At 38.8% G+C, this 63,025-nt stretch overlaps 1 protein-coding gene across 1 annotated transcript; it reads left to right on the forward strand.

The window, feature by feature from the left end:
• The first annotated feature begins 21,284 nt into the window (after window positions 1–21,284).
• LMAN1 (lectin, mannose binding 1) lies at window positions 21,285–53,854 on the forward strand. The gene is made up of 13 exons (XM_050767157.1): window positions 21,285–21,662; window positions 24,866–25,020; window positions 25,103–25,210; window positions 25,944–26,005; window positions 27,235–27,334; window positions 31,067–31,190; window positions 32,715–32,773; window positions 33,803–33,935; window positions 40,900–41,093; window positions 41,226–41,296; window positions 48,456–48,609; window positions 50,138–50,259; window positions 50,540–53,854. Exons 1-13 carry the CDS (start codon window positions 21,449–21,451, stop codon window positions 50,574–50,576), a joined length of 1,533 nt encoding a protein of 510 aa, XP_050623114.1. The 5' UTR covers window positions 21,285–21,448; the 3' UTR covers window positions 50,577–53,854.
• The last annotated feature ends 9,171 nt before the right edge of the window (window positions 53,855–63,025 follow it).

Consider the following 63,025-nt stretch of genomic DNA (forward strand, 5'->3'; position numbering starts at 1 on the left):
TGGTTGATAATTCGGTGTACTTTTTTTTTTTTTTTAATAGAAGCAGGCTCTTGCTGTGTTACTCAGACTGGAGTGCAGTGGTGTGATCATAGCTCACTGCAGGCTCAGACACCTGGGCCCAAGCAGTCCTCCCACCTCAGCTTCCCAAGTAGCTAGAACTACAAGTGCACACCACCATGCTAAGCTAAGTCTTAAATTTTTTGTAGAGACGGGGTCTAGCTATGTTGCCCAGGCTGGTTGCTCAGTGCATTCTTGAGTGCAGCATGCCACATACTTTGATCCATGTACTGGTCAGCAGCAGCCTTACAATACACCCAATTAAATAAACTAAAAGCTCCTGGATATTGTTACTAATAAAAGAAATGCAATTTAATACTCAATAATATACCAATCTTCACCCAACTTGGAAAAGTTCAAAAAAGCAAGAAAACTGGCAAGATTACTGGGATTGCATTAACAGGACTCAGGAGGCAACTTGAAGAGGCTTCTACTAGAATGGTTTTGGCATTATCAAGGATAATTGGCACAGACTGAAACACATCAAATATGCTAAAATCCATGAGTTCAGAATGACGTCAAACAGATAGAAAAACAATGACGGCCAACAACAAGAAAAAAAAAAGTTATTTTAGGAGGATGCCTGAGAACCAACTCTGTAGTTTAAAACTAGTTTCTTTTTTTTTTAAGTAAAAGTATTTTCCTGCTTATATTATAGATCAAAGTTAATAAATAGTTGATGAGAGGAAATTACTTTTTCTAGAAGCATCCCATTAATAAATGAAGAGGACATGATGGAATTAGAATGTCACCATTTTATCAAGCCTAATGAAATAATGAATCTAGGAAATGATGGTCAGTGCCTGCTCATAACCAGACATGATGCGTCTCCTAATGGAAGTTCACATTGCCCTCTGCCTACGAACTGTTCTTGCCAAAAATTCCAACTGGATTGGCCAGCGCTTCTGATGGCTCAGCATTCTCACAAACATGGCCTTTATCCGGGCCTCTGAGGTTCTCACTTGCTGTTTTGCAATCAACTCCTAACTGATCCTTCAGCATCTCACAGCCCTCCGGCCTCCTCACCTCAAATCACCGGAGTGATCCATGTAAAATGTGTGTCTTGTCTAAAGCTCCTTGCTGCTCTAACTGGTCAGGCTCTGCTGTGGGTTGAATTGTGCCCTCCCCAAGAGACACGTTCAAGTCCTAAGCCCTGGTACCTGTGAATTTGACCTCGTTTGGAATAGGGTCTTTGCAGATATAATCAAGTTAAGATGAGATTATAATGGATTAGGGTGGACCTTAATCAGTGAGTGGTGTCCTTATGAAAAGGAAACTTAGACACAGAAACATGGAAGATGGCCACGTGCAGACGGAGGCAGAAATTGGAGTGATGCATCCGCAAGCAAGGAAATGATAGAGATTGCTAACAAGCACCAGAAGTGAGGGGAGCTACCTTTCCAGCTTATCTGCAGAGGATCCATCCCTCATACCCTATGTCAGCTCCACCGAGTCAATCACAGTTCCTCAAGGGAGCCAGGCTCTTGCATCCTTCTGACCTTTGTACATATTGCTCCCTTCGCCAATAATCAGTGTCATCCTCTCTGCTACTCAGATGCCCCCAGTCTTCGAAATCTTAGCTTTCCTCCTGGGCAGAATTAAAGCTTTTATGGGACCCCAAAGAACTTGTACCCACCTCTTCCTTTATGTTTTCCAAGCAGCATTTTAGTAGATTTCCACACCAGACGTGGGCTCTGCCACAACAGGGAGAACATCTTATTCTTTCCACAATCCCAGTGCCCAGCAGAGTAATAATAACCTTAATATCAATTAATATTAATAATAATATTGGTTAGATTTACATATTAACACTTAGGAAGAGAAGGTATTGCATATTCATACATTTGTTCATCCCCCACTTCCTACTCCCTACCCCCATCCAAACTTCTGGTCACCTACACTACTCACCTCTGGAGAGGCCGTAGAGCAGTGGTTAAAAGCATGACCTCTGGATCTAGAGTGGCCTTGAATCACATCTGTTTTTTCAGGTTACCAGCTGCAAACCCCAGAGCTGGAAGCACAATTTGAGAATGCAGGTGAGCAACGCTGAATGGAATGGCAAGGGAACTCAGTGGTTTCTGTGTGATCTGTGATTCACCCCCATATGAATCCAGTTACTGAAATTGACCTTTTGTCCACAGTGCTGTCTTCCATATTCCAGTGGCCATGCTCCTGACTCCTCGATTTTTATCTTTCGCACCTTTTTTCACCTTCCTGCCCTTGACACCCGTTCAGTTCTTCTCAATCTTGCTGAACTGCATTCTACTTATTTTGGACCTAATTCAGCTTTGTTCATTTTCGTTTGAGTTTTCAACAAGGTATTGACTAGGTCTATTAGCTTGGTGTTTTCTCAAAGCAATGTGTGTGCATTTTAAAGTTTTTAGTATCCAGACCATTACTGAAGTGCTACAAAATTAAGACACCATTAGCAACCACCCACTAACCCCACAATAGCTCTTGGAGAACTACCATTTGTTGTGTTTTTTGCCCTTGCTCTTTATAGTCTTGTTTTGAAAATTATGGTACAATACACGTAACATAAAATTTACCATTAGTGACACTTAGTACATTCACAGTGTTGTGCAACCATCACCACTATCTAGTTTTGGGTTTTCATCACCTCTAAAGGAAACCCTGTACCCATTAGTCAGTCTTTCTCCATTCTCTCCTCCCCGCTGCCCCTGGCAACCACCATCTGCATTCTGTCTCTATGGATTTGCCTATTTTGAATATTGCATATAAATGGAATCATGTAATACGTGGCCTAACATGTCTAACTTCTTTCACTTAGCATGTTTTCAAGATTTATCCCTGTTGTAGCAGGTATCAGTACTTCATTCCTTTTATGGCTGAATAATATCCCATTATATGGATAGACCACATTTGTTTATCCTTTCATCAGTAAATGAACATTTGAGTTGTTTCTACCTTTCGTTTATTGTGAATAGTGCTGCTCTGAATATTTATGTACAAGTTTTTCTTTGAACATCTGTTTTCAATTCTTTTGGGTATATTCCCAGAAGTGGAAATGTTCTAAGTGAGTAACTATGTTTGCATTCTTGAGGAACAGCCAAACTGGTTTCCACAGTGACTGCTCCACTTTGTATTCCCACCAACAATGTGAAAAGGTCCCAATTTCTCCACATCCTCACCAACACTTGTTATTTTCCTTCTCAAAAAAATTATAACCATCCTAGTGGTTGTACCATGGAGTCTTTTTAAAGCATAGATATCATTCTAGAAGTGCTTCTTCAAGTTCACGTATGCATGCAGCATTCAGAGATTTTGTAAAAGTATAGATTCTGCTGCCGCCAGTCTGCAGTGGGATATGAAATCTTCCAGGGGTGGTGGTTCTGCTGGTCCACGAGATTTGTGGAGCAGCAGAGATCACATAGAAAGACGATAGCAGCCTTTGCTTGAAACCCTCTGGTCACTACCCACTGCAGTTAGAATATACTTCAAACCCCTTTCCATGGTTAGCAGGTCCCTGTCAATCCTTCCAGCTTCCTCTGCCTCCATTCTCCCACTTCTGACCATACTCCATTCTGGGCTTCTCTTCTGCTCCTTGAACATGCCATGGCTTTCCCACCACTGGGACATTACATTGTTGTCCCTCTGCCTAGGACTTTCTGACCCCCTGATCTTCACTGAGCTGCCTCTTTATCCCTCAAGCTTCAGCTCCAATGTCTTCCCCACCAAGAGGCTTCCCAGAGCCCTCTACCTAAACTGGGAAACAAGGTTTTCTGCCTACCAGTCACTCTCTATCTCACCTCTCTGGTTTTTTTTTTTTTTTTCTTTTACGGCACTTACCAATATCACAATTTGAAATTTTATTTTTAAAAGTTTGTCGATAATTTTATTGTCTGTCTCTCCCTTCTGGCCCATAAAACACTACGACACCAAGGCCTTGTTTTTCTCATTCATTGCTGTATCTCTAATACGAAAACAGTGCTAAGTGCTGTTCATCTAGGTGCACAATAAATGCTTATTCAATGAATGAATGAGTTGATTACAGTTTCAGCACTTCTTCTTGTATGTCCCCATGGTTTTCAAATATGGCCATGTGTATCTAAAATGTCACCCAGAGAATATTATAAATTATTGTCAGAATTATAGACATGGAACACCTTCCTAAAGACTTCCAGACCATTGAAACAGCCATCAGACAAACTGCCACAGTTTAACTCAGCCTACCAACTGGCTTCTTCATTGTCTGCTTCCACATCTACTTTTCCCGCCGGAGTTTTTGTATCTGTTTACAATTACTCTGAGAAAGGAATATACGATGTCCCCTTTCCCCATGCTGGTTCTGTTTTCCTTTGTAAGCACACAGAACAGTGTGAACATCTCAGATGAGCATCATAGAGCTTTTCTCATAAGCCCATCTAATAAGCAGCAGATTTCCGTGACTTCTTGTGTCTTCACTGTATAAGGAGGTGTTTTCCATTTCCCTCGGTGGAGTCTTTATCTCATTTTCACTTTTTACCTTTGGGCTTGAACACTCTAAATTTGTTTGAGCCTCGTTGGGGACTCTGCGCTGCCTCTCACTCATCTGTCTTATTTGCGTTTCAACTCACCAGAGCATTTTGAGCTTTATTCTATCCAGACAGGTTTCCTTTTGTCTTTTCCACTTTTTGTTGACATTGGTTGTTTATTTCTTTATCATTAATATCGTTTCCTACATAATCATCCATAGATCCAAATAGGTCCCTTCAGCCTTTATACCTCTATTTCAGAGAATTTTAAGATGAGTCCCCTACAACTGTGAAAGCAGTCCTTCCCCCATTTAGTTTCAGATTTAAAGTGAATCGTCTCTTTCCATTCCCTGTGGTCTAAATCTGATCAGTTTCGCATCACTTTCCTTCCTTACACCCTCAAATCTCTCCTGATGGAAGAATTAGCTCAAAAGGGCACGCACCTCATCAGATGCTGAAAACATACCACACTGGTCTTATTTTCCTGGGTAGGAAATCATAGTCAGTCTTTGGCAAAATGTCTTTGCTTTTTATCCTTTTCTGCCTTAACCCAGAAGTTCAATCCTCTCTGCTTTCACTTGTTTCTTGAGTTGGTGATTATGGGCAGCCACATGTTGGCCTTGGTGATAAATCGTTCTGGCTCTTCTTTCTTGTTACTCGATATCCAGGAATGTACTGTGTCAGATGAATGCCCAGCTGCTTGGATGTCACTCTCAGAGTTTATTGCACTTTTGTGCTGGCTTCTCTGCATCCTTCAGTAGTCTATGAGCTCCTTCTGGCAGACATTGTATTTTATTGATCTTTATTTCTCCAGCAGCCAGCATAGTGCTCACCTCACAATGGATTCTTAGTAAAGATTTAGAGACTGCTGAATGAATATCCTGTGATCCTTTACCTTACAAGCCAAGAGACACAATACCCAGGCACACGAGACTCCTAATGAACATGGAAAGAGAACATACAGGTAAGTGTGCAATGTGGTTCAGTAAGTGTTCAAAGACAAGAAATAAATAAGAGTTCATGGAGTTTTAGAAGGCTTCATGGAGAATGTAAGACCTAAATTTGACCATTAAAAACGAGAGAGAGAGAAGCATTGAGGAAGTGATGAGGACGCTTAAATTTTCCACTCTGTCCCTCTCAAGTTTTCTCATGGGGATGCCTTTGTTTTTCTTTTCCTCTTATCATAGCATCTCTGTCACTGGGTCGCCTGCAGTCTGCTCTTCCACCTTTACCAGCCTGGTCTAAAAATCCTCTTATAGTGCTTCTCTGTGCAACCCTATCTTATTTTTTGGCCCAGCGTGGAGTATCAAGGGCTCTGATGGACAATACGAGTTTTGTCCTTCCAAAACTCTCTTGGGCCACTCTCCCAGCCTAGTGTACTAACTGAGGCTGCCCCTCAGGAAAAACCAGGTTGTGGGGTAATTAGGTCATAGGAAACACTGAAACCAGAAGATTCAGCTGGAGACTAGGCTAAAATTCATAAATACAGATTGCCCTGGCTTGAACTCACAATAGGCTAATTTTAGATCTGTGGGTTTGGTCTAGCAGAACAATGACAATTATATCCTTTCTCTAAACGTTTTGCCTCCACTGGCTTTGGAAGCATTTCTTTTCTATCACTGAGTCATTCAATAGCAATATAATTGTTATGTCCATTTCCCTGGCTCTAACAGGTTTGGGAGCCAGTTACCTTTCCCAGTTCATTAACCGACTGGCCTTCGCATTAACAGCCCCTCCATCGGGGGGTTGCCTTGGAGACAAAGCTTCCTGTGGGTAATCCAAGATTATCTAGCTCTTTGTCCTACATGTGACCCTTAATTACTTGCTAAATTAGAATGGTTTTCTGAAAATCACAAGCGGAGGTTAATATGTTCTTCCAGAGCTGGTCAAGCTAAGATGACACTGAATTCACAGGGAATTCAAGTTACATGATCCCTGAAGGCGTCTCTTTGAGTAAGAAGATGAACTCTCCCCCTGGGAGGCACTGCCCCCCCCATAAAGCCCCTGTCACTCACTGTCCCTCTGCCTGCTTTTCTAGTTGTGGTTTAATCTTCCCAGGACAATTCACTATGTCAATATTGAGCAGATTCATTCTGGTGCGGGATCTTGTATCCATTTGTCTTTGATAACTAGGTGCTTTAAATTTGAGTACATATTTGTATCGTAATTGCAGGTTTTTACTCTTTACACAGTTACAAGGCTTCATGTACCCATGTGGGACAGGCAAGGGAACTGAAGAAATGATTAACAAACAGAAAGTAGACACTGTGGGTAAAAAAGAGTTTGAGCGCTACAGTGTCCTTCCTAACATTTGATAGGCCTCGAAGGGAGATTAGCAGAAAGGAGGACTCTTACAATGCCCCTAATGAGCTGCCTCTTCAAATGCTTTTTGGAAGTAAGTTCTATATAAATAATGCAGATATTGAATGAGAATTATGATTAGCAATCATAAATGTAGCTTTACTTAAGATGTTTAGTTATCTAGACTATAATGAAGCTACTGAGTTCCAGAAGTTTTAAAAAAAAAAAAAAAAGGAACAACAAAAAAACCACTGTCTTAAAATTTAAAATATTATGGATAGATTTCAACATTAAAGTATCAAACTAATAACGGTATGTGGCCTGGAATCTCACAGATCCTTCCAAAAAGTGTTTAGGAAACCAAACTGAACGGACTCGTGTTAGAAATAAACATCATAGGTGATTCAACACCTCAAATCATTCATTCACATTTCCAAAGGAGTTGTTGGCAGATTGCTACAAACCTATTCAATCCGGAGGCTTGACTGAGTACATATAAAGCTTTGAGTGTTTGTGGTTATATTCAGCTGTGTGCCACCTTTAGAAATATTTAAGCATCTATGGTGTATAAGGTGTCACGTAGCCCCCATTTTGTTGAACTGTAGTCATCTAAGTAGAAATTAGCAGAGAAGTCCTATGAAAATCGCTTTGTGACACTTGGTCACATCTATAATTACATATGTGTAGCACCACAAAATTGACTCTGCCTGTAATATACTTAAATTAGCATCAGAGTACATTTCTTTTAGAAGAAATTTTGGTAAATCCTGGAGTGGTTACCGAGGAAAACTGAGATTCTCTTTGATATGGTTTTAAAGTAGTTTCATTCAGCATTTTCTGAAGTATGATTCTCAAGATAGAAGTCCTGCAGCATATTAATAAGTGTTATGCAGAAAGGATTCTGTGATTAAATAAACTAGGGAAATGTGTTAAAACTAAGTTACTTTTTAAAAAACTTAATTAATTGTTACCACTGAAGAACTTCCAGGAGCTTTTAACACTTAAATGTGCATTATGAAAAGTCAAGTCTCCTAAATGTATTTACTTACAGAATTCCCGTTATCATAGTACCCCATAGCATCTCCTGGAAGCAGCAAGTTTTAAGCAGCACACTCTTGGAAACACTTTTATATATATTTCTTAGCCTGCTTTGGCTAATAGGTGCAGACACAACCAATAAAAAAATTGATGATCCAGCATCCCATTATCACACCCTCAAAACCTAACTTCAAAAAGATTGTTGAACTTCTTGTTCAATATTTTTTTTTTTTTTTTTTTGAGATGAGTCTCACTCTGTCACCCAGGCTGGAGTGCAGTGGCGCGATCTCGGCTCACTGCAACCTCCACCTCCCAGGTTCAAGCAATTCTCTGCCTCAGTCTCCCGAGTGACTGGGATTACAGGCGCCTGCCACCATGCCCAGCTACATTTTTTGTATTTTTAGTAGAGATGGGGTTTCACCATTTTGACCAGGCTGATCTTGAACTCCTGACCTTGTGATCCACTCACCTCAGCCTCCCAAAGTGCTGGGATTACAAGCATGAGCCACCGTGACTGGCCTGTTCAATTCTTTTGATAGTTTATGTCTTTCCTTTAATTCAGTGATTTCTACTAACTCCCACCTACAGGAGATCGTATAATTACTCCAAATATTTGCTGCCCCTCCCTGTGATTGGTGTCCCTGCCCCATTGGTGTCATGTGACCTTTTGGGCCAACAGACTGTGAATAAAAATGACATACGCTGCCTCTGAGCACAAGTTCAGCAGTCATGGTGTAGCTCTGCCATGTTCTTTCTTCTACCTGAGCAGCCCTTCCACTTCATCTGGCTGCATCTTTACTTGTGTCCCAGGAGGAAGATGTGGAACAAAGCCTCACTGGCTTGCAATCAACATGTCACATGTATGAGAAGCATAGCCTTGTGTTTATAAGCCACCACTTCCTGTTCCCCATTCAGCTCCTTCCCAGGAACAAGGGAGAGAGTGATGCTCCTTCCGAGGAATAGATAATGCTTTTCCTGCCTCATTCCCTTCACTCATGCTGTTCCCCTGGCTGGAAGCCCCATCCTGACCCTGTCTGTCTTTAAAACTCGCCCTCATCTTTTTAAAGCTCAACTGAATATCACCTCTATGATAAAAACATTTTTGATCACCACCCCTGCCAAGGTAGCATTGATCATTCGCTCCCTTTTTATGCCCTCACTGTACCCTGTACCAATTTCCAAATTTCTGGGTGCAAAGCTTTACCTGGGAGCTTGTTGATGAGATCCCTGCACACCTTTACTTACTCCAGTATGGTTCAGCGGGGTCTGGGGTGAGGGACCAGGAACCTGAGTTTTAAGTAAGCAATCCCGTGTGATCTGAATCAATCTGGTCCAAGGACACTACCTAGAGAAGCACTGTCATTAGAGCACCAATAGCACCTTTGGCACACTTTGGTTTGCATACCTGTCTACATCTACTAGACTGTGTCCTGCAAGCAGAAACCAAGTCTTGTGCAGCCAAAGCCCCTAGATTGGCTCATGGTAAAGGCTCAGTAAAAGTTAAGTGAAATACACAATTTGTCAAATTGAAAACTTTCATACTGTCAAGGATCAACAGAAAGATAATTGCTCTTTTGTAAGCAGAACACACTAAAATAAAGCACAATATAACTGACACCCCTAGGAATCAGGCGTATTTTTTTCATATATAAACAGACTATCATTGTCAACAAGCTCTTCTCTTTTTCACTTTTCCCCAGAGAAGCACAGTGTGTGAGCTCCCTCAGTAACCCATTCCAATATTTTGCCACCTTTTTTTTTAATAGGCAATGCTTTCTTTACCTGAACTTAATCCTGAAGTTTTAAACTACTTATCTCATTCAGCACCTAAGCAGTAAAGATAGGGAATGATTTTCATAACAGAGAATGTTTCGGTAAGGAATCCGTTTTCGTTTTGAAGGGACTACACTGAGATTGCATCATTGTAGTGGTTGTTTGTAGTTACCTCCCTGCAGAGTGAGGCCAGGCCACAAAGGGTGTGCTGGTTAGAGATGGGTGAGCATGAACACTTGGACTTTGCTGATGTTGCTTTCACTACCAATCCAACAAACAGGTTTTACCAAGAATACGGGACATAAGAACTCAAATGAATGCAGCTTCCCAGTTCTCCCCAAGCTCCTCATGCTTATATACATGAAGATCAGCAATCTGTGCAGCCCTTTGGGAACAAAGATGGCACTAGCCAGAGGGTCTCACGAGGGCAGAGAGTCACAAGAGCTTCAGGCTGGGGAAGGACTACTCCAGCTCTCAAGGATTTACATACCAACATAGAAAATATGTCCGCTATACTTAAGTTACGTGCTTTCCTGTTCTGTTTCTCAAGGCATAATTGGGCCTAAGGCAGGCCTATCTCATCCTCCTTCCCAGTAGTCCTCCAGTTTGTGTTTGGAGATCCATGAAGTTAAGAAAGGCTATCGTTAAACTTATACAAAGGGAGGGAGCAAGTGATCTTGGCCAAGGCAGTCATCACATTCTATTCCCCTGCCTTCGTGATTATTTCAGGGAAAGACACATGAACTAAGCAGTCCATGAAGAGTGAAATTCAGAACGTTTTAGGGAGTGATAAGTCAATCTGCTTTTTCTTGGTTAGATGTTGCAATGTAGAGATGCGAAGTCTGGAAGTGCTACAGTCATTTTGCTATCATCAGAGTGTGCCTGGAGATGAAGCTGACATATGGAGGAAAGCAGAGGCTGAAACTCTGATCCAACTGTACCTGACGCTGACCCCATCTCAGGCCTTTTTTACTTATATGAGCCAATACCCTTTATTGCTCAAGCCAATTTGATTTGCGTTCTCTGTATTGCCACTACAATCACCCAAATTGGTATAGGCCTTATCCCTCCCATTGGAACTTTGTTTAAAACAGGATGCTGTCAGATCAGGTAAACTCCTCAAAGCAAGAAATGTTACACAGGAGATCTGGCAAGATGGCTGAATAGGAACAGCTGTGATCTGCAGGTTCTAGTGAGACCAATGCAGAAGGCAGGTGATTTCTGCATTTCCAACTGAGTGAATCCAGGAGCTGATTTTTAAAAAAGATTAACAAAATAGACTGCTAGCCAGACTAATAAAGAAGAAAAGAGGGAAGAATCAAATAGACACAATAAAAAATGATAAAGGAGGTATCACCACTGATCTCACAGAAATACAAACTATCATCAGAGAATACTATAAACACCTGTACGCAAATAAACTAGAAAACCTAGAAGAAATGGACAAATTCCTTTACACATACACCCTCCCAAGACTAAGCCAGGAAAAAGTCAAATCCCTGAATAGACCAATAACAAGTTCTGAAATTGAGGCAGTCATTCATAGCCTACCAACCAAAAAGCCCAGGACCAGACAGATTCACAGGCGAATTCTACCAGAGGTACAAAGAGGAGCTGGTATCATTCTTTCTGAAACATTCCAAACAATAGATAAACAGGGACTCCTCCCTAACTCATTTTATGAGGCCAGCATCAATCATCCTGATACCAAAACCTGGCAGAGACACAGCAAAAAAGAAAATTTCAGGCCAATATCCCTGATTAACATCAATGCGAAAATCCTTAATAAAATACTGGCAAACCAAATCCAGCAGCACATCAAAAAACTTGTCCACCACGATCAAGTCAGCTTCATCCCTGGGATGCAAGGCTGGTTCAACATATGCAAATCAATAAACCTAATCTATCACATAAAACCAATGACAAAACCACATGATTATCTCAATAGATGCAGATAAGGCCTTTGATAAAATTCAACAACCCATTCATACTAAAAACTCTCAATAAAATAGATATTGATGGAACATATCTCAAAATAATAAGAGCTATTTATGACAAACCCATAGCCAATATTATACTGAATGGGCAAAAGCTGGAAGCATTCCCTTTGAAAACTGGCACAAGACAAGGATGCCCTCTCTCACCACTCCTATTCAACGTAGTATTGGAAGTTCTGGCTGGGGCAATCAGGCAAGAGAAAGAAATAAAGTGTATTCAGATAGGAAGCGAGGAAGTCGAATTGTCTCTGTTTGCAGATGACATAATTGTATATTTAGAAAATCCCATCGTCTCAGCCCAAAAACTCCTTAAGCTGATAAGCAACTTCAGCAAAGTCTCAGGATACAAAATCAATGTGCAAAAATCACAAGCATTCCTATACACCAATAATAGACAAGCAGAGAGCCAAATCATGAGTGAACTCCCACTCACAACTGCTGAATAAAATACCTACAGAACTACAGATACAACTTACAAGAGACATGAAAGACCTCTTCAAGGAGAACTACAAACCACTGCTCAACAAAATAAGAGAGGACACAAAAAAATGGAAAAGCATTCCATCCTCATGGATAGAAAGAATCAATATAATGAAAATGGCCATACTGCCCAAAGTAATTTGCTTAGATTCAATCCTATTCCCATCAAGCTACCATTGACTTTCTTCAGAGAATTTGAAAAAAAAAAAAAAAAAAAAAAAACTTTTAAATTTCATATGGAACCAAAAAAGAGCCTGTATAGCCAAGACAATCCTAAGCAAAAAGAACAAACCTGGAGCAGCACACTACCTGACTTGAAACTATACTACAAGGCTAGAGTAACCAAAATAGCATGGTATTGGTACCAAAACAGATATATAGACGAATGGAACACAGCAGAGGCCTCAGAAATAACGCCACACATCTACAACCATCTAATCTTTGACAAACCTGACAAAAACGAGCAATGGGGAAAGGATTCCCTATTTAATAAATGGTGCTAGGAAAACTGGCTAGCCATATGCAGAAAACAGAAACTGTACCCCTTCCTTACACCTTATACAAAAATTAACTCAAGATGGATTAAAGACTTAAACAAGCTGGGTATCGTGGCTCACACCTGTAATCTCAGCAATTTGGGAGGCCGAGGCGGGCAGATCACAAAGTCAGGAGATCGAGACCATCCTGGCTAACACGGTGAAACCCTGTCTCTACTAAAAATACAAAAAAAAAAAAAATTAGACGTGTGCAGTGGCGGGCGCTTGTACTCCCAGCTACTCGGGAGGCTGAGGCAGGAGAATGGCGTGAACCTGGGAGGCAGAGCTTGCAGTGAGCTGAGATCATGCCACTGCACTCCAGCCTGGGCGACAGAGCAAGACTCTGTCTCAAAAAATATAAATAAATAAATAAATAAATAAAGACTTAAACAAGACCTGAAACCATAAAAACCCTAGAAGAAAACCTAGGCAATACCATTCAGGATATAGGCATGGGCAAAGACTTCATGACTAAAACACCAAAAGCAATTACAAAAAGCCACAGTTTGACAAATGTGACCGAATTAAACTAAAGAGCTTCTGCACAGCAAAAGAAACTATCATTAGAGTGAACAGGAAACCTACAGCATGGGAGAAAATTTTTGCAGTCTATGCCTCCGACAAAGGTCTAATATCCAGAATCTACAAGAACTTAAACAAATGTACAAGAAAAAAACAAACAACCCCATCAAAAAGTGGGCGAAGGATATGAACAGACACTTAACAAAAGCTAAAACTGACAAATGAGATCTAATTAAACTAAAGAGCTTCTGCACAGCAAAAGAAACTATCATCAGAGTGAACAGGCAACCTACAGAATGGGGGAAATTTTTTGCAATCTATCTATCTGATAAAGGTCTAATATCCAGAATCTATAAGGACTTAAATTTACGAGAAAAAAAAAAACAACCCCATCAAAAAGTGGGCAAAGGATATGAACAGACACTTCTCTAAAGAAGACATTTATGTGGCCAACAAACATATGAAAAAAGCTCATCATCACTGGTCATTAGAGAAATGCAAATCAAAACCAGAATGAGATACCATCTCACTCCAGTTAGAATGGCAATCATTAAAAAGTTAGGAAACAACAGATGCTGGCGAGGCTGTGGAGAAATAGGAACGCTTTCACACTGTTGGTGGGAGTGTAAATTAGTTCAACCATTGTGGAAGACAATGTGGCAATTCCTCAAGGATCTAGAACCAGAAATACCATTTGACCCAGCAATCCCATTACTGGGTATATACCCAAAGGATTATAAATTATTCTACTATAAAGATACATACACATGTATGTTTATTGCAGCACTATTTATAATAGCAAAGACTTGGAACCAACTCAAATGCCCATCAATGATAGACTGGATAAAGAAAATGTGGCACATATACACCATGGAATACTATGCAGCCATGGAAAAGAATGAGTTCATGTCCTTTGCAGGGACATGAATGAAGCTGGAAACCATCATTCTCAGCAAACTAACACAGAAACAGAAAACCAAACACTGCATGTTCTCACTCATAAATAGGAATTGAACAATGAGAACACATGGACACAGGGAGGGGAACATCACACACCGGGGCCTGTCGGCGGGGATGAGGGGGAAAGGGAGGGAGAGTCTTAGGACAAATACCTAATGCATGCGGGGCTTAAAACCTAGACAACGGGTTGATAGGTGCAACAAACCACCATGGCACGTGTATACCTGTGTTACAATCCTGCTCATTCTGCACATGTATCCCAGAACTTAAAGTAAAATAAATTTTAAAAAAGGAGAAATGTTGCATAGACCTCAGGGATGGTTGGATCCCAGCTCTATGAATGAAATGTTATATACGAACTCAAAATCACAGAGGAGAAAAATATTTTTCTGTCATTAACAGCTCACCATGGATTAGGTTTCTGGCCTTTCATGGGGTGAGGAAGAATGCTTTAGGGTCCTGGGTTTCTACAGCAACAGATAATAAAAACTAGTAGACTCACTGACTCTTATCTATCAACAATATCCAGTTGCTTTACCATATTACACAGGTAAATATTCACAATGAGATTGTGTTTTTTTCTTTGTAGCCATTTTTAATTGAACCCTGCCAAGGGGCTTCAACTGGGTTCAATAGTTTAATATGTTTTCTTTTAAATATCTGAAGTTAATATGGAAAGCTGCTAAAATGTTTGAAATAGGATTGTGTTTCATTATCTCTGTAATTTCCTTTAAGTTGAAAACATTGTAAAATTTAAAAAACAAAAACAAAAAACAGGAGTCTTGCTTTCAGCATTTAGGTGATGCCCTACTGAAAAGGGTGTCTTTGATGCTTACAAAGTTATTTATTTATTTATTTGGCGACAAGGTCTGGCTCTATCACCCAGGCTAGAGTGCAGTGGCATGATCTTGACTCACTGCAACTTCCACCTGCTGGGCTCAAGCCATCCTCCCACCTCAGCTTCTAGAGTAGCTGGGACTACAGGTGCGCACCATCACACTCAGCTAATTTTTTGTATTTTTAGTAGAGATGAGGTTTTGCCATGTTGCCCAGGCTGGTCTTGAACTCATGAGATCAAGCAATCTGCCTGCCTCAGCCTCCCAAAGTGCTGGGATTAGAGGTGTGAGCCACGCCTGTCCAGAAGTGTTTTAAGAGGCAGAAAGACACTAAGAAAAACGACAGCTTGGTTGGGATCAAACCTTCTAAAATTTGTGATAATATGATTAACTCTTTGCTCCTCTCTTCTATGCTGGCAAAAGGTGTCTAGGATGCCAGAAGATTAATAGAACTATCTCATTTCTAAAACAAATAGACATTTCATAGCACATGCTGATACTGTCTTGGGAGAGCAGAAGGACACAAAGCAGATTGGGAGATTGGGAGACACCTTTTCTTCTTTGTAATCCCCGCTTGCTGAGGGAGGTCTGAGGATCAATGACTTGTTTTTTAATAATTGGTTATCAATTCCAATTTTCTTTGACCCAAGTGATTAAAGGTTTTTGTTTTTGTTTTTGTTTTTGAGACGGAGTCTCGCTCTATCGCCCAGGCTGGAGTGCAGTGGCCGGATCTCAGCTCACTGCAAGCTCCGCCTCCCGGGTTCACGCCATTCTCCGGCCTCAGCCTCCCGAGTAACTGGGACTACAGGCGCCCGCCACCTCGCCCGGCTAGTTTTTTGTATTTTTTAGTAGAGACGGGGTTTCACCGTGTTAGCCAGATGGTCTCGACCTCCTGACTTCGTGATCCGCCTGTCTCGGCCTCCCAAAGTGCTGGGATTACAGGCTTGAGCCACTGCGCCCGGCTGATTAAAGGTATTTGTGTAGTGTTATTCATAATAGCAAAAACTTGAAAACAATTCAAATGTCTGTATGATACTAAATTACGATTATGATATGTTTTGTACAATGAAGTACTAAAAATAGTTAAGCACTTCTAGGGCTGCTAATATGGCACCTGTCTAAAAGTTAGAAAAAGGGACTTCCTCCTGATGGATGTAGCCTGCCAGACTCTCAGACTGAGCGCTGATTTCCACCTCCTCTTGTCACCTTGGACAGGCATCCCTGCTGCAGACACAATCATACTGGTAGTACTGGGTAGATCTATGCTTACCTTATAGAAAGATGACCACTTTACGTTATGGAATGAAATATGTGTATGCCATAAATTTATATCATCTGATCCTATTTTTAAAAATCAAAGTGTATATATTTGTAAATGCACAGAATAGAAATTCTCTGGAACATTGGATATCACACTACTAATCACTGATTGACTCCAAGAAGTGGGGTTGGAGTGGGGGAGGGAGAGAGAATTGTTTTTACTTTATACAGTTCTCCACTATTTTAATTTTTATATTAGCATATTTTGTATTTGTGATTATAATATATTTTAAATTTTATTGGTAAAAATTATAAATGGAACCTTAATTAAACTCATCAGTGAAAAGAATTTAACCTCTTCACTTTGTAACTCTGCCTTGCAGTTATGCACTATACTTGAAGAGAAAATAATGACTCCATAAAGTCGTGAGAAGAGATGAGTGGGGTGGCTGTTCTACATAGTGGTTCAGTATACCTCTGTGTTCATCTTCCTTAGAAACCTTATATATTGTATCCCTGTTGGTTGAAAACTGATTATTTGATCTATGGCATAAACTTGAACTGAAAAGTCTTTGTTCTTATATAATTATATCCTTCTAACTTGGATCACAACTGCATTTTGTAATCCTAATAGATAATCTATAAGGCACGATCGTGTTCTTGATTAACTGTGCAGGACACACTGTTGGTTATCTTTGGATCTTTCATTTCTGTCTTCCTCCTTCTGAACTGAGCCCGGATTGAGTTCATACATTCACTCCCCACCACACACATAGCCCTTATGACTCAGGGGAAGCTAATTCCATCCGCAGGTCCCAGGGTAGATCAGGATTTGTCTAACTAGTGATTCTCATAGTGTGGTCCCCAGATAACCAGCATTAGCATCACCTGGAGCTTGTTAGCAATACAAATTATTAGTCCCTATTCTCAACCTACTAAAACTAGAAATGTGGGTCTCAGAAATGTGTTTTAACAAACTCCAGAAGTGATTCTGAATGACATTAAAGTTAGAACCACTGTTCTCAACCAAGGCTGGTAATCTTGTACTCTTTACAAGCAATTGACTCAGTGCTTCATCTTCCCCTGGCTACAGTTAATGTTCCAAAGATGGACATGTAACCTAAATTGACCTAATCAGAATGAAACGCAGAAATTTTATCCAAGGATGAAAGAGATTTTCTGTCTCTCCCATTGAACCTAAAGAAGGTCTGACATCTTAGAACCTTGAGAGAAGCTAGCCTGAGGACAAAGTCAATGTGAGGTAGAAACAGAACATTTCAAAGATGGAGAGACCCTGGCTGTAACTTCCTGGCCCCAGTCCTAGTCTAACTTACAGTTCTGTGACATAATAGATTTCTTTATTGTTTCAGTCACTTTGAATTGGGGCTTTTTTGCTCTTGCAGCCTAAAGCATTCAATTTATTAAAATACATATAATTTTCTAACTGTTCAAGGTTAAATCCGAATTCTCTAAGCAAGTTGTATTCCTATTGCCTTGCCTCTAGTATAGTGGTTTTAACACTTAATTGTCTGATGTTGTGAATAAGAACAAACACATGTGAATGAATGATCACGCATTGAAGGAGCAGGCAGACAATATCATTTTCATTACTCTTATCAAATACAATTTATTCAAAGTCATTAGGAGGTTCCAAAAATAGTTAATCCACTAATGCAAACAATGAATTGGCATGGTAACCTTAGTTTTCACACTATTTTTGCTGTAACTAAGTGAAATTCTTTCCAGCTAGCTTAAGCAAAATGGAGGTCTATTGTAAGACTACCAGAGTGGTTCACAGACCATCGATTTTACCCCAACTCCAGCCAACAATTATATATGCCATTGATGAGGGGAGTGTATCTGAGTCAAAGAAAATTGAAATTGATCACCAATTATGAAAAACCAACCCATTAATCCACAGGGCTCCCTGTGAGTAGGAAGACCAGAAAGAAAAGATATCTCCCAATCTGCTTTTGGGCTTCTTGTTCACTCAAGAGCAAAACACCATTCTGTGCTATGTGCTAGAAGACATCCATGGGTTTTATCAATGGGACAAGCCTGTCAATCTTCCGGCATTTGGGATACTTTTTGCTAGCACAGAAGAAGCTGGCAATGAGTCACAGATATTGCCAGAAGATAGTTAGAAGGAATCGGGCACCAAACCGAGCCCTGCTACTGCCACTCCATCTCTCCAGCTCTGTGCAGGGCCCAGTGGTGTGTTGAGGAACCCTCATAATTTTTATTCCCCTCCCAACTCAAAAATCTGAGCTTAATTTTTGGAAATTGCCTCAGGCACTGGAGGGGTAGTAAGAAATCCCCCCTCATTGTGTTGTACAAAATTTGCAATATGGTATTGCCCTGAAGGTAAAACATCACTTAATTGTTAAGGAATTTCCCCTCCATGGGTTACTTCAAAAATACAGATTTTAAAATTCACTGGCCCAGAGTTCCTGGGACCTAGAGTAAAAGCATTCTGATCCTTGAAACTTCAGTTTGCCAGGCCCAGTTTCTCAATTTCACCATTTGTAAAACCGTCTTATCTAACTCAAACCGGAAAGCTCTCAGTTCTGAAGGAAAAATGCTATAAAATTTAAAGTTTAACAACTTAGACAAAACAACAAGCAAGATTCCCAAACATGACACACAAAAAACCCTTACGGGGGAAAATAGTAAATTGAGCTATATTAAAATTATAAGTATCTATTCATTAAAAGACAACATTAAGAGAGTGAAAAGTCATCCCACTAAGTGGGTGCAAATATTCACTATATGTTTATATCCAAGCAGGGACAGGTATTCAGAATAAAGAGTTTCTACAAGTTAACAACAACAACAAAAAAGACAGCTGAAGCCCTCACATGCTGCTGATGGGAGTGTAAATGAGCACAACCACTGAGAAACTGGCAGCATCTACTATGACCTAGCAACTCTACTCCTAGGTATATATCCAACAGAAATGTGTGGTTTTTAAAAAAAGAAAATCTGGGTGCTGGTTGCATGGGATGTATTTATTTTGGGAAAAATTCACTGAGTTACATTCTTAGGGCTTGCATAGTTTTCTTTATATAATATGCTTCAATTTAAAAAAGTTTGTTTGTTTGTTTGTTTTTAAAAAAAAGAAACAGCTTCACAGGGCGCACTGGCTCACGTCTGTAATCCCAGCACTTTGGGAGGCCGAGGTGGGTGGATCACGAGGTCAGGAGCTCGAGACCATCCTGGCTAACATGGTGAAACCCTGTCTCTACTAAAAATACAAAAAAATTTAGCCAGGTGTGGTGGCGGGCGCCTGTAGTCCCAGCTACTCGGGAGGCTGAGGTAGGAGAATGGCGTGAGGCGGAGCTTGTAGTGAGCTGAGATGACGCCACTGCCCCCCAGTCTGGTGACAGAGCGAGACTCCGCATCAAAAAAAAAAAAAAAAAAAAAAAAAAAAAAAAGCTTCACAGAACACAGAACATAGTTACATTTATGGTTCAGCAAAATTACAAATATTTACTTGTATTATGCTTGAAATTCAGGTCTCTCATGAGTCCAAATCATGAGTCATGAACTGAAAATACTTAATATACACAATGTTTAACATAAAATGGTTCTTAAGATTGAAGGTTTTAATGATAGAATGGCTGGAATTGAAACCTATCTCTGCCACTTACTGTGTGACAGTGGGCAAATTATTTAATCTTTCTATGCTTGTTTCCTCATCTGTAAATGGAAATACTAATGGCATCTACCTTAGAGGGCTGCTGTCAGCATTCCGTAAGTTAACTTATGTTGAAAGCTTAGTGCAGTTACTGACACACAGAAAGCACTCAGTGTTTGCCATTTTTATTAACATTAATGTTTGTTTAACAAATATTCACGGATTCTTTACTCTGTGCAAGGCATAGAGCTGGTTGACAGAGCAATGAGAGAACAAAAGAAAAGAAAATGATTAAATCCTATGGGTTTAAAACCCTGGAGAGTCCAGGGCAATGACCCACATACAATATACAGTGGATAAATATTTGTTACTGCTATTGCTGAGATAGCAGTAAGTATTGTGCTTTCATTTAAATTACATCTCGAGACTAGCAGATGGAAAGCCTTAAATCCATATTCAACTTGAAGGTTTTATTTGAGCACTAGAAAGAGATTTAACAGTAATGGTCCATAAGTCTGAAGATGGAAAACTGGGAAGTTAATGAAAAAATAAGTTTAAGTAATGTGGCTATTTAGTCCCTAGGGCTAGTATGGCGTTCATGTAGCCCACACGAACAGAGCTAGTGAAATAAAGAGCCATGTGTAAAAACAATATAAATCATACTGCTGTTTCTTGGACTTGAAAAACTCACCATGACACATTTTTGAAAAAAAAAACTTTGACCATGAATATTTTGACGATATATTTTCCTAAGCAAGGGAAAGAAGGGTCCCCTTTAAAATACAGAACGTATTCACTGAGTGGAAGACCGATCCTATCTCAAATGTCCAGGTTCTACAGATGCCTGGGTCCATAGCACATTATCCCTCTCACCAAAACCAAACCAAACTCAGTTTCATTTGAATGCACTATTGCCATGGTTTCAAAATTTGGAAAGCTCTTGGAATTAAATTTTGAGATGTAAAGGTTGGCTGACAAATTCACAGAAACCCTCTTTCCGACACCAACTCATAAACCCTAAGGCATCCTACAACCCCCGTGGGTGCTGATTCCTAGTTTGAAATGCTCTAACACAGGTTGGTGGAGCTCAGTGGGCTGGGACCATAAGCATTCGGGATTGTACCACTGAAAAACCGATGTCACATCAAAAAGAACGCCTTTCTTCTAATATACTGAAAAGGTTTTGTACAGGCTGGGTCCACAAGTCTTAGGGCTAGCCAATTCCGGCTCCCAGATAGTCTAAGAAGCCGGAGAAAGCTCCCTGCAGGTAAAGACCTATCCGCGCCTCCCGCACACTCTGCCGCGCCGGAAGGGAAGATTGGAGTCCTTTCCCCGCCCCCGGGGAGGGTAGGCGGGGACTAAGGACCGCACCGCCCCAGACCCACCCCCTGCGCGTGGCCCCGCCCACAGTTGCTCCTGGCCTTGCGGCCGCGTGGAAACCGGAGGCCGGGGGCGGGGCTCACCCCTTGCCCTTGGGGGTCCCCCGGGCTCCACCAATCAGCGAGCGCCCTGTTGGCCATCCGCGGCCATCCGCGCCCCTCCCTCTCCCGCCCTCCTCCGCGTCCCAGAATCCAAGATGGCGGGATCCAGGCGAAGGGGTCTCCAGGCCAGAGTTCGGCCGCTGTTCTGCGCCTTGCTGCTGTCACTCAGTCGCTTCGTCGGGGGCGACGGCGTGGGAGGAGACCCCGCGGCCGGGTTGCCACATCGCCGATTCGAGTACAAATACAGCTTCAAGGGGCCGCACCTGGTGCAGAGCGACGGGACTGTGCCCTTCTGGGCCCACGCGGGGAGTAAGCCGAGGCAGAGGGATGGGGGCCGGGTTCCTCCCCGCCTTCTGCCGCCTCTTCGCCTTTCATCCGCGGCGACACTGGTGTGCTGAGGTTCCCGTTCCAGCCGCTGCACACCATGTGCGCTGTGGAGGGGACCCTCTTGGCATCCCCTCCGCCGGGTCCCTCCTGGTTCGCACGGTTCCCTCCGCTTGTCCCCGAGTGTTTCCCTCACCCATTGTGTTCTCTCCCACCCGCCTGCTGTCTTCCCTTCTTTGATCTCGTCGGTACTTTCCATTTGATCTAGAAGTGTTTGGTTACCTCTTACACTTCCTAGCACTCAAACTCGCTTCTAGGTATCATGTTTCACAACGCCACGTCTCTAGGAGAAGTGTGCCCTAACCCCGGTCATCCTAACCTGAGACATGTTCTAGAAGCCCCCTTACTTCCTTTCCCGCTCCCCTCCCCCGCCCGCCATACACTCTTTCTTTTCTCCGGTGTTAGCAATGGTTAATGCTTCGCTTGAACCCCATGCCCACTGACGGCTCCTGAGATGGCATATATTGGTATTAGAGTAATTTTTAAGTCTTTGTATGTCAGAAGACATTCTTACACTGTTGTAACTACACATTTTCCTCTCAGTGACTTGGTGTGGTCTTTGATCTTTTCTCTTGTAGTAACACATTATGTAACTTTTTAGGAGAAGGGATGTATTTTTAGGGATTGATTGTTTCTGAACCTGAGACTAAGAATAGCATTACATTTTCAGCCCTTTAAAAAAACTGGAAACATTGAAATAATCTCTTGGGTTCATATTTTATTCACTGTCTGTATTTGGCACTCTTGTAGCTAAGAGAACCTTGCTAGAGCATTTACTTATGTGGAAGGAAACATATCTGCACTTTTTAGTGCTGATGTGTCACTGCTGACTAAGGAGTCAATCGTAGCACTTGGCATGACATAAGCTCTGTTCAGTGACCATCAGGTATACCCTTTGAACAAATGGCAAATGCCTTTATATGAGATGAGGAGCTCTGGCTGTTTGAATTCTATCTGTGTGTGTGATTAAGTAATCTTTTGTATAATAAGGTTTCTATACATCATTTTAGATTATCCGGTGCTTGAAACAAAATGTTTCATTTCTAGAAAGTAATTACTGAATAGGAAGCACCCTTTTAGGAAGGGCTGTTTCTCTCAAATTAATGTATAATTAAAAGGTGTAGCTTTCAATTTGACTTAATGACCAAGTCATTAAGTAGTTGCAGTAGAGTGCAGTTGTTTTGTTACTCAGCAGTCATTTATTATGTGCCCATGCAGCGAGGGTGTATTACTGGGCATTTGTTATCAAGGTATCTCTATTCTTGATACACAAAGGTGATGCAAATGTTATCAAACACAAGTTTTTGGAGTTTTTGTTTCTATTTGTGGAATGATGATGAATTATTCAGTAGTGTTGATAGATTTGTTCACAGATTTTCACTTCTACACGTCTCCATTGCCTGCCTGTTCTTCTATCCCTTTGCTTTTTCTCTCACATACACTACATTAGCCAATTAGTAGTCAAATGAGTTACCTTGACTTCCTTTACAGAGCCATAACCAGCTAATCTGTTCTGCTGCAGAAATGTCAAGATAATGTACCAGTAAATTAAAGCCGTGTGGCTAGAATGAATTTGAAACAAAGTATTAGTATTTTAGCCATGATTTATCTGGCTACTGGCTCTGGGAATCCCTGCTGTGGACATCCCTTGCTTTCACTGTCACTGTAGTTTTTACATAAGCCTCACTGTAACTACATTGATCATTTTGTTCTTTTCATTTTGCTCTGCAATTCGTTACTTCAAAAAGCTTAAAAGTAGAGAAATTTAAGATCTAGTTTAAACACAGCCCTTTACCTTCAACCCCAAATTAAGACCAAATCTATGGTGTTTCTCTTTCTTACCTCGAATGTTCCTTTAGTACACATCCTTACGCCCATAAGGGCAAAAAATGATAATTTGTAACCCTTTATAGCTCTCAGAGCTCTTTCACTTTCATTCTCTTGATTTGATCCTTAGTAGGCGGGTGTTATCTGTTTTATAGATGAAAAACTGATACTCAGAAAGGTTAAGGTTTTTGAAAAAGGATACATAAGTAGTAAGTGTCAGTGAAGTTGAACTCAAATCTAGGTCTTCTGATTCTGTGTTCAGTCTCTTTCCATGATGGCCACACCCCCATCCTTTGAATATTTGAAAGTAACAGTGAGCAAACAGTGACTGATCCTACTAAAGTATCTCAGCTTTCCTTCTGGTCAATTTTTTTCTACCTGTAAAGTGATATTACAGTTACAGTTGTTGTATTTCCCAGCATGAGTTTCAGAATTAGTTAATATCTGAGAGCTAGAATTGTTCAAATTTTAAGTCTGATAGGCCTTTGGTAATTACCTAGTCTAATAGGAGAAATAGCTAACATTTATTGAAACATTTAAAGCTACTTATATAGGCACTTAAATACTTATGAGGCTGTTCAAGAAATGGAGTAACTTGCCTATAGATCAAACAGCTAGTAAGTAGTAGAGCTGGGGCTTGAACCTAGCCTGGAGAGGTAAACCACCGTTTTAGGGATCACTATTTTCTCTGAGAATCTGCTGAAGAATTGCTTATTGAAGTTCAGTTGACCCTCTCCATGGAAGAATGTATATAAGTACAGTATTTTGCATATAACTTTTAGGGTGTTTATGGAATGATTGAGCCTAGCTCCTTCATTTTACAGGTAAACATATGGTGAACCCAAGAGAGTAAGAATTCTTTGCTCAAAGTCACACAGCTGAACTGAGACTAGGAACAAGTCTTTTGATTCCTAGTGGTATGTTCTCTTCACACTGTTTGAGCTTTCTAACCTTTGTAAACTAGTAAAATACATTGCAGCTTTTTTAAAAGTACAAATTTTTAAGGTTTAAAAAAGAATATTATGAGAATCAGATAGTTTGCCTTAAAGTCATAATTCCCTTTCTCCCACCCACTGTCCCTGGAATTTGTAGTGTATGAATGTAGCTTTATTTATTTATTTTTATAAGGGAGGTGTTAGCCCTAAACTTTTAAAGTTGAAGCTGTTAACATGAAACTTTTTTCCTAATAATTATTGTACAGGTTACTAAGTCTCTGTAGGTATATTTAGCAGTTTGGAAATGATTCATTGAGTTTTACCTAATTATAACTTACAGCTTTTCTTCCCTGATTTCTGTTCTAGATGCTATTCCAAGTTCAGATCAAATTCGAGTGGCACCATCTTTAAAAAGCCAAAGAGGCTCAGTGTGGACAAAGGCAAAAGCAGCCTTTGAGAACTGGGAAGTTGAGGTGACATTTCGAGTGACCGGAAGAGGTCGAATTGGAGCTGATGGCCTAGTATGATCATTTCTTTAACTTAGGAAATGTATATAAATGCATATACCACTAGCCTCTAACTTTTCCTGTTATATATTTTCAGGCAATTTGGTATACAGAAAATCAAGGCTTGGAGGGCCCTGTGTTTGGATCAGCTGATCTGTGGAATGGTGTTGGAATATTTTTTGATTCTTTTGACAATGACGGAAAGGTATATTTATTGTCAGGACTGTTACCCACTTTAATATGTCTACCAACAGAGTTGGCTGTGAGAAATAATAGCTTATTTAATGCTTTCATCAGTTTCATAGTACAGAACTCCCCAAGCTATATGGTAAATATGATAATTAGTCTTTATATAGCTGGAAATTTTTCAGTTTAATTTACATGTGCGTGATTTTTTGTACATCAACTTGAGGGCATACTAGAGCCCTGAGTCTCAACTTTGCAGTGACCCCTGCTCCCATGGCCCTATTGAATGGATGAATACAAATCTTTAGACGTAGGTGGGGAAAACAGTAGTGCTTAGAAGACTCTTACCAGTTTATTTACATAAGAACATCCAAATGCATGACTATTGCTAGCTCACATATTCATATCTGGTCATATGTTAATCATTGTTTTTGATTGGGCCTATTTTTCTGAAGATCTCTCCTAAAACGGTTAACATCAAAATGTACTTACATATTGGAAACATTAGCTTGTGGCTTAGCAGCCACAAGGTTGATGATCTTCCCATCAGCTGGTTGTTTCTCTATTAATTTTCAGGGGTGATTGTTAGCAATTTAAAGAACTTTAGTAATTCCTTGAGTGCCAAGGCCAGGTTATTTTAAAAATTTGAGTCCTAGAATCTTAGATATGTAAGTCACTTCATAGTACATCAAGAATGATGTAGAATGCTTTGATTAAAGACATTTTCAAAAATTTGTTTTCTTTATTTTTAGAAAAATAATCCTGCTATAGTAATTATAGGCAACAATGGACAAATCCATTATGACCATCAAAAGTGAGTGTGTATTTTTTACATTACTCTTGATTTCAGCTTCTTTTTGGAATCCTTGTGAAATATATTGTTTCAAATCTGAACACTTTCCAAATGAAAAAAATACTGTTCTTTTTCTTGAGACATATTTTGTAACTTAGTAGAAAGGTTTTATTTTATTTGGTTGTGTTCTAACGTTCTATCTGTGCACCATCTCAGATTCAAATATAGTATGTGTTTTTAATTTAACCTCAAATTATTTAATATTATACTTTTGAAACTTATTTGATATTATACTTTTGAAAGTTTATAGACTGTTCCTGGCTCTCATTGATGCCACTGATCATGCATTTTTGTCTTCATTAAAAGGGATCTTTAAAAAATAAAGTTGAGCCTTGATTATTAAGGCTGATGATTAAGCAATTTATGCCATCTTATTTAACTTCAATATTGCATTTTTTAAAGACTCAGTGGTTTGCAGAGATTCTAAGTGTTCTAAGTCAACCCTCTGTATTTATGTGTTCCGTATCTGTGGATTCAACCAACTGCAGATCAAAAATAATACAAATTATTTTGTATATGCAACAAGATTACAAATTTTAATATACAGTATAACAACTATTTATAGAGCATTTACATCGTATTAGGTGTGATAAGTAATCTAGAGATGATTTGAAGTATACACGAGGATGTGCACAAGTTGTATGTAAATACTATGCCATTTTATATAAGGGACTTCAGCATCTGAGGATTTTGGTATCCACAGGGGTCCTGGAACCAATGCCCTGTGGATGCTGAAGGATGACTGTATATTTAAAATGTATATAAATTAGGTATGTACATTTTTTATTTTCACGTGTTTGTTGTATAGGAAATAGCTTTTAGCCAGCGAACTGTAAGAAAGATGACTTATCCATACTGTTTTTCTGCCTTGTGAGTTTCAGCCCTGGTAGTTCATCATAACTCCCTGTGGAGCTATTTAAAATGGAGGTGCCTAGGCCACCTCCTTTTGATTCTGCTTCAGTTGATTTGGAGTGGAATCTACATATTAAAAGTCCAGTGGGTGATTCATGTTTTTGCCCTAGGGTAGAGATTCACTGCCTTAGTCTCATGTAGTCTCATGTAGTCTTTTGAGTAAATAAAATAAAATAACTCAAGACTTTTTCATAACTTGGTATTATTTTAATCTTCCTGAATTTTTAAATATTGAAAAGCTGAGTGTCTTCTTTATTTTCCTTTCTCTTATACTATAGTGATGGTGCTAGTCAAGCTTTAGCAAGTTGCCAGAGGGACTTTCGTAATAAACCCTATCCTGTCCGAGCAAAGATTATCTATTACCAGAAAACATTGACAGTAAGTAACATTTATTTAGAGAGAATCAAATAAACATTGTTATAGTATGACTTTCCATGTTGAATTTTTGATAGAAATTAAATGCACTTAAATTTGGATATTGCTTACATACTCATGATTGTTACTCTAAGACGGCAGAAGAGTGGTCATCTGTTGTAAACCCCTGATGGTAGGTTTCCATTTAGTCAGCAAATGTTTAAGCACCCTACTGTATAGCACATGTGAGAGATACATATATCGAATGATCGATTGATCGATCGATTGATAAATAATCTCCAAGCCTTTAGGATATAAATATGAGTAAGACAGACAGACTTTCTCCCCAGAGAGCTTATAGCCTAACAGAGGACACACATATGTAGCATTCCTATGCTGTGTAATAAATGCTACGTTCAGACACTATCAGGCGGTCCTGTGGTTAGAATCCTGTAACCGCCAGGTGGAGGTGGGGAAGGGCAGGAACATTTTCTCAGGGTTGAGCTGTGCCCTCCAAGGAGATCAGGAAGTTCCTGGGTAGGGGGAAGAGGGGGTGTGTGTGTGTGTGTGTGTGTGTGTGTGTGTGTGCGCGCGTGCAGGTGAGTGGGTGTACTCCAAGCATAGAAAGCAGGCTTAGGCACTTGAGAGAACTTGAAATATTTTGGAAAGACATGTAATTTGGTATGGCTGGGAGATAGAAGAGATCAGTGAGCAGTGAGGTTGAAAGGTTGGCAGTAACAGGCCTTGCACAACTTCCTGTAGTTTATCCTATAAGAAACTTTTAAAAACGTTTAAAGAGTTTTAAGCAGGAAAAGAAATGAGCAGATTTGCGATTTAGAAAGATGACTTAGGTCCCAGTATTCTTAGTACCTGTTTTCTTGGGGTTGGGGGTGAACACAGTTGTTGAGTCAAGGATAGTTCCTGAATCTAGCCAGTTGGACAGCTAATTGGTACTATTTACTAGCAAAGCAGCAGCACATTTGTTTGTGTTTTATCTGTTTGGGGGAGGAATGGGAAATCAGAGGGTTGTTAATGAGTTTAGTTGTAGATAAATTGAGGTTAGGGTAATATATAGGTGGATATATCTGACTGGCAATTATGATAACTAAGATCACTATGCATTGTAAACTTTGCTTTTTAAAGATGCCATCAATACCTGGTTATATAATACTTAAAAGCAAAAAAATATAGTGTATGAATTTTTCTTTCACCTAAATCATGAGCTAGCCTTACACTCCTGGGTCTAAAACTCTGAGATTAGTACTTTGGAAAACTATATTGGCTCTGTCTTAATTCCAAGCTAATTTAGAGATCTTAGAATAGAGCAAGTATCCAGTCTATTATGATTAACTTGGGTTTTAATTCCACTGTAATTATTCACCCTGTACAATTTCATTAGAGTCATCAGTAAGTCTTGCTTACCTGCATGTGGCAAAGCCCAGACATCAAGCATGGTGGGTGCAGACTGCCCATGTGACCCAACATCGTGAGGCTGTGAGCCCTGGCAGCACTCCAGAACAATAACCTTGCAAAATGTACTCACCAAAAAGGGTTTCACAATTGGATGAGATTGGGCACTACTCTTGCATATTAGCACATTAAAGATTTCTTTATGAAGGATCCTTTATAAAGAAAGGATAAATAAACCTTTATTAAACCTCATGTTTCCCAGACTGACTTAACTATGGAATTCTTTTTCACCTAGTATCTATGAGTGATCATGGAGCTAGTGTTTTCACCTAATATCTATGAGTGATCATGGAGCTAGTGTTTTCACCTAATATCTATGAGTGATCATGGAGCTAGTGTTTTTGAGTACACGTTTTGGAGAGACTGGCTGGACACCTGACTGCTACTTATTGGTTCTCGCCTCTCTGTGCATTTGCTCAGTCTGGTAATAATTCCTTTTCTTTCTACTTGGTAAAGTCATACTCAGCTTTGAGCACACAAATTCAGATCCCTTTTCCATCAGATTTCCTAAACAGCTCATAATGATCTGTCTCTCCTAAACTCTTATTTTTTTTTTCTCTAATGCTTATTTGGCCTTGAGACGTGTTGTATTGACTTGCTTATTAGCTATATGTATGTCTTTTCTTATCAATATGATTGTAAACTTCTCACAATAGGCATTATATCCTATATTTCTTCTAGTTCCTAATATTGTACCCATGTTAAGTACTCAAGAAGTGTTTATTTTAATGAGTACTTTCACCCTAGCTTGTCCCAGTTGTTTCCACATTGGAGAGGAAAACAAAGTAAGAGGAGGTTGGAAGCAATAAGTGCTGTTGGTGGGGGAAACACAGTCAAAGCAAGACATCTTCAGTATTGCAAGTATAGTCTTTAACAATGGTTTGAAACCATAAGGTGAATAAGGAAGGTTATTGATGATCTCATAAAGAAGTATTAATCAGCAGACAGTTTGTACCCAGGCTTTCAGTTACAGTCCTTCCTAACATTCCTGCTAACTCAGAGTACAATGAAATGTGTTATGTCCTTTAAAAAAAAAAATGGAACTAGAAAATGAAGACTTCTGCTGGATTTTCAGTTTGTTAGAAATCAAGGAGAAAAGTACTGAACAATTGGAGGATTTTAATATTGTAGTTTGAATGTAATAACCCACAGTCTTTTTAAGACTCAAAGGCAAATAACTTCCTGATTGTTGATTCTAATTTAAAAGGCTCTGTGGCGGAGGACCAGTTGTAAATGATATAAAATGAAATAGGAATATTACTAAACAGAGGAAACAAATATTAATATGAACCAAATTCTAAATGATCTTTTAAAATTGATTATTTTAAACTACTTTTTAGTTCACATTTCCATCCTACAATATATAGAGAGTAACTCTTCATATTGACAGATTTTATTCTCTTGCTGAAAATTTGAACAGAATACTATAACATTTTGCCTCTGTGACTGAATCTTAAGTCTCTGACAAAATTTTGACTCTAGAAGTAATGACACAAGTGCCCTTACTCTGGTGCCATGGTCCTGCTCCTTCTGCATCCACCCTGAACCTCAGTGACTGTTGTTTAGGGTGGGACTCGTGAGAGGGTTGTTGGAAGTGAAATGTATTGAAGAAGCTGAACCACTGCTTGACTGGGATAATGAGAAAAGCATTCATGTGTCAGGTGGTCCAGTGCTTGCCTAGGATTCTAAGATTCTGCCAAGAAATTTAGGGTCATTCCTTCAAATACACATTTTGCAGAGTAGAAACATACATCTTTTTAGTTTTTTCCTTCTGTGCCTTGTCAGTGTGACTTCTGTCACTTTTGCTCTCTGCTAACCTGTGACAGTCCAGTTACCTCACTAATTTAATTCAGAGGAGCTCACTACTTGTTGAGGCAATCTATTTAATTTTCAACCAGCAGCAGGTAAAATTGTAAATTTAACCTCTTGGTTTTAGCTGTCACTGGAATCTGAAAACAAGTCTGATCCCTCTACTGCATGAACCATTCCAAGAGAGTAATGGTGACTCCCTAGGTCTTCTTGAGAGAAGGCAAACCACATTCTATTTTAGAAAAGTTTTCATAGAAAGTTAGCAGATTTTTCTCTCTTTTAACGTTTGACACATAGTGGGGCAAAAATTTTTTTAAGTAAAATATTATATATTGACACCAAGTAAAAAACATTATTTTAAATTACCGTTTGTAATTAATGAAATAAAATTGAATAGTATTAGTCATAAAATGGATTAATTGAAATTTATTTTCTAATGTCTTTTGTAAAAGCTATAGCTATGATATATCTTTCTAGGTAATGATCAATAATGGCTTTACACCAGATAAAAATGATTATGAATTTTGTGCCAAAGTGGAAAATATGATTATCCCTGCACAAGGGCATTTTGGAATATCTGCTGCAACTGGAGGTCTTGCAGGTAAATCTTGCAGTCTGATAATATTAAAAGTTTGTGAATTGTGTTTTATTGGGAATAGTGTATTAGGGATATGTAGACTTGTTTATACTAATAACTTTTTAAGACTGTTTGGAACCTTCCCATTGCCTGCTGTGCCAGTCTTTTGGTCTGTTGAGATTGCTTATTTTCTACTTATATTGTTCTGTAGGTGTACAGTTAACTGGGGCTGTATACAAGTGTGTAAATTAGAGCATCAGTTTGGGTGCTATTTTATAGTGAAGGAGACATATTTAAAGGCTATCAAAGTCAGCAGGCTTAAAAGCTGCAGATCAAACCACATGACAATTAACTAAAATGGCAATCTTGGCTAGTCATATCCACAAAAAGGTTAATTGCCAAGTGTTTTAGGATCCTGATCATTGTCACATCACATATAAATGAATTTGGCAACCTAAGGAAAGGTTATTTGGCACCTAAACTTTAAACAAAAACATAGTTACCATTTTTTTCCACATAAGGTGACAAATTACCATTCAATGTCAATGCCATTTTATGTTTATATGATACATTGTAGTTTTAAATATTTTCAAATACATGGATTGTTCCAGACAACCCAGAGAAGAAGGGAGGGAAGATCATATTTTCCATATTTTTAGAAGAACTTGCCAAATTTTAGCTGAAAGAAATTTCTGAAGATCGTGTGGCCAATTAATGGTCAGCCTCAGGCAGGACTCGGCCAGGATTTCTGACTCCAGGTTCAGTGCCCTATTACATAACACAGTTTCTTAATCTACACTACAGTATTGTAGTTTTCTTTTTAATCTGTCTACATCTCTAGGTTCCATAAAAACAGTACAAAGCATAAAGATTGCTGTACGCTTGATATTAATTGCTCTTGATTGGTGGATGCGACTAACCAGGATTGGTATTTTAGTTAAGAGTTAGAAGGTTTGATTTGCTGAGCTGGTGCTTTTGGCTTAAACAGCTTGAATTTGATTTTTTGATACAATTTTCAGTAAGATAAAATTATTAATATCTTCCATGTGAGAGAAACAAATAAAGTAAGACAAAAAGTGGTATGCGCTCTAAGAAAGGTTCAGAGACATACAGGTACCAGCAGTATGTGGAGACCAGGATTTTGTCTCATTTGTCTGGGACGTTGTCCGTGAAGGAGATATGTGGGAAACCATGGAGGATCTTGGTACCAGAATAAGGAGTTTGGACTTTTGACCCTTCATTTGTTTGTTCATTTCTTATCAGACATTGATTAAACATCTGTTATATGTTAAGCATTGCTAAATGTTCTGATTTAGGGTTTAAGAAAGTGAGTTTTGGGTTATTTCTAATATAAATCTTTCAGGTGAATTTTTGTCTCTAAGCTCACAAGGTGCCATTGCCCTTACCAAATTAGAGCTAATTTTTGTTAATTCCCTCCCTGGTTATTTTTATTTAAAGCAATAAGTACTGATAAAATACATTTACAATGATAAAAGTAATCTCCTATGGAACTTTTTCAGACTTTTTTTTTTTTTTTTTAATTTGTAGATGACCATGATGTCCTTTCTTTTCTGACTTTCCAGTTGACTGAACCTGGAAAAGAGCCGGTAATTTTACACATTTTTTCAAAAACTTTATCAGTTTAGTGGTTTTGCCTTTTAGCTGAATGTTTGGGAAGACTAACTTAGGTTTGGATCGTTTCTGCCAGTTACTGCTATATGGTCTTGTGCAAGTGACTGAACCTCTGTAACGCTTCATTTCTTAATTGCTAAAACAGAGATGTTTGTACTGGCCACCTCAGGATACTGAAGGATTGAGACAGTGCACTTACAGCAAGTGCTCAGTAAATGGTAGTGGTTATTATTAGAGGCAAGAGTAGGCTGGGTGCAGTGGCTCATGCCTGTAATCCTAGCATTTTGGGAGGCTGAGATGGGCAGATCACCTGAGGTCAGGAGTTTGAGACCAGCCTGACCAACATGGTGAAACCCCGTCTCTACTAAAAAATACAAAATTAGCCAGGCGTGGTGGTGCACACCTGTAGTTCCAGCTGCTCAGGAGGCTGAGGCTGGAGAATCGCTTGAACCTGGGAGGGAGAGGTTGCAGTAAGCTGAGGTGAAGACACTGCACTTCAGCCTGGGCGACAGAGTAGGACTCCAGCTCAAAAAAGAAAAAAAAGGGGGGACCCAGTGCAGTGGCTCACGCCTATAATCCTAACACTTTGGGAGGCCGAGGTGGGCAGATTTCTTAAACTGAGGGGTTCAAAACCAGCCTGGATGACACAGTGAAACCCCGTCTCTACTAAAAAATACAAAAAAATTAGCCGGGCCTGGCGGCAGGCACCTGTTATCCTAGCTACTCGGGAAGCTGAGGAAGGAGAATTGCTTGAACCTGGGAGGCAGAGGTTGCAGCAAGCTGAGATCACGATTCTGCGCTCCAGCCTGAGTGACAGAGTGAGACTCTGTCTCAAAAAGAAAGAGAGAGTAAATTTGCTATCATTTAAGTCAAGAAGGAATGTATTTTTATGTTAACCTTTCAGCTAGTGGTAGAATAGTTAAAATGAGAAAAATAACATATATAGAGGTATCTGAATGATTTTCTTATCTTTTTTATGATCTATTCCAAAACTCCAAAAAAAGCCCACACCAGATAAAGAAATTTCAGAAAAGGAAAAAGAGAAGTATCAGGAGGAATTTGAGCACTTTCAACAAGAATTGGATAAAAAAAAAGAGGAATTCCAGAAGGGCCACCCCGACCTCCAAGGGCAGCCTGGTGAGTTGTAGCAAAGCTGGCATGGGTGCTGCAGCAGGGCTGGGGACTGATGATCATGGATGCTTGAGTCTCTGTTGCCTGGCTCATCCCTGCTCTCTGAACGGGCACATTCCAAGTGATTTCTGGAAACAATTTAGGAGCAAATCTTTAGTCTTTAAGAGTCGGGAGACTGGCATTTTTGTCAGTGAGAATGTGGCTTAGTCATGTATGAAATAGAGAGTACCATGGTTATTTGGACGAATGGAACCACTAGAGTGAAAGCTCCCTGACAACAGGGATTTTGTTTGCTGTATTCACTGCTGTGTCCAGTAAGCCTAAAAAGAAGTCCAAAACAATGCTAACCTAGTAGTTCAGGTTCAGTAAATATTTTTTGAATGAAATCATCAAAAGTTTATGTTTTTGCTTTTAGTGACACATTTTTACCTTATAGTGTGGAGGTAATCCTTAAAATCTATCAAAACTGTTATGAAAGTAATGTGACATGATACCTGCTTCTCCTCCCCATACTACTCAATAGAATCCTGGACTGTATAGATAAAAATTATAAAATACTAGTCTAAGCCAATGTTATTAAGAACTTGAGTGTGCTAATGTCAAAAAGAAAACATTTTAAGGCCAAATTGAGGGACTTTATATTATCTGCTAGCTTTTTATGTGAATTGTTCCCTGGCAGCGTAAGGGATCAAAGGTGTACTTAATAAAGGCTGTGGCTAGCATTTGAACTCTATGTAGTATGCAGTTCTCTTAATGATCAACAGTATGAGTCAGACTTAATGAATTGAAAAATGAATCATAAAGGTCATTCTTATTTTGAATTTGTTTTAAACATCATCACATACAATTTGTGAGTATATCCTGAAGCTGACTGTAGTGTTTGAAAAGTATGGTTTGGTAAATTTTGACAAATGTGTATACCCATTTAACCATCACCCAGATCAGTGAACAGAACATTTTTATCATCCCAGAAAGTTCCCTCATGCCTCCTTAAAGTCAGCCACCTTCTCCACAGAGCCCATCACTATTTTTATTGTTATCACTGTAGATTAGTTCTGCCTATTCCTATAAGTAGAATCACACAGTGCATATAAAAGAGAAATATTTTTCAATTTTTATTTTATTTAACTTTTTATGTATTTAGGGGGTACAAGTGCAGATTTCTTATATGCTTGTGTCACATAGTGGTGAAGTTTGGGGATTTAGTGTACCTCTCACCCTAATGAACATGGTACTCAGTGGGTAATTTTCAACCTTCATTCACCTCCCACATTTTGTAGTTTCCAGGGTCCGTTATTCTGCTCCATATGTCCATTTGTACCCATTGTTTAGCTTTCACGTATAAGTGAAAATATATGGTATTTGACTTTCTAAGTCATTTCACTTGGGATAATGGCTTCCAGTTCCATCCATGTTGCTGCAAAAGACATGATTTCATTCTTATTTTATGGCTGAGTAGTAGTCTATAGTATATACACACATATATATGCACACATGCCACATTTTCTTTATCAAGTTCTCTGTTGATGGACACTTAGGTTGATTCGATATCTTTGCTGTTTTAAACAGGGCTGCGATAAATGAATGAGTGCAGGTATCTTTTTGATATAATGATTTCTTTCCCTTCGGGTAAATACCCAGTAGAGTAGTAGAATTGCTGGATCAAACGGTAATTCTAATTTTAGTTCTTTGAGAATTCTCCATACTATTTTCTGTGAAGGTTGTACTAACTTACATTCCCACCAACAGCATACAGGCATTCTCTTTTCTCCACATCCTTGACAACATCTGTTGTCTTTTGACTTTTTAGTAATGGCCATTGTGATTTATGTAAGATAGTATCTCATTGTGGTTTTAATTTGGATTTTTTTGATGATTAGTGATGTTGAGCATTTTTTCATTTATTTGTTGGCCACTTGTGTGTCTTCTTTTGAAAAATATCTGTTCATGCTCTTTGCCCAGTTTTTTAATGGGCTTTTTGTTTTTCACTTGAGTTGTGAGTTCCTTGAAGATTCTGGATATTAGCCCTTCATTGCATGCATAGTTTGCAAATATTTTATCCCATTCTGTAGGTTAGATTACTGTGTTGATTGTTTCTTTTGCTGTGTAGAAGCTTTTTAGCTTTAAGTCCCATTTGTCTATTTTTGTTTTTCTTGTGTTTGCCTTTGAGGACTTGGTCTAAATTCTTTACCTAGGCCAATATGCAGAAGAGACTTTCCTCAGTTTTCTTTTAGGATTTGTATGGTTTCAGGTGTTGTGTTTAGATCTTTAATCCATCTTGAGTTAATTTTTGCATATGGTGAGAAGTATGGGTCCACTTGCATTCTTCTATATATAGCTATTCAATTTTTTCAGCACTGTTTATTGAATAGGGTGTCTTTCCGCCAGTATATATTTTTGTTGACTTTGTTGAAGATAAGTTGGTTGTAGGTCTGTGGGTTTATTTCTTGGTCCTCTGTTCTGTTCCATTGACTTATGTGTCTGTTTTCATACCAGTATTGTGCTGGTTTGGTTACTTTAGCCTTGTAGTATAATCTGAAGTCAGGTAATATGATGCCTCCAGGTTTATGCCTTTTGCTTAGCATTGCTTTGGCTATTTGGGCTCCTTTTTGTTCTGTATGAATTTTAGGAATTTTTTTCTAATTCTGTGAAAAATGACATTAGTAATTTGATAGGGAGTGTCTAGAACTAGTAGATGGCTTTGGGCATTATGATCCTTTTAATAATATTGATTTCTTCCAATTCATGAGCATGGGATGCTTTTCCATTTGTTTGTGTCATCTACCATTTCTCTCATTGTTGTTTTGAAGTTCTGCTTATAGAGAGCTTTCCCCTCCTTGGTTAAATGTATTTCTAGGTGATTTATTTTTCTTTCAGCTGTTGTAGATGGAATTGCGTTCTTGATTTGTCCTTGGTGAGATCATTATCAGTATATGAAAATGCTACTGATTTCTATACATTAATTTTTTATCTTAAAACATTACTGAATTCCTTTATCAAATCTAAGAGTTTTTTTGGTGAAGTCATTAGGGTTTTTTAGATAAAAGATCATATCATTAGTGAAAAGGGATAACGTTACTTTCTCATTTCCAGTTTGAATGCCTTTTATTTTCTTCTCTTGCCTGATTGCTCTGGTGAAGACTTCTAGTATTATGTTTTTACACATAAAAGTGATAAAAGTGGGCATCCTTATCCTGTTCCAGTTCTTAAAGGGAATGTTTTCAACTTTTCCCTGTTAAGTGTGATACTGGCTGTGGGTTTGTCATATGTGGCCTTTATTATGTTGAGGTCTGTTCATTGGGGATTTTTATCGTGAAGGGATGATGAATTTTATTGAATGCCCTTTCTGAGTCTGTTGAAATGATCATGTTTTTTGTTCTTAATTCTGTTTATGTGGTGTATCATATATATAGATTTTTTGTATTGTTGAACCCTTCTTGCATCCCTGGGATAAATCCCACCTGATCGTGCTGTATTATCTTTTTGATGTGCTGTAGGATTCGTTTTGCTGGTATTCTGTTAAGGATTTTTGCATCTTTGTTCATCAGGGATATTGGTCTGTAGTTTTCTGTTTTTTGTGGCCTTGTCTGGTTTTGGTATCAGGGTCATACCACCTTCATAGAATGAGTTAGGGAGAATTCTCTTCTCAAAGTTTTGGAATAATTTCAGGAGAATTGGTTTTTCTTGATATGTTTGATAGAATTCAGCTATAAATCCATCTAGTCCTGGCTGTTAAGATTTTTTTTTTTTTTTTTTTTTTTACTACTGATTGAGTCTTGCTACTCATTATTGATGTGTTCAGGAGTTCTGTTTCTTCCTGTTTCGATCTCAGAAAGTTGTATGTTTCCAGGAACTAACCCATTTCCTCTAGGTTTTCTAGTTTGTGAGCGTATAGTTGTTCAAATAGTTTCTGATGATCGTTTGTATATTTGTGGAATCTGTTGTAATGTCTCCTTTTCTTCCGATTGTGTTTATTTGGATCGTCTCCCTTTTCTTGCCTAGTCTAGCTAGCGGTTTATCGATTTTGTCTATGTTTTCAAGGAACCAGCTTTTTGTTTTGTTGATCCTTTATTAATTTCTTTGTCTCTTTCATTTAGCTTTGCCCTTATCTTTGTTATTTATTTTCTTCTGTTAACTTTGGGTTTGGTTTGTTCTTGGTTTTCTAGTTTCCTGAGGTATAATGTTAGATTGTTTTGATCTTTCCACTTTCTGATGTAGGCATTTAATGCTGTAAACTGCCCTCTTCACACTGCTTTTTTTGCTGTTTTGGTGTGTTGTTTTTCCATTTTCATTCACTTCAAGAAATTTTTACATTTATGTCTTAATTTCTTTATTGACAAAGTGAATGTTCGGGAGCATGCTGTTTAATTTCCATGTGTGTGTTTAGTTTCTGAACTTCCTCTTAGTATTGATTTCTAGATTCACACCATTGTGGTCTAAGTCACTTGATATGATTCTGATTCTCAAAATTTGCTAAGACTTATTTTGTGGCCTAATATGTAGTCTGTGTCGGGGAGTCTTCTGTGTGCTGGTGAAAAGAATGTATATTCCATAGTTATTGTAGAAAGTTCTGTAAATGTCTAAGTCCATTTGGTCTAAAGTCCAATTTAAGCCCAATGTTTCTTTGTTATTTTTCTGTCTCGATCTATCTAGTGTTGTGTGTGTGGTGTTAAATTCTCCCACTATTATTGCATTACTGTCTTTCTTTTTCTTTGGGTCTAGTGATAATTTTCTGAATTTCGATGCTCTAATGTTAGGTGCATATAAATTAGGATTGTTATATCTTCTTGCTGAATTGATCCCTTTATCATTATATAATAACCTTCTTTGTCTTTTCTTTTTTAAGTCTGTCTTATCTAAGTATAGCTACTCCTGCTCACTTTTGGTTTCCATTTGCTTGGACTATCTTTTTCCGCCTCTTTACTTTCAGTCTATGTGTGTTTTTATGGATAAGGTAAGTTTCTTGTAGGCAGTATATAGTTGTGCTATGTATTTTAATCCATTCTACCAGTCTGTATCTTTTAGTGGAACATTTAATCCATCTACATTCAAGGTTAATATTGATATAGGAGGCTTTGTTCCTGTCATATTGTTCATTATTTTCAAGTTGTCTTATAAATTCTTTGTTCCTTTCTTCTTTTCCATCTTTGTCTTTGTCATTTGATGAAATTCTGTCATGTTACCATTTGATTCCTACATCTTCCTCACGTGTGATTGTTTTATAAGAACTTTTATATTTCTCTTTTTATCATGGTGAATGTTGACCTTTTGTTTCCATGTTTAAGACCACTTTGAGCATTTCCTGTCATGCTGGTCTAGTAATGATAAATTTCCCCAGCATTTGCTTGTGTGGAAAAGGCTTTGTTTTTTCTTCATTTATGAAGCTGATTCTGGCAGGATATAAAATTCTTGGCTGACAGTTTTCTTTTTATTAGCACTTTGAGAATGCCCATTCCTTTCTGGCCTGGAAGGTTTCTGCTGAAAAGTCTGCTGTTAATCTGATGGAATTTCCATTACAAGTGACTAAGTACTTTTCTCTTGCTAATTTTAGAATTATTTCACATTGACTTTAGACATTCTGAATATAATATGCTGTAGTGAAATCCTTTTTGCAATATATTTTTCTGGGGATTGCTGAGCCTCCTGTATCTGGATATCTAACTTTTTTGCTAGACTTGGGAAACTTTCATCAATTATTTTCTTAGTTTTTCTTCTTAGCCAGGCAACAACTGCAGCCGTATCAACTTGAACTCGGACTAAGAGCAGGGCACAGCTCAGCATGAAATTCTCAAAACTGTGCCTTGTGCCTGGGACCAGGGAGAGCAGGGACCCTCCTAGCCAGGTGTCATGAGCAAGAAACTGTTAAGGAGTGCAGTCTGCCCACATCTGTTTCACAAGAGTCCATTGCAGGGCAGTGGGTATTGTCCTAGATATGCATAGAAGAGCCTGGTTTCCCTGTCTCTCCTTGGCCAGGTGGTAGCTACAGCCTTGTCAGCCCAAACATAGCCTGAGGGTGGGGCACAACCTTCCATTAAACTCTCAATATTTCACCTTGGGTCTGGGACCAGAGAGGGTAGGGTCCCTCCCAGGCAAGCAGCATGGACAAGAAGCTGTGGGAAGTGCCGTCTGCTCATGTCTCAGTATCAGCAGCACACTTCAGCAAGGCAGTAGGGACCTTCCTAGGGGTGCATAGGAGTGACCAGTGTGTCCCCCCTTCTCTCCTTGGAACATTGCAGTGGCTGCAGCCATGTCTGTAGATCCCCGGTATCTAGGCTATCAGCAGTAGTGCCCAACTGGAGCTGTTCTAGGCTCGAATGCCTGTGGGATTCCAAGTGATCTCCCTTTATGGAGCAACATCTCTGTGCCATATTTAGGCAGTTCCGTATGTCCAGCCCAAGGCCTTAGTGGGCCAAGGGTTTCTTCTGTAGCCAGGATCATAAAAGCCCATTTTGGACTGCAGGGGCCTGAGGTTTTGTCTCTTATTGTTTCCCATCATCTAGGAGCCTCTTCTGGTGCTCAGTCAGCCCCTGGCTGGGCAAGCTGCCTCAGACTCTCTCCTTACTTATTTTGCTGCTTCCTATTTCTTCTCTGATGAGTCCTAGCATTCTCTCCTAGGCAATCTATTTGAAATGCAAGTATCTACTTACTACTCTGGTTTTTCTCCATGGAGGAGGCACATACTACCTGCATCTGGTTAGCCGTTTTGATCCCTCCTGAGATTTTCTAAGAAAAATTATTTTTAAATAATTTAAACCCAGTTTATAATAAGTGTTCAATCACCTGAAATGGCAGAAAACAAATAATTTAATCATTATTAAATCAATTATCTGCATGTTTTCTGTTTGGGAGATTGTACCACTCTGATGATGATGTTCTAATTTTGCTCTATGTTGGCGCTTTGGTCACTTATGGTATTTTGAAACTTACGTATGTGTAGGTGACTGATCATTTTTTTTTATTTCCTTTTCAGCGGAGGAAATATTTGAGAGTGTAGGAGATCGAGAGCTAAGACAAGTCTTTGAAGGACAAAATCGTATTCATCTTGAAATCAAGCAGCTGAACCGGCAGTTAGATATGATTCTTGATGAACAGAGAAGATATGTTTCTTCCTTAACAGAGGAAATCTCTAAAAGAGGAGCAGGAATGCCCGGGCAGCATGGGCAGGTGGGCTTGCAGAATATGCACATGTGCCTCATTTACCCTTTGCTGGAAGGGAAGTAAAGAAGAAGGGCTACTGTACTATGTGCTCATAGAATGTGGATTATTCAGCTTGCTCGTCATTGTTTCTTCCTCCAGATCTCTCAACAAGAACTGGATACTGTTGTGAAAACTCAGCATGAGATTCTGAGACAAGTAAATGAAATGAAGTAAGTATGTAAAAGTAGTGTCTGTGTGTTATGTGATTTTTGTATCCTAAATTTGTGACTTTAGGTGTGCAAGCACTGTATATTGTAAGATTTCTGCATGAGGGTAAGAATCCTGTTCTAGATTCATTCTGCAAATAGGGGACCATAAATACAGCAACTTTTAATGTTTAAAAACTGCAAACATGTCTAAAGTTTTTAATTGTTCAGAGCTGGAAAAGAAGAAATGGTTTTGGCATCTTTTAAAAAAATAGGAGATTTGTCAGTTACTTGACAGAGCCAGGTGTGTTCTTATATTTATAAAATATAAAAAGAATATGAAGTAATATATAACAATTTTATGAAAAGTACTAGGGGAATAAATATGTGTAGCATTGTAAGACTGTAATAGAAGCAGACCCGATGCAGGAAATTCTTTTTGATGAAATGAAACCATTTTGAATGTAGTATGTGTGACTACCTCTTTTTCATTCCCGTCTTTTACTGTCAGAGAGACTGGACAGAGTTGGAGCAGAGAGGAGATAATTGTGTCCTTAGAATGTTGAACAGTAAATTTCTAATGAGAATGATTGACTTATGCAGATAATTAACAGCTTTCAATGCCTGGAGCACAGATAACAAACCAAAGTGTCATGTTTCCATAACCTAACATTTTAGAGCACTGTCCCAACCTATATAACCCTTGACAAACAAGAATGTCAAGGTGAGTTCTTTAGGACTGGAGAATTAAACAGAGTTAGATCAAACAGAAGGTGATTCTATCTGATATCTAGAGATTAAAGGCACTTAACTTACAACTGCAAATTTATATTTCTTCAATTTTTCTCTTTGTATTTAAAAAAATCTTCATAATGTGAACTCATTGAAATATTTATGATGCTAAATGAATAGTTTAGCTCTTCAAATAGTTTAATGAATAGAATCCTTTTAGAAATAGACTGGATCATGTAACACAACCTTTTAAAAAATCTTTTTATTTTGATCTAATTTTAGACCTCAGAAGCTACAAAAATAGTATGGGAAGTTTCTGTACATCCTTCACCCATCTTCCTCTAATTTACATAACCATGATATAATTGTCAGAACCAGGAAATTAACATTGATACAGTTCAATCAACTAAATTAATGACCTATTCAAAATTTATCAGTTTCTCCACCAACGCCTTTTTTCTATTCCAGGATCCTATCCACAATCGCACATTACATTTAGTGATTTTTTCTCTTTAGCCTTCTGCAGTCTGCAGTAGTTCCATCTTTCCTTGTCTTTCATGACCTTGACATTTTCCAAGAGCATTAATCAGTTAATACCTTTTGATTTGGGTTTGGTTGGATGGAAATTCCACATTTTGATAAGATATTATATATAATATGTTATATATAGTATATGTTATATAATATGTAGTGTATATGTTATTATATAAGATTGATAAGATATTACTGATGATGTTGGCCATGATCACTTGGTTATGGTGGTTTCCTATCGCTATCTACTTTAAAGTTACTGTATTTCCCTTTGTGGTTAATATTTTGGAGAAGGTACTTTGAGACTATGTAAGTATCCATTTCAAACTTCTGCTCATTCATTTTAGCATCCATTGATGTTTCTTGCCTGAAACAAGAATGTGGTTTTTGCCAAATGCCGACTTTATTTTTTCTTTTCATTTTTTATTTATTTGCTTATTTATTTTTTTGAGACAGGGTCCAGCTCTGTTGCCCAGGCTGGAGTGCAGTAGTGCAATCACAGCTCTCTGCAACCTCAACCTCCTGGGCTCAAATGATCCTCCCACCTCAGCCTCCTGAGTAGCTGGGACTACAGGTATATGCCACCACACCCAGCTAATTTTTCTATTTTTTTTTGGATTTGGGATTTTGCCATGTTGCCCAGGCTGATTTCAAACTCCTGAGCTCAATCGGTCCTTCTGCCTCTGCCTCCCAAAGTGTTGGGATTACAGGCGTGAGCCACCACACCTGGCCCTGATGTTTATATTTCTATAATTCCCTCTACATTTGCTCATTGGAATTCTGCTGTCAGGACCAACCATCCTTTCTCTCCCATTTATTTATTTAGATCACTACAGACTCATGGATGTTTATTCCATAGGTCACAATCCAACACTCTTACTTATTTTGCTGCTCAGATCGTTTCAGGTATGGTCATTCTGAGCTCCTTCATGTTGTCATCTTTGTTCTCTCAACAAGCCCCCATCTTTTATTGAGCATTTAAAAAATTTATGATACTGCACTATCTTCTAGGGTTATCTTGTATTTTCTCTGCCCTCAGTGAGCCCTGGTTCCTTTTTCTTGAAAAAGGTATTTGAAAACCAACCTCTGAGGAATCACCACACTGTCTTCTACAATGGTTGAACTAGTTTACGGTCCCACCAGCAGTGTAAAAGTGTTCCTATTTCTCCGCATCCTCTCCAGCACCTGTTGTTTCCTGACTTTTTAATGATCGCCATTCTAACTGGTATGAGATGGTATCTCATTGTGGTTTTGATTTGCTTTTCTCTGATGGCCAGTTATGATGAGCATTTTTTCATGTGTCTGTTGGCTGCATAAATGGCTTCTTTTAGAAGTGTCTGTTCATATCCTTCGCCCACTTTTTGGTGGGATTGTTTTTTTTTCTTGTAAGTTAGTTTGAGTTCTTTGTAGATTCTGGATATTAGCCCTTTGTCAGATGAGTAGATTGCAAAAATTTTCTCCCATTCTGTAGGTTGCCTATTCACTCTGATGTTAGTTTCTTTTGCTGTGCAGAATCTCTTTAGTTTAATTAGATCCCATTTGTCAATTTTGACTTTTGTTGTATTGCTTTTGGTGTTTTAGACATGAAGTCCTTGCCCATGTGTATGTCCTGAATGGTATTGCCTAGGTTTTCTTCTAGGGTTTTTATGGTTTTAGGTCTAACATTTAAGTCTTTAATCCATCTTAAATTAATTTTTGTGTAAAGTGTAAGGAAGGGATACCCAAAGGATTATAAATCATGCTGCTATAAAGACACATGCACACGTGTGTTTATTGTGGCACTATTCACAATAGGAAAGACTTGGAATCAACCCAGATGTCCATCAGTGATAGATAGAAAATGTGACACATATACACCATGGAATACTATGCAGCCATAAAAAAGATGAGTTCATGTCCTTTATAGGGACATGGATGAAGCTGGAAACCATCATTCTCAGCAAAGTAGCGCAAGGACAGAAAACCAAACACCACATGTTCTCACTCATAGGTGGGAATTGAACAATGAGATCACTTGGACACAGGAAGGGGAATATCACACACTTGGGCCTGTTGTGGGGTGGGGGAGAGGGGAGGGATAGCATTAGGAGATATACCTAATGTAAAAGACGAGTTAATGGGTGCAGCACACCAACATGGCACATGTATGCATATGTGAACGTTGCGCACATGTATCCTAGAACTTAAAGTATAATAATAAATACTAGGAAAAAAATAACCAAAAGTAGAACTGTCATTTGATCTAGCAATCCCACCACTGGGTATCTACCCAGTGGAAAAGAAGTCATTATACAAAAAAGATATTTGCACACGCATGTTTATAACATCACAGTTTGCAGTTGCAAAATCATGGAACCAACCCAAATGCCCATCAATCAACGAGTGGATAAAGAAACTGTGAGAGAGATATATACATATATATATGATGGAATACTACTCAGCCACAAAAAGGAATGGATTAATGGCATTTGCAGTGACCTGGATGAGAATGGAGACTATTCTAAGTGAAGTAACTCAGGAATGGAAAACCAAACACTGTATGTTCTCACTGATACGTGGGAGCTAAGCTATGAGGACACAAAGGCATAAGAACAATACAATGGACTTTGGGGACTTCGGGGGAAGGGTGTTGGGGGTTGAGGGATAAACGACTACAAATAGGGTGCAATGTATATTGCTCCGGTGATGGGTGCACCAAAATCTCACAAATCACCACTAAATAACTTACTCATGTAACCAAACACCACCTGTACCCCAATAACCTATGGGAAATAAAAAAGAAAAAAAGAAAACCAACCTCTGGGCACTAGGTGTGCTCATTACTACCACGGTGCCGTTACCTCTAGACCTCTTCGTGGACAGAGCTAGAGAATATATATATGTATACTAACCCATGCATGTACATGAGTCTGTAGTTCCATGTCTGTCAACCTGTTTTTGTTTTAAACCATGAGATTATGCAGATATTTTGGATTCTGGCTGGACTGAATGCTGCAGAGTTCATTTTTAACTTTTCCTCTTGTCTTATTTGAAAATTCTTTCGCCATCAGGGAGAAACCTGGTTCTTACTATCTGTATCTATAACATATTTACTTATTGGTTCCACTTGAGTATGCACATACGTACACACAAAGTGGTTTCAAGTTGTTAACTCATATCCCTGTGAGAAAGACGTTTTTTGACAAGTTTATGTAAAGTTCCTTTTATCTCTAGCTTTACAGTATCCAGCCCAGATACTATTTTCCAGATAGTTTCTTCGTGTAGTTCTTTTTTTCCCTACTCCTTTCATTATGGCTGATGTTACTCATTTAGGATCCAGTTAGATTCTTTGTTAATGCTTATATTCCTCCTATATCCTGGTTGATTTAAATTGTTTGTATTTTGGGTATGTGAATACTATGATTCTAAGGGGCAGAGCATGTGTGTATTGCTTCTTCATCCTTGCTACCACTTTCCCATTCTCCCCTTCTTTCCAGCTCTTTCCCACCCATTCCCTCTTGGTAACCAATTCTGTTAGCTTCTGGTTTGTTCTTCCTGTATTTCTTCTGTATATACCTGTTTTCTTTTTCTTTTTTTGTGTGTTTGTTTTTGTTTTTGTTTTGTTTTGTTTTGTTTTGTTTTTGAGATGGAGTTTTGCTCTTGTTGCCCAGGCTGGAGTGCAATGGTGCAATCTTGGCTCACCGCAACCTCTGCCTTCTGGGTTCAAGTGATTCTCCTGCCTCAGCCTCCCATGTAGCTGGGATTGTAGGCACCTGCCACCACGCCTGGCTAATTTTGTATTTTTAGTACAGATGGGGTTTCTCCATGTTGGCCAGGCTGGTCTCCAACTCATGACCTCAGGTGATCCACCCGCCTTGGCCTCCCAAAATGCTGGGATTACAGGTGTTAGCCACCGCACCCCGCCCATATTTTCTGAAGTACCCTTCCTCTGTGAAGAATAGCATACTCTAAATACTCTTTTGTGCTTTGCATGTTTAACTTGACAGTAGTACTAGGACATCTAAAGATGTAACTAGTTGTCAGGACATCCTAGCTATCCAGTTGTATTATCCATAGAATCCCTTTCTTAGAGGAGTTAACAATCCTTGCAGACTCCCACTTACTGAGAACAAATGTCATGCATACAATAAGTTAATACAAAAACTGAGCTCAAGTTTCTGAACTAGTCCTCTGGACCTTTTTCTTTAGGATTTAGCTTCAGAAAAAATGTAAATATATAGGAAATATTTGCCTTTAATGGAAAGGGTGGTTTGTTTCTTTGTGGATTTTTATATTCTTAAGGAATCATAGAAATTTTTTTTTTAGCAGAAAGAGATCTTAGAAAGCATGTAGCTTTTCTGTAGCAGCTGATGCCTCTTCCCACTTCTCCATCTCAAAATCCCTTTCAAGACTTCTGGTATACCATTTACTCTTGGTGTTCTTTGGCCTCTGCTTCCATTTAGTTATCTTCACTTGCTCTCCTTCCATCATCCCTTAAAAGGTATTCTTTTCAAGGGTTCTGTCCAGCCCTCTTTTCACTTGACCTGTTTCCTAAACCAAATATGACCACCTTCCACATTTCTATCCCCAGAGACTCCTCTTCATTTTTTGACACTCAGCTAAATGCATCTTTCTTTGTAGAGCTCTAGTTGTGCTTCTTTCTTTCTTTTTATTTTATTTTATTTTATTTTATTTTTTTATTTTATTTTTTTTTATTATTATACTTTGAGTTCTAGGGTACATGTGCATAACGTGCAGACAAAGTTGTGCTTCTTTCACATTGCTTTCCTGCTAGACAGTGCATGTCCGCAGAGCAGGTATTTCTTTTTTTTTTTTTTTTTTTTCAAAGTTTATATCCCTAAATATTCCCTGGCTCACAGCACTTATGAAATAAATGTTAGCAGAATGAACAGGCAAATGAATGAATGACTGAGTAGGAGCGCATTAGGTGACTCAATCTTTGGTATATTAAAAAGACATTTATACTGAGCAAGTTCATGCTTCTGGGAAGCAAAATTCTTAAATGCAGATATGTAACAACGTTATATACTCTGGGGGGTTTGGTCTTGGTAGTATTTTAGTTATATTAAAATGTTATGCTTAATTTGACTTTCAGTGGAAAAGCTTAGCGCCCCATGGATTTTCTTGGGCATATGTGCCATTGAAAGAAATTGTAATCAACACATTGATTCAAAAGCACTTGACATATTTTGTAACTACTTTTAAGTCTTTACTGCTCACGTAACTCAAATATAATTTTTTAAATGTTATAGTTAACATTCCGTCTGACATATAGTGTTATTTTTAAGTAATTTGAGTCTTTTTTTTTTTTTTCTTCTGGTAAAGCTCTTACTTTTTAAACTACATTTGACTCCAATGAGATAACTTATTTATTTATTCCTCCAAATTAAACCATAGCTGTTGAAGGCACTAGTAGGAAATCAGAATTGTGACCCCTGTCCTCAGGGTCACAAAGCCATTAGTCTCCATCTGTATGCTGTATGAGTGAAATAATCTATATATGCAGCTACAGAGCAGACAAGTCTGTGTGTGTGAGTGTGCCTATAGGAAATGATTGCATTTGGCACTAGTCCTTTATGGTACAGCTGAACACCTAGAAAGATTTATTACAACTTCATTAAAAATATCATCCATTATATTCAATATCCACTTACACTATTGGTTTTAACACAAATTACCTAGTAGTAGTTTCTACATGGTATTTTTAGATGACCTTTAGTAAAAGATAAAGGCATAATGTTGTTTTATAAATTATTTTCCAATTTTGAACACAACTCAATTTTTTAAAATACTTCTTTACCATTTTTTTTTTAAGGATGTAATATATTGAACTTGAAAAGGTATAAGTATTGGAGATCTGTGACTGAAAAAAAATAATCTCTATAGTGATTTTATTGTATCAAGAGTCTTTCTGTTTCAGAAATTCCATGAGTGAAACCGTCAGACTGGTCAGTGGAATGCAGCACCCTGGCTCTGCCGGAGGCGTCTATGAGACAGCACAGCACTTCGCTGACATCAAAGAGCACCTGCACACAGTAAAGAGGGACATAGACAACTTAGTGCAGCGAAACATGGTGACTTTGTTTCCTTTTCCTTTCATAATTATAATCTCTAGGAAAGGAAGAACTCACACTCTACTGAAAATCTTGTAACCCTTTAGTTAATGCTGATGCTTATTTTTAATGTTTAAGGTAGAATTGTCCCATACATTGTAGATCTCCATGTGTAAACAGCTCCCATAGCGGTTATGGTTTTTTAATATGTAATATTTGTATTATCATTTCATGAAAATATTTTCTGATTTCCGTGTTAATGTCTTCTCTGATCCATGGATCGCCTAAGGTGTATTTCTTTGGCCTATTTTTTCCTCAAGGTTCTATAATCTGGCAATTTCTTGCTATCTTGTTAGCGTCATTTACCTTTACCTGGGTTTCGTGTGCTTGGATTGGGTTGGATTTGTTTTTGACTCTGCTAGTTGTCTTCTGTAAGACATATTTGGGATATGATTGGCCCATATTTCCTAGTGTACCTTACCAGAAGCAGAAATCCCAATCCTTTATATTTTATATCATGTTTTATCTTTTTAAAAGCTTTTTAAAACATTTGATGTCCTTTAGAAAATATGCTAACATATTAGTAATAATGTTACATTAACTCTCCCAAGGTCAGTAACTAGTAAGTAGTAGAGGGAGATAACTTAGGTCTTCAGCTTCTAATCTTGTCTCCTTTACATTTTTTGACAACTCTCTTAACTATATTCCTGTATATATGCCTTGAATATACATTTTTTTTCAAACATGGCTTAATAGTTTTCTTATTGATCATGACCTCTCATCCAAAGCATTACTATCTGTCCCCTTAGTTCTGTTTGAGGTTATTTTTCTCCTACTTTAGCCTTTGTTGCAATGACCAAATTGATACTGTGCATATCCATTTACTGAAGAACTTTGCCCCACAAATATAACTATATTGGGAACAACTAATCTTAGAAGCCATTCTCTCTGGATACTTGGATGAAATCTTTGTTTCTGATATTTAATTACCTCCTTAAAATAGAAGGAATACTCAGGGAAATAGGGAAAGAAATATTTTTCAGAACACCAGTGAGTAATGTTGAATGCTATGAGGTTGGAGAGAATGAGGACTGAGAAAAAACCATTCTATATGTCAAGTAGTTTGTTGGTAGGGTGACCATGTAATTTATTGTCTGACCTGGAACACTTTTGAGAGTGAAGGGGGTGCTGTTAATAATCACACCACTACAGCAAGCGTGAACTGGGAGTGTCCAGAGGAGTTGTCTGTGGTGACCCTAGCCTCAGTGACATCAGGAACAGTAACATTATCATATACCGTAATGCGGACAGGAGCCAGGTGGCAGTGAGTTAGTGACTGGGTAGTGAAAAGGTGGAGGCCTTCCGGTGTCACCTACTCCTTCAAAAACAGTTGTCAGTAAAAGTTAAGGGGATAGAAGGTTTTCTGGGGGATGAAAAAATGAAAATACTTGTTTATATAGCAAACTGAGTTTTGCAAAGATTTCACATTTATTTCTTTTTCCAAACTGCTAATTTGACTAACTGTAATAGAGAGTCATTTGCCTTACAGCTGTCAAATGAAAAGTCGAAATGCCCAGAACTACCACCATTTCCATCATGTTTGTCTACGGTCCACTTCATTATATTTGTTGTGGTGCAAACTGTATTATTCATTGGTTATATCATGTATAGGTAAGTCTCTTGATAAAATTTGACCCAATATTTTTCTGCATCTGTTTAATTAGAAATATTCAACTAAGTTATCTATGTTCATAATACAATTTTCACCACCTATAAAATTGTTTATTGTGATTTCTGTTCATTTCAGTTCACATAAAATGCATGTATAGAATATGTGTTTATCTTTACGCATTGTATAATTCAAAAGGCATTGATATTTTAATTTTCAACAATCCTGTTTCAAGTTAAGTATATAGACCTTCTTTCAGTGTTTGTTTCTTTTTTTCCCTAGGTCTCAGCAAGAAGCAGCTGCCAAAAAGTTCTTTTGACTACCATTTTCATGTGTACATCATCTATTTGTGTACAAAATGTTGTTGTTTTGAGGGAATTTAAGTATTTAAATTGCTTCATAGTCTAAATTATTAAAAATTTTAAATAAAATAACTGTTTAAACATTGATTTGCAGTTAAGAATAAACCTTAAAGCAAAGACAACCACATTTTAATTTGTTCACAGTATGTAAATCTGTCTAAATTTCAGTGAATTTCTGGTCACTATGATACAGCCACTGAGCAGAATATTGACCAGTAAGAGGGTAAATAAGAAAGTGGGGGCAACCCCTGGATATGAATGTTACCCCCTAAGTCTCCAGTATTGCAGGTTTCCCTGTGTAACATAGACACACTTGCCCTCATGCCTCCCAGAATATGAGGTCTAATTAAGAAGTCCCATCAGGTTTATTTTGTAACCAAAGTGTTTTTTAGAGGTCAGACTTCCTAATCAAAGGCCTGGGCCTGCAGTCCTTTCATCTTAATTTAACTTCCTTTGAAATCAAAGAATATTTTGAGAGCTTTAAGGATCTGGATAATAGACTTCAAAATGTTAAGTGAAAAATTTTTTTCCTCTATTTATCAATGATATATTTCACTTTTAAAGGAAAGTTTAGAGGAAAATTAATAGCTGCTTTTTGCCTAAAAAACCTTGTAAGTGGAAACATTCCTCTGAGAATGACTTTTATAGGTATTTTGCCTGGTAATGTATTCATTCATGATTGCCCATATTCTTGAATGTCTTCATTCCAATGGTGTCAGGTCAATATTATGAAAATAATTTTTGTATTTATATTTGTAACTTAAGGAATTCATTTCTCCCATTTACTACAGCCTGTAAATTCAGCTCAAATTGCATGATCTGAGGATATTTTAAATTTACAAAACCTGCCACTACATTCTGGTTTACATTAGTTACTTCATGCTGGCTGGGGTTAGTGACCATTTGCATACTCTTTTAAATCAAGGAGGCTGTAGTAGAAGCAGTTTTAAGATTCTTGAAGGCAAAATTTGAAAAACAGTGATTACTTGTACTTGTTTCCTTTTAGTGCCAGAACTAAGTGAAGCACTTGTTAGTAAACTTAACCTTGAAATATCAGACTGGAAGGAGTTTTTAGAGTCTTTGTGCATAGCTGTAGGTATTATAGAAACAGTCTGTAAATGACAGTTTAAGATGCAAATTTAATTTTGTTCACAGCTGATTTATACTGATTTTTGCTGCCTTCAAAATACTGTTTTACCTCTTTTAGCTAGAGTGGTTGTCTTTCATTTGCCATAGAATTCCAAACAATACTATTTTATAAAATAGTACGGTTGAATTATTCCAAGCCTCCCTAGGTTTGCTCTCAAATGTCATTCACAGATTGGGCTAACAACCTAAAATCTATGTATAAAGACTGTCTGAAGAACTCTGTATTATAGCCGTACCGAATGAGTGCTGTGTGTGCAAACAGTCTCGCATTGCTTTTTATGTTGATACTTATCCTGGAACACTGAAAGAGAATATGCCAGTGATAACTTACTTTACTTCAGTCATTTCAACACAGAAAATGCTTCTCTAGCGTTTTTCTTTTGTAGTGTTAACATTTTGAAATTCATGTTTCAGAGGCTTCATCATCACAGAATTTACTCTTGCTCCATGAAAAAAATTATATACCTTCAGAAGAATATTTAAGTTGTAGACTATGAAACTTGAGAAATCCTCCTGAGATAAAAGGCTGCCAAATCCAGTATTATAAAGTCCATGGTCATATGTGCCTGTGCATTAAAGGAATACCAGATCTATGCAGTATACATTTTTCGGGCTGAAATTCAAGGGGAATCATTCTCATCATTCTTATTACAAATGGAGATGGCTGTTATGAAACAGCACGAGCATGAACCTTTCATCTTTTATACTTAGTGATACACTTTGCTTGAAAATCACTCAGTAAAGTAGTTCACGCAGAATGTGTATCATATTATTTGAAGTTTGGTTTTTCTCAAAATCATTGACTTTTGTAAGGAGCTCATTTCTGAACAAAAAGGTTTGCTCTGTGGAAAAATCAATCACTGCCAGGATTCTTTCATTTCTGTACTATTTTGTATAACTGAATTTGTTCACTTCTCTCACACCAGCAAGTGTTTTACAGGTGCCTTGGATTAAAACAAAGTTGATTTTAAAATTTTTATGTAAGTCATTGTGTTTATGATGCCACTTTTAAAAGGAAAATGCAATTGCTTAATGGCTAATACCCTTATTTCATGTACCTATTTGTGTTCTAATAATTGTTTGAATGTTTTATTCAGCTTAAAACTTTACCACGAAGTCATAAACAGTAAACAATGTTTTGTTATGTATTAAGGGAATAGCAGTGTTTCTCAAAGTATAATCCATAGACCATCTGGGTCATGGTGCCTGGTTTCAGACCACCTGAATCAAATCTTAGGGGTGGGGCTTTGGGATGTCATTGTTCAATATGAGGCACCTCAGGAGATTCTGAGCACACCGATGTCTGAGAACCACTAAAATGAGGAGTGGAAAAAAAATAGATGTTTTGTTAATTTAGAGCTGATCTGAGAGGATAATATATTTTTATTGTCAATGACATTAACAGATGTGCACTGATTCTTTTATACCTACAATTAATGTTCCTTTTTATTAAAACTCTTGGTTCATGAGCAACTACAGACTGACTCTACATTATTACCTGTTGCTTTTAGTATTTTCGTGATGGCTTTTAAACTTATGAAATCATCTTAAGATCATTCATGGTCAAGCCATGAAAACTCCCATCTTCAAGCCTGCCTGCTAAAGCTTTTTTGCCTTCCTCATTGTGATTATGGTAACATTTTATCTCAGACAGTTGTACTTTTTGATAACTTAGGGAAAATAGAAATTACTTGAACAAGGGATTGCCTGCCTCACTGCATTGCAGAGATACAGTTTTTGTAAAGAACACAAATAGCAGTTGTGAATATTAAGATGTGATTATCTTTCCCTGTCCATGTGCTTATCAAAAGAAGATAGTGAACAAATGATTATATTGAGGATTTTTTAAATTTATAAGATCTAATGTGAAACCCACACTTGGAACTTTTTAGATCTATCTGTTGCTTGTTTAATATATTTCTTTTATGACATTACTTAAAGTTTAAAAGGGTTTTCTATCCACTGTCAATTTGAATTGGATAACATTTTGTCGTCTTTTTTTTTTTTTTCCTGATTGTTATTTGATGCTAGCTGGAATTCAAGAAATGGTATTGACCTTATTCAAATAAAGAAATATTTTAGTAAATTTGCTTTTTCCTTCATTGATCCTGGATAATAAGTTGCCATTTGTTTTTCAGACAGGACCTGTATTGTGATAGCATTTCATTTATCACATGCTTTGGGCTCTGCCCAAGGTAGCCTGCTGCATGCAGAGGCAGTACATGGAAGCATGGCACGAGAACATAGAAATGGTCATGGATAACTGTTTACCCTTGCTGGTAATGAAAATACAAACTAATTAAAACAATGTATTTGATGTTTTTACCTCTAATAACCAAATGATGGCAAAAGTGTAGTTAAGCTGGAACCGATAGTCATTACTAATTAGTGGTAGTTTAAAAAATATTTTAATCTTTTTGGCAAGTACCATTTAACCAAGTAATTCCAATTCTGAGAGTTAATGTGGTATAAAAATAAAAGAGTAGGGCTTTGAGGTTAGACAAATCTAGGTTTGAATCCTGGCTCTCTAACTGGAGGTCACCTTCAGTTTCCTCATAATACTTATCTCGCACAGTTATAAGCATAGTAAAAGTGTCTTTATAAGGAGGCTTCAAAAAATGGTAGACTAATTGGTAAAGATAAATGGTGGATAAAATAAAAGATTTAAATACATAGATGGGTTCAAAATAATTGAGAACTTAAAACCCGATCAGGGAGCCTACTGGTAGTAGTAGGGAGTGGCAGAAACTAGACTACACACAGGCCCTAGATACTGTCATTGAAAGTTACGTTCATTTGTGGCATTGAGGACATGACTTTAGGCCTGAAAAACCCAGGAGGCTTGAACTGAGATACTAGAATAAAATGAGGACCCTGGAAGAGCTGCTTTTTCAGTGGAAATGGGCTGAAAGGACCTCTTACTTCTACCCCAGACCTCTTCTACCCCAACAGCTCGGAGAAGGCATAGGAAGCTTCTCTCCCTGGAACTCTGGGTAAGGGGACATTCCTTGTTAAGAGATTGAAGCCCAGGTGTATGCTTTATTTACATGGTGTGGAATTCTCTACATCAAAAACAATATATAAATTGGTTTTTGTCTGGGAAAATCCAGAAGGCAAAACAAAACCACTCATTAGCAATAATTCCACAGCAAAAGTACATTAGACAGCACTAGACAACCATAGGGACAGCCAGTCCTAACTGAAATGAGCTCTAAAAATTATAAACCAAACCAGAAAAATACGAAAGAGTGACAGTAGACACAATAATGAAACCTGGCACCTCCAAGAATCTGAGATAATAGAACAGTCAGAAGAAGACAACAAATATGTACACTTGAAATGACTTTAAAAATACTGAAGAGTTTATAAAAGGACTAGAAATCATGAGGAAGAAATGAAACACTGAAAAGTAAGACAGTTGGAGTTCCAAAGAACCACCCAAAACACAACTTCGATACGGGAGGTGGAGATCAAATTTGGATACCAGATTGGACAAAGCTCAAAAGAATTCTTGAATTAGAAGATAGATCTGAGCAAATTACCAAGAATGCAACACAGATACTAAAATGGTGGAAAATGCAATAAATTGGCAGTTGGTGAGAAGGTACAACATACGTCTACCAGTAGTTCTAGAAGGTACAGGAGAGTCATGATGAAGAACTGTGCAAAGATGTAATAGCTAAGAACTTTTCAGAATTGATGCACACACATATTTGAAGAATCTTGAGTCTGAGGCAGGGTTGTAGGTTGGAGAAGTTTCCCACAGAAGATGTTATCTGAGCCATGTGCTAAAGTATGTATAGTGCAAGGGGGACTGGAAGAGAACTAACTCCAATCAGAAAAAATAACATGAACAAAAGCATAGAGTTGAGAAGCAGTGTAGTTTATGTGAGAACCTGTACGCTTATTCTGCTATGCTGGGAAAAATGATGGTTGGGTGGGATATACAGAGGCCAGATCCCAAGGCTCTGTAAAGGAGCTTGGGCTTCATCCAGAGGGTAATGGAAGGTCATGAAAGTCAAGCAGAAAGGCAATACTTGCATTTCAAACATTGCAATCTCTGAGTGCTTCATGGAGGAAGGAGGCTTGAGACAGACCAGCTGCAGTGCGCCCAGTGAAAAATGGTGGCCTGAAAGAAGGCCAGAAATCTATCAATAGTAGTATTGAACAATTAGAGTTCGTTTAGGCCACTCTAACAAAATATCATAAATGAGGTGACTTAAAAAAATTTATTGTAGGCCACGCACGGTGGCTCACGCCTGTAATCCCAGCACTTTGGGAGGCCGAGACGGGCGGATCACGAGGTCAGGAGATCGAGACCATCCTGGCTAACACGGTGAAACCCCGTCTCTACTAAAAATACAAAAAAAAAATTAGCCGGGCGCGGTGGCGGGCGCCTGTAGTCCCAGCTACACGGGAGGCTGCGGCAGGAGAATGGCGTGAACCCAGGAGGCGGAACTTGCAGTGAGCCGAGATCGCGCCACTGCACTCCAGCCTGGGCCACAGAGCGAGACTCCCAGTCTCAAAAAAAAAAAAAAAAATTTATTGCTCACTGTTCTGAAAGACTGGGAAAGTGAAGATCAAGCCTCTACCCTCATGACCTAATCACCTACAAATGTAGTAACACATTGGACATTAGGATTTCAACATAGGAGTTTTGGGACAAGCAAACATTCAGGCAAGCATCTAATGACTATTTGAAGTGGGGAGTGAATGAGAAGGAAGAATGTAAGATGATACTCTGTTTCTGGCTTGTGGAATTGGATGGAAGGTATCCTAAAATGGAACACAAGAAAAAGGATGGGAATTGAAGATGAGGGAAGAAGAGGTTAAGTTCCATTTGGAACATAGATTTTGACATAACTAGCCAAGTAAAAATGGCCAGAAGGCAATATAGGCTTGGATTCAGGGCAGAACCATACCTCAATTTTTTATCTCTAAAATGGGGTGATAACTGAGATAACAGAGCACCATAAATAGAGCTTAGGAACAAGACGCTTGTGCCCAGTAAATGTTAGCTATTCTTATTCTATGCATCTGAAAATCAGAAGAGAGAACTGACCCAGAACAGTACAACACAGGATTTTTGGCTCTTTCTCTACCTGCTCATGAGTTCTAAAAAAAGGGAAACAGTCCTCAGCAGTGCTGGGAGTCCCATTCCGTTTCTCAGATCCTCACAAATAAGTCCGGAAGCTGCCCAGTCAGCTGCCACGTGGCATTTACTGTTTCTCTTCTCTGAACCCCCGTGATGCCCACTGGGTGCTGCTCCTCCTGATGGCATCATCCCCTGTGTTGGCCCTTAACTGCTCGCTCTTCTGGATCTGCCATTTCTGCCATGTCAGCCCAGCAGTGGCACCATTTCTGCCATGTTCCATCATACAGGTCCCGCTGCTACTCAGGGGAGGATTTCATTCTCCTGCCAGACAAGCAGCCACTTCTGCCATCTGGCACCCTCATGACTGCCATTGTCCACAGAAGCAATGGAGGCTTCCAGGAGCCAGTCCGTGGGGTGGTGTATTAGGTTCTTCAGAGAAACAACCTTTAAATACACACACACGTACATATACACATATATACACACATACATACATATAAAATCAGGTATGGTTTACATGATTATGGAGGCTGAGAAGTCCCACGATCTGCCATCTGCAAGCTGGAGACCCAGAAAAGCCAGTAGTATAGCCGGAAGGCCTGAAAGCCAGAGCCAATGGTGTGGAGTCCATCTGAGCCTGAAGGCTTGAGGACCGTGAGTGCCCCGGGCAGAGGAAGATCAGTGTTCCCAGCTCAAGAAGACAGCAAATCCAACCTTCCTCTGGCTTTTCTCTTCAGGCCCTCACAGATTGGACGATGCCCATCCACACTGGGGAGGATCATCTGCTTTCCTCAGTCAGCCAAACCAAATGTAGATCTCTTCCATGAACAGCCTCACAGACGCACCAGAAACAATGTTGAACCAGATAATCCTGGCATCTAGTGACCCAGTCAAGTTGGCATGTAAAATTAACCATCATGGGTAGTTTGTGGCCAAATGGAGAAGAATGACTCTCTCCCGCCTGCATGTTACTTTCTGTTAAGAAAATACTAAAGCAGTGATGCATGGGCCCCAGGGTCAGAGTTCTCGGTGAGAATGGCTGTTACTATTAATTAAAGGTCCATCTCTAGGAAACAGTCCTAATGGGTTCATGAGCCTTGGCCAGGGTGAACCTGAGTGAAAGACACTACAGAATTTCTCAAGCCTCTGGGAACTAAGACTTTGTAACTGAGGCAAACTTACTGTGTCTGCTCTGAATGAGTCTCTCCCAAGAGCCTCCTTAGTACTTAATGCAAATAGACTTATTGCTAGCCATACCATGAATGTTACAATTTGCCAAATATACCTGAATTCCAAGCATGAACATAGCTCAGCTCAAATTGATCAGCCCACTGTGTAAACAGTAAGTTAGTAAATTAATCTTTGGTTCCCAGCCCATCTTCCCCTTCCATGTAGAACCAGCATGGCAATTTTCAATCAGATCATGGAAGCCAGCATGGCCTGTTAGAAAATAACAACCACTGAATTGCCTACCAACTCAGCACTCTACCAGCATGGAAGTTCTGTGGTAGAGAGGATACAGAATAGAATACAGTTATTACCTCACCAAAAAGTGATGTCTGTGAACTGAAATAGACCAGTCATATAGTGATGGCAAAAGAAATATTTTAGGAGTCAGGCATGGTGGCTCACACCTGTAACCCCAGCACTTTGGGAGGCCAAGGTGGGAGGATCTCTTGAGCCCATGGGCAACATAGAGAGACCTTATCTCTACAAAAAATAAAAAATTAGCCAGGTGTGATGGCACATGCCTGTAGTCTCAGCCATTCCGGAGGCTGAGGCAGGAGGATCGCTTGAGCCCATGAGATCAAGGCTATAGTGAGCCATGATTATGCACTCCAGCTTGGGTGACAGAGTAAGACCCTGTCACACACACACACACACACACACAAGATTTTGAAACGTTCAGTATAACATTGCTGAATATTTCTGGAAGACAGAAGAATCAGCCTGGGATACATTTCTTAAAATGGCCACTTTGAGAGACAAGGGACTGAGATGTTTTGAGTCTGCACAGAGTCACAAATGGGTCTCACAATCTATCAGATAACAATGGTCCAAGGTAGTACTGAAGAGACTCTTCAGTCCTGTAGCTCAATGAAAACCATACTATCATGACTGGGGAACTTCTTTGCACAGCTGGTATATAGCCTTGAGTTTGTATCTACAAGAATATTAACCAATCCTATAGAAATGAAAAGGAACATGCTACTTGGCCTGGCATTTCAATACAGTTCATTAAATATGTATTAAGTGTCTATGATGTACATGACACTCTATTAGGTAAAACACAAACCACTAAAATGTCTCCAGTAGGCAGTTATTAGGATTAGGGCTATGTGTTTACTTCCTTTGTGGTTTCCATAATGGTCCTTCTATTTCCCCAAGACTTTTTCCTCTTTTTATATTACCTCTTTTTTCCCAGTTAGAATAGAGGTTGCAAATCAATCCCAATGAATCTCATCTTTAGGTCATTTCTACACTTAGCCAATTAGCCATGTGTGGTGACACATGCCTTGGCACTTGGTGACCTTTTTTTTCTTCCAGTTCTGCTGACCTTCATGAGCACAGAGGTTTAGCTGCATGGCTACCCCTGAAATGTTGTTGTGTCACCTGCTAAGAGGATATAACGACTAAGACAGGACAACCTAATCACCATGATTTCCTTGCGGAAGGTCAAAAAGGAAGATAAACTAGCCAACTTTAATTACAGAAGCAAAATTAGGCATTTGATGTGAAAAGAGAAATCCCAGGTGAAGGACTGAAATGGATTTATGCTGTTTGAATGTGATATATTTCTAAAATATAATTCCACTAATGGGATTATTGCTTCTCTAGTAAATTCTTTGGGTCATATACCATCAAATTTTTCAAGTTGACTAGGACACAACGAATCGGTGTTTACAAAGGTGATCCATTAAATCAGAATGAGGCATGATTTTAAAAACTATGGCGAGTAGTCTTGATCCTGGGAGCTGGCAAAGAAGGCAGCAACCACTATGGCGTGGATTTGTAAGCACTAAGATGTTACTTCTATTATTGGTGGAGGGTGTCCAGGTTCCTGGCATTTTGAACAAAGAATTAGACAAAATGCACAAAGCAAGGGAAGAATAAAGCAACAAAAGCAGAGATTTATGGAAAACAAAAGTAGACTCCACAGAATGGGAGTGGCCCCAGCATGGAGGCTCAAGAGCCCCTTTACAGAATTTTCTGGGGTTTAAATACCCTTTAAAGGTTTCCCATTGATTACTTGGTGGACACCCTATGTAAATGAAGTAGTGGCCTGCAATCAGTCTGATTGGTTGCGGAAAGCAAACAATGGGAGACTGAAGTGGAGTTACAAAAGTTACACCCTATGCAAGCATCTGATTGGTCGTGGAAAGTGACCAATTAGAGGCTGAAGTGAAGTTACAAAGTTACACTCCTATGCAAATACTTCGAAAGTTCTATCTGCCATGCAGAAAAAGTTGGTGGGGGTGGAGGGCGGGGAGTTGCAAAGGGTGTAAGGAAGTAGCTTCCAGTCCTTTTGTTACTTAGGTGTGGAAAGTTGGGGTTTTCCTTTTAATTTAGTTACAGGAAGTCAGCATGAATTGGCCTTAGGTTCCCTACCCCCAGACCCTATTCTCCTGTCTCACTTTTGCCTGAAGATAACTCTCCAAGTACCTCCATCATCCCATGTAGTATCTTGATTACTTCCATTGAAAGCGAATTGCTCAAAAATAAGCCATTAGACCTAGTGGCAATCATTCATTCATTGTTTTCCCCCAAGATTCTTATTGATCACTTACTATGTGCCAAGCATGATTCTCAGAGATGGGCATGAAAAGGTGAACAAAACTGCACTTGTCTGTCTTATGGAGCGTACATTCCAATGGAGTAGGTGGAAAGGAAACAACTAAATCAATGAAAATATACTTTCAGGTAGAGTGCAGTGCTATGAAGAAAAATAGAGTAGGATAGAGTATTAAAAGGTGGGGTAGTGGAGGCAGGGTATCTTAGGATGGTCAAGGAAGTCCCTCTAAGAAGGTGAATGTGAACAGAAACTTGAATTAAGCAAAGGTGAGTCACCTAAAGATGTGTAAGAGCAATACAGGCCAGGAGGTTCCACGAGGACATAGGTGGGAGCAATCTTGGTTTAAAGGACAATGAGGACATGAATGTGATTAGAGTAGAACAAGCAAAGGGAGTGTGGCTGGCAGCTAGGCAGTGGTCAATCTTGCAGTGAGGAGTGGGGATTCTATGCAAGGACAGTAGTGAGCCATGGGATGGTGACACCTAGAGGTCCCATTCATGAATCCAGGGCATTTATTTCCCCTTTCTGAAGGAATGGAAGATTCTACCACCATTTCTACAAGATTCTACAGCCAGCCTCAGTGGCTCACACTTATAATCCCAGCACTTTGAGAAACTGAGGCAGGCAGACAGCTTGAGGTCAGGAGTTCAAGACCAGCCTGGCCAAAATGGCAAAACCCTGTCTTTACCAAAAATACGAAAACTTTGCCGGGCATGGTGGCACATGCCTGTAATCCTAGCTACTCGGGAGGCTGAGGCAGGAGAACCGCTTGAATCCGGGAGGGCGGAGGTTGCAGAGAGCTGAGATCCTGCCACTGCACTACAGCCTGGGCAACAGAGCAAGGCTGTCTCCAAAAAAAAAAAAAAGAAAGAAAGGATCCTGCACACACCAGCTAGTAGTTCCTGGATGTCCAAGGGCAAAGGCCATTGTAATAAATCGAGGAGTAAAAAGTTTTTTAAGTCATGACCTATTCTCAATGGAATTACCTGTTGAGGAAATAATAAGATATTTGATTTCATAAAGCACTATCAGGAGGCCTTCCATGGCCACCCTGCAGAAGCTACCACCTAAGAGTCCCCATAATGTGTGAAACCCCCTCCTGCGACCCCCCCTCCCACACAAACAAACATTCAGAAAAGGACTGGACAGGGAGAAACTCCTTTACACATGGGTGCCGGAGTTTAGAACTGACACCTCACCATTAATAATATTTCCTAATTCCTCATAAAATGGAATTTTTAGAATAGATTTGATAATAAATCTAAATAATTACTTATAATAAAATGTAGACAGAACAGACAGAAACATAAGGCTGTGGCTTTTATTTTATGGTTTGAAAAGTTCTACGAGACAACATTAATTAGTAACATTCCTCAATGAACATGCAATGTAGTTTATTATAAATGGTAATTTAGAGATAATGGTGTGAACATGTTAAGTTCCAAGCAACCCATTGAAAACTGAAAGTGGAGCTCAGTATTGATGTACATTCTCCTCGAAGCCCTGAGCACAGCTTATATTTCACTCTAAATTATCTTTTTTAGCCTTTCATATTGAGACCATTTTAGCAGCATTTTTAAATAGATTACTAAAAGGGAAAGCAGACGATAAAATATGTAAAGCAAGCATTTTAGGCAAGAGTCCAGATTATATAATTCCATATGATCAGAGAGATAATCACCTGTTTTCTGAGAGGACTCATGCCTTCAGATAAAATGACAATGGATTACATCTCTTCCTTCCCACCCCACCCCCTTTGGCGTGCTTTAATTAGAAAGACACTAGTGTAGATTAAAGTCTTAGCCATATTCAATTCTTCCCTTGACCTGAAGAAAACCACAGCCATCGAGAATCTGGTGGGATACAAAACATTGTCAGTTTCATCCAAGTACACCAGTGAGCTTAAATAGAGCATCCAGGAGGTGCACTATTTACACAAGAGAAAAAAGGTGACCCCTTACATATTGATGATTTGACTCACATAATGGTCTTACCTTCTGGATCACAGCCTTGAAGTGTCAAGCACATCATTTCCATGTAGACAAGTGACATTTCCGTGCAGGAGAAGGCTAAGATAATCTTCCAGATGTAAACCAAGGACCTGCTGTCTGGGTCTTTGCATTTGTCAGTTGTGTATTTATGTGTGGGACACAGTAACTGTTGAAGCAAACCGAATTCAAGCAAACTAAAAAGCAAATCCTTGCATAGTACTTAAAGTCCAATGAGATAAAATGATGGATCAACAGGATTATTTTTGCTTAATGAAGCATTCTGGGTTTTGAGTCTCATTGGACTCAGTTTTTCAACAGAATGTTGTGCTCAAGGGCTGGAATTTGGAAATTCCACAACAGCTATATAATCAGTCAGCT

This window comes from Macaca thibetana, chromosome 18 (assembly GCF_024542745.1).
Source record: "Macaca thibetana thibetana isolate TM-01 chromosome 18, ASM2454274v1, whole genome shotgun sequence".
Classification (NCBI taxonomy): domain Eukaryota; kingdom Metazoa; phylum Chordata; class Mammalia; order Primates; family Cercopithecidae; genus Macaca; species Macaca thibetana.

Bases quoted from the DNA above. Each gene is read 5' to 3' on its own strand.
- LMAN1 (XM_050767157.1), top strand. From the start codon at position 21,449: ATGGCGGGATCCAGGCGAAGGGGTCTCCAGGCCAGAGTTCGGCCGCTG. The intron at 26,006-27,234 runs GTGAGTGTGTAT...CTTATACTATAG, and splicing joins ATCCATTATGACCATCAAAA to TGATGGTGCTAGTCAAGCTT. The intron at 48,610-50,137 runs GTGACTTTGTTT...TTTGCCTTACAG, and splicing joins ACTTAGTGCAGCGAAACATG to CTGTCAAATGAAAAGTCGAA.